Raw genomic sequence first — 72,089 nt, forward strand, 5'->3', positions numbered from 1 at the left:
ACATAGCTTTGCAGACGATAAATGTAACAGTCTCAGAGAGAAAAGCGGCCAATGTGACGATCTGGCTTTAAGACGATTCGATAACAAATGACGAAAACGGACGGATTTCTCAGGTTTTTACTACATATGAACACTTTTCACATTCTCCCGTGCAACGCGGCTGTTAGTCCTCCTTTCATGCAAAATCTTATGGTCCTAGGTCATGTCCAAGCCACCAAAGCCGGCTAAAAAGTAAATAATCGACAACTAAAACTTCAATTGTACTACTTCTTACTGGCTATTGCTTCAACTTAGAAGCTTCTTCAGTGTTCTACTATGGTGCTTTTAGTGTCTCCGCATACGGCAGCACGCGACATAGATTTGCAGACGATAAATGTAACCGTCTCAGAGAGAAAAGCAGCCAATGTGACGATCTGGCTTTAAGACTATTCGATAACAAATGACGAAAACGGACGGATTTCTCAGATTTTCACTACATATGAACACTTTTCACATTCTCCGGTGCAACGTGGCTGCTAGTCTTCCTTTCATGCAAAATTTTATGGTCCCACCTCATGTCCAAGCCATCAAAGCCGGCTAAAAAGTGAATAATCGACAACTAAAACTTCATTTGTACTACTTCTTACTGGCTATTGCTTCAACTTAGAAGCTTCTTCAGTGTTCTACTATGGTGCTTTTAGTGTCTCCGCATACCGCAGCACGCGACATAGCTTTGCAGACGATAAATGTAACCGTCTCAGAGAGAAAAGCGGCCAATGTGACGATCTGGCTTTAAGACGATTCGATAACAAATGACGAAAACGGACGGATTTCTCAGGTTTTTAATACATATGAACACTTTTCACATTCTCCCGTGCAACGCGGCTGTTAGTCCTCCTTTCATGCAAAATCGTATGGTCCTAGGTCATGTCCAAGCCACCAAAGCCGGCTAAAAAGTGAATAATCGACAACTAAAACTTCAATTGTACTACTTCTTACTGGCTATTACTTCAACTTAGAAGCTTCTTCTGTGTTCTACTATGGTGCTTTTAGTGTCTCCGCATACCGCAGCACGCGACATAGCTTTGCAGACGATAAATGTAACAGTCTCAGAGAGAAAAGCGGCCAATGTGACGATCTGGCTTTAAGACGATTCGATAACAAATGACGTAAACGGACGGATTTCTCAGGTTTTTACTACATATGAACACTTTTCACATTCTCCCGTGCAACGCGGCTGTTAGTCCTCCTTTCATGCAAAATCTTATGGTCCTAGGTCATGTCCAAGCCACCAAAGCCGGTTAAAAAGTGAATAATCGACAACTAAAACTTCAATTGTACTACTTCTTACTGGCTATTGCTTCAACTTAGAAGCTTCTTCAGTGTTCTACTATGGTGCTTTTAGTGTCTCCGCATACCGCAGCAGGCGACATAGATTTGCAGACGATAAATGTAACCGTTTCAGAGAGAAGAGCGGCAAATGTGACGATCTGGCTTTAAGTCGAATCGATAACAAATGACGAAAACGGACGGATTTCTCAGGTTTTTACTACATATGAACACTTTTCACATTCTCCCGTGCAACGCGGCTGTTATTCTTCCTTTCATGCAAAATTTTATGGTTCCACCTCATGTCCAAGCCACCAAAGCCGGCTAAAAAGTGAATAATCGACAACTAAAACTTCAATTGTACTACTACTTACTGGCTATTACTTCAACATAGAAGCTTCTTCAGTGTTCTACTATGGTGCTTTTAGTGTTTCCGCATAACGCAGCACGCGACATAGCTTTGTAGACGATAAATGTAACCGTTTCAGAGAGAAGAGCGGCCAATGTGACGATCTGGCTTTAAGTCGATTCGATAACAAATGACGAAAACGGACGGATTTCTCAGGTTTTTACTACATATGAACACTTTTCACATTCTCCCGTGCAACGCGGCTGCTAGTCCTCCTTTCATGCAAAATGTTAAGGTCCTAGGTCATCTCCAAGCCACCAAAGCCGGCTAAAAAGTGAACAATCGACAACTAAAACTTCAATTGTACTACTTCTTACTGGCTATTACTTCAACTTAGAAGCTTCTTCTGTGTTCTACTATTGTGCTTTTTGCGTCTCCGCATACCGCAGCACGCGACATAGCTTTGCAGACGATAAATGTAACCGTCTCAGAGAGAAAAGCGGCCAATGTGACGATCTGGCTTTAAGTCAATTCGATAACAAATGACGAAAACGGACGCATTTCTCAGGTTTTTACCACATATGAACACTTTTCACATTCTGCCATGCAACGCGGCTGCTAGTCCTCCTTTCATGCAAAATCTTAAGGTCCTAGGTCATGTCCAAGCCACCAAAGACGGCTAAAAAGTGAATAATCGACAACTAAAACTTCAATTGTACTACTTCTTACTTTCCATTACTTCAACTTAGAAGCTTCTTCTGTGTTCTCCTATGGTGCTTTTAGTGTCTCCGCAGACCGCAGCACGTGACATAGCTTTGCAGACGATAAATGTAACAGTCTCAGAGAGAAAAGCGGCCAATGTGACGATCTGGCTTTAAGTCGATTCGATAACAAATGACGAAAACGGACGGATTTCTCAGGTTTTTACTACATATGAACACTTTTCACATTCTCCCGTGCAACGCGGCTGCTAGACCTCCTCTCATGCAAAATCTTAAGGTCCTAGGTCATGTAAAAGCCACCAAAGCCGGCTAAAAAGTGAATAGTCGACAACTAAAACTTTAATTGTATTACTTCTTACTGGCTATTACTTCAACTTAGAAGCTTCTTCTGTGTTCTACTATGGTGCTTTTAGTGTCTCCGCATACCGCAGCACGCGACATAGCGTTGCAGACGATAAATGTAACCGTCTCAGAGAGAAAAGCGGTCAATGTGACGATCTGCCTTTAAGTCGATTCGATAACAAATGACGAAAACGGACGGATTTCTCAGGTTTTTACTACATATGAACACTTTTCACATTCTCCCGTGCAACGCGTCTGCTAGTCCTCCTTTCATGCAAAATCTTATGGTCCTAGGTCATGTCCAAGCCACCAAAGCCGGCTAAAAAGTGAATAATCGACAACTAAAACTTCAATTGTACTACTTCTTACTGGCTATTACTTCAACTTTGAAGTTTCTTCTGTGTTCTACTATGGTGCTTTTAGTGTCTCCGCATACCGCAGCACGCGACATAGCTTTGCAGACGATAAATGTAACCGTCTCAGAGAGAAAAGCGGCCAATGTGACGATCTGGCTTTAAGTCGATTCGATAACAAATGACGAAAACGGACGGATTTCTCAGGTTTTTACTACATATGAACACTTTTCACATTCTCCCGTGCAACGCGGCTTTTAGTCCTCCTTTCATGCAAAATCTTATGGTCCTAGGTCATGTCCAAGCCAACAAAGCCGGCTAAAAAGTGAATATTCGACAACTAAAAATTCAATTGTACTACTTCTTACTGGCTATTGCTTCAACTTAGAAGCTTCTTCAGTGTTCTACTATGGTGCTTTTAGTGTCTCCGCATACCGCAGCACGCGACATAGCTTTGCAGACGATAAATGTAACCGTCTAAGAGAGAAAAGCGGCCAATGTGACGATCTGGCTTTAAGACGATTCGATAACAAATGACGAAAACGGACGGATTTCTCAGGTTTTTAATACATATGAACACTTTTCACATTCTCCCGTGCAACGCGGCTGTTAGTTCTCCTTTCATGCAAAATCGTATGGTCCTAGGTCATGTCCAAGCCACCAAAGCCGGCTAAAAAGTAAATAATCGACAACTAAAACTTCAATTGTACTACTTCTTACTGGCTATTGCTTCAACTTAGAAGCTTCTTCAGTGTTCTACTATGGTGCTTTTAGTGTCTCCGCATACCGCAGCACGCGACATAGCTTTGCAGACGATAAATGTAACAGTCTCAGAGAGAAAAGCGGCCAATGTGACGATCTGGCTTTAAGACGATTCGATAACAAATGACGAAAACGGACGGATTTCTCAGGTTTTTACTACATATGAACACTTTTCACATTCTCCCGTGCAACGCGGCTGTTAGTCCTCCTTTCATGCAAAATCTTATGGTCCTAGGTCATGTCCAAGCCACCAAAGCCGGCTAAAAAGTAAATAATCGACAACTAAAACTTCAATTGTACTACTTCTTACTGGCTATTGCTTCAACTTAGAAGCTTCTTCAGTGTTCTACTATGGTGCTTTTAGTGTCTCCGCATACGGCAGCAGGCGACATAGATTTCCAGACGATAAATGTAACCGTCTCAGAGAGAAAAGCAGCCAATGTGACGATCTGGCTTTAAGACTATTCGATAACAAATGACGAAAACGGACGGATTTCTCAGGTTTTTACTACATATGAACACTTTTCACATTCTCCGGTGCAACGTGGCTGCTAGTCTTCCTTTCATGCAAAATTTTATGGTTCCACCTCATGTCCAAGCCACCAAAGCCGGCTAAAAAGTGAATAATCGACAACTAAAACTTCAATTGTACTACTACTTACTGGCTATTACTTCAGCATAGAAGCTTCTTCAGTGTTCTACTATGGTGCTTTTAGTGTTTCCGCATAACGCAGCACGCGACATAGCTTTGTAGACGATAAATGTAACCGTTTCAGAGAGAAGAGCGGCCAATGTGACGATCTGGCTTTAAGTCGATTCGATAACAAATGACGAAAACGGACGGATTTCTCAGGTTTTTACTACATATGAACACTTTTCACATTCTCCCGTGCAACGCGGCTGCTAGTCCTCCTTTCATGCAAAATGTTAAGGTCCTAGGTCATGTACAAGCCACCAAAGCCGGCTAAAAAGTGAATAATCGACAACTAAAACTTCAATTGTACTACTTCTTACTGGCTATTACTTCAACTTAGAAGCTTCTTCTGTGTTCTACTATGTTGCTTTTTGCGTCTCCGCATACCGCAGCACGCGACATAGCTTTGCAGACGATAAATGTAACCGTCTCAGAGAGAAAAGCGGCCAATGTGACGATCTGGCTTTAAGTCAATTCGATAACAAATGACGAAAACGGACGGATTTATCAGGTTTTTACCACATATGAACACTTTTCACATTCTCCCGTGCAACGCGGCTGCCAGTCCTCCTTTCATGTAAAATCTTATGGTCCCAGGTCATGTCCAAGCCACCAAAGCCGGCTAAAAAGTGAATAATCGACAACTAAAACTTGAATTGTACTACTTCTTACTGGCTATTACTTCAACTTAGAAGCTTCTTCTGTGTTCTACTATGGTGCTTTTAGTGTTTCCGCATACTGCAGCACGCGACATAGCTTTGCAGACGATAAATGTAACCGTTTCAGAGAGTAGAGCGGCCAATGTGACTATGTGGCTTTAAGTCGATTCGATAACAAATGACGAAAACGGACGGATTTCTCAGGTTTTTACTACATATGAACACTTTTCACATTCTCCCGTGCAACGCGGCTGCTAGTCCTCCTTTCATGCAAAATCTTAAGGTCCTAGGTCATGTCCAAGCCACCAAAGCCGGCTAAAAAGTGAATAATCGACAACTATAACTTCATTTGTACTACTTCTTACTGGCTATTACTTCATCTTTGAAGTTTCTTCTGTGTTCTACTATGGTGCTTTTAGTGTCTCCGCATACCGCAGCACGCGACATAGCTTTGTAGACGATAAATGTAACCGTTTCAGAGAGAAGAGCGGCCAATGTGACGATCTGGCTTTAAGTCGATTCGATAACAAATGACGAAAACGGACGGATTTCTCAGGTTTTTACTACATATGAACACTTTTCACATTCTCCCGTGCAACGCGGCTGCTAGTCCTCCTTTCATGCAAAATCTTAAGGTCCTAGGTCATGTCCAAGCCACCAAAGCCGGCTAAAAAGTGAATCATCGACAACTAAAACTTCAATTGTACTACTTCTTACTGGCTATTGCTTCAACTTAGAAGCTTCTTCAGTGTTCTACTATGGTGCTTTTAGTGTTTCCGCATACTGCAGCACGCGACATAGCTTTGCAGACGATAAATGTAACCGTTTCAGAGAGTAGAGCGGCCAATGTGACGATCTGGCTTTAAGTCGATTCGATAACAAATGACGAAAACGGACGGATTTCTCAGGTTTTTACTACATATGAACACTTTTCACATTCTCCCGTGCAACGCGTCTGCTAGTCCTCCTTTCATGCAAAATCTTATGGTCCTAGGTCATGTCCAAGCCACCAAAGCCGGCTAAAAAGTGAATAATCGACAACTAAAACTTGAATTGTACTACTTCTTACTGGCTATTACTTCAACTTTGAAGTTTCTTCTGTGTTCTACTATGGTGCTTTTAGTGTCTCCGCATACCGCAGCACGCGACATAGCTTTGCAGACGATAAATGTAACCGTCTCAGAGAGAAAATCGGCCAATGTGACGATCTGGCTTTAAGTCGATTCGATAACAAATGACGAAAACGGACGGATTTCTCAGGTTTTTACTACATATGAACACTTTTCACATTCTCCCGTGCAACGCGGCTTTTAGTCCTCCTTTCATGCAAAATCTTATGGTCCTAGGTCATGTCCAAGCCAACAAAGCCGGCTAAAAAGTGAATATTCGACAACTAAAACTTCAATTGTACTACTTCTTACTGGCTATTGCTTCAACTTAGAAGCTTCTTCAGTGTTCTACTATGGTGCTTTTAGTGTCTCCGCATACCGCAGCACGCGACATAGCTTTGCAGACGATAAATGTAACCGTCTCAGAGAGAAAAGCGGCCAATGTGACGATCTGGCTTTAAGACGATTCGATAACAAATGACGAAAACGGACGGATTTCTCAGGTTTTTAATACATATGAACACTTTTCACATTCTCCCGTGCAACGCGGCTGTTAGTCCTCCTTTCATGCAAAATCGTATGGTCCTAGGTCATGTCCAAGCCACCAAAGCCGGCTAAAAAGTGAATAATCGACAACTAAAACTTGAATTGTACTACTTCTTACTGGCTATTGCTTCAACTTAGAAGCTTCTTCAGTGTTCTACTATGGTGCTTTTAGTGTCTCCGCATACCGCAGCACGCGACATAGCTTTGCAGACGATAAATGTAACAGTCTCAGAGAGAAAAGCGGCCAATGTGACTATGTGGCTTTAAGTCGATTCGATAACAAATGACGAAAACGGACGGATTTCTCAGGTTTTTACTACATATGAACACTTTTCACATTCTCCCGTGCAACGCGTCTGCTAGTCCTCCTTTCATGCAAAATCTTATGGTCCTAGGTCATGTCCAAGCCACCAAAGCCGGCTAAAAAGTGAATAATCGACAACTAAAACTTCAATTGTACTACTTCTTACTGGCTATTATTTCAACTTTGAAGTTTCTTCTGTGTTCTACAATGGTGCTTTTAGTGTCTCCGCATACCGCAGCACGCGACATAGCTTTGTAGACGATAAATGTAACCGTTTCAGAGAGAAGAGCGGCCAATGTGACGATCTGGCTTTAAGTCGATTCGATAACAAATGACGAAAACGGACGGATTTCTCAGGTTTTTACTACATATGAACACTTTTCACATTCTCCCGTGCAACGCGGCTGCTAGTCCTCCTTTCATGCAAAATCTTAAGGTCCTAGGTCATGTCCAAGCCACCAAAGCCGGCTAAAAAGTGAATCATCGACAACTAAAACTTCAATTGTACTACTTCTTACTGGCTATTGCTTCAACTTAGAAGCTTCTTCAGTGTTCTACTATGGTGCTTTTAGTGTTTCCGCATACTGCAGCACGCGACATAGCTTTGCAGACGATAAATGTAACCGTTTCAGAGAGTAGAGCGGCCAATGTGACGATCTGGCTTTAAGTCGATTCGATAACAAATGACGAAAACGGACGGATTTCTCAGGTTTTTACTACATATGAACACTTTTCACATTCTCCCGTGCAACGCGGCTGCTAGTCCTCCTTTCATGCAAAATCTTATGGTCCTAGGTCATGTCCAAGCCACCAAAGCCGGCTAAAAAGTGAATAATCGACAACTAAAACTTGAATTGTACTACTTCTTACTGGCTATTACTTCAACTTTGAAGTTTCTTCTGTGTTCTACTATGGTGCTTTTAGTGTCTCCGCATACCGCAGCACGCGACATAGCTTTGCAGACGATAAATGTAACCGTCTCAGAGAGAAAATCGTCCAATGTGACGATCTGGCTTTAAGTCGATTCGATAACAAATGACGAAAACGGACGGATTTCTCAGGTTTTTACTACATATGAACACTTTTCACATTCTCCCGTGCAACGCGGCTTTTAGTCCTCCTTTAATGCAAAATCTTATGGTCCTAGGTCATGTCCAAGCCAACAAAGCCGGCTAAAAAGTGAATATTCGACAACTAAAACTTCAATTGTACTACTTCTTACTGGCTATTGCTTCAACTTAGAAGCTTCTTCAGTGTTCTACTATGGTGCTTTTAGTGTCTCCGCATACCGCAGCACGCGACATAGCTTTGCAGACGATAAATGTAACCGTCTCAGAGAGAAAAGCGGCCAATGTGACGATCTGGCTTTAAGACGATTCGATAACAAATGACGAAAACGGACGGATTTCTCAGGTTTTTAATACATATGAACACTTTTCACATTCTCCCGTGCAACGCGGCTGTTAGTCCTCCTTTCATGCAAAATCGTATGGTCCTAGGTCATGTCCAAGCCACCAAAGCCGGCTAAAAAGTGAATAATCGACAACTAAAACTTGAATTGTACTACTTCTTACTGGCTATTGCTTCAACTTAGAAGCTTCTTCAGTGTTCTACTATGGTGCTTTTAGTGTCTCCGCATACCGCAGCACGCGACATAGCTTTGCAGACGATAAATGTAACAGTCTCAGAGAGAAAAGCGGCCAATGTGACGATCTGGCTTTAAGACGATTCGATAACAAATGACGAAAACGGACGGATTTCTCAGGTTTTTACTACATATGAACACTTTTCACATTCTCCCGTGCAACGCGGCTGTTAGTCCTCCTTTCATGCAAAATCTTATGGTCCTAGGTCATGTCCAAGCCACCAAAGCCGGCTAAAAAGTAAATAATCGACAACTAAAACTTCAATTGTACTACTTCTTACTGGCTATTGCTTCAACTTAGAAGCTTCTTCAGTGTTCTACTATGGTGCTTTTAGTGTCTCCGCATACGGCAGCACGCGACATAGATTTGCAGACGATAAATGTAACCGTCTCAGAGAGAAAAGCGGCCAATGTGACGATCTGGCTTTAAGTCGATTCGATAACAAATGACGAAAACGGACGGATTTCTCAGGTTTTTACTACATATGAACACTTTTCACATTCTCCCGTGCAACGCGGCTTTTAGTCCTCCTTACATGCAAAATCTTATGGTCCTAGGTCATGTCCAAGCCAACAAAGCCGGCTAAAAAGTGAATATTCGACAACTAAAACTTCAATTGTACTACTTCTTACTGGCTATTGCTTCAACTTAGAAGCTTCTTCAGTGTTCTACTATGGTGCTTCTAGTGTCTCCGCATACCGCAGCACGCGACATAGCTTTGCAGACGATAAATGTAACCGTCTCAGAGAGAAAAGCGGCCAATGTGACGATCTGGCTTTAAGACGATTCGATAACAAATGACGAAAACGGACGGATTTCTCAGGTTTTTAATACATATGAACACTTTTCACATTCTCCCGTGCAACGCGGCTGTTAGTCCTCCTTTCATGCAAAATCGTATGGTCCTAGGTCATGTCCAAGCCACCAAAGCCGGCTAAAAAGTGAATAATCGACAACTAAAACTTCATTTGTACTACTTCATCCTTGCTATTGCTTCAACTTAGAAGCTTCTTCAGTGTTCTACTATAGTGCTTTTAGTGTCTCCGCATACCGCAGCACGCGACATAGCTTTGCAGACGATAAATGTAACAGTCTCAGAGAGAAAAGCGGCCAATGTGACGATCTGGCTTTAAGACGATTCGATAACAAATGACGAAAACGGACGGATTTCTCAGGTTTTTACTACATATGAACACTTTTCACATTCTCCCGTGCAACGCGGCTGTTATCCTCCTTTCATGCAAAATCTTAAGGTCCTAGGTCACGTCCAAGCCACCAAAGCCGGCTAAATAGTGAATAATCGACAACTAAATTTGAATTGAAATTCTTCTTACTGGCTATTACTTCAACTTAGAAACTTCTTCTGTCTTCTACTATGGTGCTTTTAGTGTTTCCGCATACTGCAGCACGTGACATAGCTTTGCAGACGATAAATGTAACCGTTTCAGAGAGTAGAGCGGCCAATGTGACTATGTGGCTTTAAGTCGATTCGATAACAAATGACGAAAACGGACGGATTTCTCAGGTTTTTACTACATATGAACACTTTTCACATTCTCCCGTGCAACGCGTCTGCTAGTCCTCCTTTCATGCAAAATCTTATGGTCCTAGGTCATATCCAATCCACCAAAGCCGGCTAAAAAGTGAATAATCGACAACTAAAACTTGAATTGTACTACTTCTTACTGGCTATTACTTCAACTTTGAAGTTTCTTCTGTGTTCTACTATGGTGCTTTTAGTGTCTCCGCATACCGCAGCACGCGACATAGCTATGCAGACGATAAATGTAACCGTCGCAGAGAGAAAAGCGGCCAATGTGACGATCTGGCTTTAAGTCGATTCGATAACAAATGACGAAAACGGACGGATTTCTCAGGTTTTTACTACATATGAACACTTTTCACATTCTCCCGTGCAACGCGGCTGTTAGTCCTCCTTTCATGCAAAATCGTATGGTCCTAGGTCATGTCCAAGCCACCAAAGCCGGCTAAAAAGTGAATAATCGACAACTAAAACTTCAATTGTACTACTTCTTACTGGCTATTACTTCAACATAGAAGCTTCTTCATTGTTCTACTATGGTGCTTTTAGTGTTTCCGCATAACGCAGCACGCGACATAGCTTTGTAGACGATAAATGTAACCGTTTCAGAGAGAAGAGCGGCCAATGTGACGATCTGGCTTTAAGTCGATTCGATAACAAATGACGAAAACGGACGGATTTCTCAGGTTTTTACCACATATGAACACTTTTCACATTCTCCCGTGCAACGCGGCTGCTAGTCCTCCTTTCATGCAAAACGTTAAGGTCCTAGGTCATGTCCAAGCCACCAAAGCCGGCTAAAAAGTGAATAATCGACAACTAAAACTTCTATTGTACTACTTCTTACTTTCTATTACTTCATCTTAGAAGCTTCTTCTGTGTTCTCCTATGGTGCTTTTAGTGTCTCCGCAGACCGCAGCACGTGACATAGCTTTGCAGACGATAAATGTAACAGTCTAAGAGAGAAAAGCGGCCAATGTGACGATCTGGCTTTAAGTCGATTCGATAACAAATGACGAAAACGGACGGATTTCTCAGGTTTTTACTACATATGAACACTTTTCACATTCTCATGTGCAACGCGGCTGTTAGTCCTCCTTTCATGCAAAATCGTATGGTCCTAGGTCATGTCCAAGCCACCAAAGCCGGCTAAAAAGTGAATAATCGACAACTAAAACTTCAATTGTACTACTACTTACTGGCTATTACTTCAACATAGAAGCTTCTTCAGTGTTCTACTATGGTGCTTTTAGTGTTTCCGCATAACGCAGCACGCGACATAGCTTTGTAGACGATAAATGTAACCGTTTCAGAGAGAAGAGCGGCCAATGTGACGATCTGGCTTTAAGTCGATTCGATAACAAATGACGAAAACGGACGCATTTCTCAGGTTTTTACTACATATGACCACTTTTCACATTCTCCCGTTCAACGTGGCTGCTAGTCTTCCTTTCATCCAAAATCTTATGGTTCCACCTCATATCCAAGCCACCAAAGCCGGCTAAAAAGTGAATAATCAACAACTAAAACTTCAATTGTACTACTTCTTACTATCTATTACTTCAACGTAGAAGCTTCTTCTGTGTTCTATTATGGTGCTTTTAGTGTTTCCGCATACTGCAGCACGTGACAAAGCTTTGCAGACGATAAATGTAACCGTTTCAGAGAGTAGAGCGGCCATTGTGACTATGTGGCTTTAAGTCGATTCGATAACAAATGACGAAAACGGACGGATTTCTCAGGTTTTTACTACATATGAACACTTTTCACATTCTCCCGTGCAACGCGTCTGCTAGTCCTCCTTTCATGCAAAATCTTATGGTCCTAGGTCATATCCAATCCACCAAAGCCGGCTAAAAAGTGAATAATCGACAACTAAAACTTGAATTGTACTACTTCTCACTGGCTATTACTTCAACTTTGAAGTTTCTTCTGTGTTCTACTATGGTGCTTTTAGTGTCTCCGCATACCGCAGCACGCGACATAGCTTTGCAGACGATAAATGTAACCGTCCCAGAGAGAAAAGCGGCCAATGTGACGATCTGGCTTTAAGTCGATTCGATAACAAATGACGAAAACGGACGGATTTCTCAGGTTTTTACTACATATGAACACTTTTCACATTCTCCCGTGCAACGCGGCTGTTAGTCCTCCTTTCATGCAAAATCGTATGGTCCTAGGTCATGTCCAAGCCACCAAAGCCGGCTAAAAAGTGAATAATCGACAACTAAAACTTCAATTGTACTACTACTTACTGGCTATTACTTCAACATAGAAGCTTCTTCATTGTTCTACTATGGTGCTTTTAGTGTTTCCGCATAACGCAGCACGCGACATAGCTTTGTAGACGATAAATGTAACCGTTTCAGAGAGAAGAGCGGCCAATGTGACGATCTGGCTTTAAGTCGATTCGATAACAAATGACGAAAAGTGAATAATCGACAACTAAAACTTCAATTGTACTACTACTTACTGGCTATTACTTCAACATAGAAGCTTCTTCATTGTTCTACTATGGTGCTTTTAGTGTTTCCGCATAACGCAGCACGCGACATAGCTTTGTAGACGATAAATGTAACCGTTTCAGAGAGAAGAGCGGCCAATGTGACGATCTGGCTTTAAGTCGATTCGATAACAAATGACGAAAACGGACGGATTTCTCAGGTTTTTACTACATATGAACACTTTTCACATTCTCCCGTGCAACGCGGCTGCTAGTCCTCCTTTCATGCAAAATGTTAAGGTTCTAGGTCATGTCCAAGCCACCAAAGCCGGCTAAAAAGTGAATAATCGACAACTAAAACTTCAATTGTACTACTTCTTACTTTCTATTACTTCAACTTAGAAGCTTCTTCTGTGTTCTCCTATGGTGCTTTTAGTGTCTCCGCAGACCGCAGCACGTGACATAGCTTTGCAGACGATAAATGTAACAGTCTCAGAGAGAAAAGCGGCCAATGTGACGAACTGGCTTTAAGTCGATTCGATAACAAATGACGAAAACGGACGGATTTCTCAGGTTTTTACTACATATGAACACTTTTCACATTCTCCCGTGCAACGCGGCTGTTAGTCCTCCTTTCATGCAAAATCGTATGGTCCTAGGTCATGTCCAAGCCACCAAAGCCGGCTAAAAAGTGAATAATCGACAACTAAAACTTCAATTGTACTACTACTTACTGGCTATTACTTCAACATAGAAGCTTCTTCAGTGTTCTACTATGGTGCTTTTAGTGTTTCCGCATAACGCAGCACGCGACATAGCTTTGTAGACGATAAATGTAACCGTTTCAGAGAGAAGAGCGGCCAATGTGACGATCTGGCTTTAAGTCGATTCGATAACAAATAACGAAAACGGACGGATTTCTCAGGTTTTTACTACATATGAACACTTTTCACATTCTCCCGTGCAACGCGGCTGCTAGTCCTCCTTTCATGCAAAATGTTAAGGTCCTAGGTCATGTCGAAGCCACCAAAGCCAGCTAAAAAGTGAATAATCGACAACTAAAACTTTAATTGTACTACTTCTTACTTTCTATTACTTCAACTTAGAAGCTTCTTCTGTGTTCTCCTATGGTGCTTTTAGTGTCTCCGCAGACCGCAGCACGTGACATAGCTTTGCAGACGATAAATGTAACAGTCTCAGAGAGAAAAGCGGCCAATGTGACGATCTGGATTTAAGTCGATTCGATAACAAATGACGAAAACGGACGGATTTCTCAGGTTTTTACTACATATGAACGCTTTTCACATTCTCCCGTGCAACGCGGCTGCTAGTCCTCTTTCATGCAAAATCTTATGGTCCTAGGTCATGTCCAAGCCACCAAAGCCGGCTAAAAAGTGAATAATCGACAACTAAAACTTGAATTGTACTACTTCTTACTGGCTATTACTTCAACTTAGAAGCTTCTTCTGTGTTCTACTATGGTGCTTTTAGTGTCTCCGCATACCGCAGCACGCGACATAGCTTTGCAGACGATAAATGTAACCGTCTCAGAGAGAAAAGCGGCCAATGTGACGAACTGGCTTTAAGTCGATTCGATAACGAATGACGAAAACGGACGGATTTCTCAGGTTTTTACTACATATGAACTCTTTTCACATTCTCCCATGCAACGCGGCAACTAGTCCTCCTTTCATGCAAAATCTTATGGTCCTAGGTCATGTCCAAGCCACTAAAGCCGGCTAAAAAGTGAATAATCGACAACTAAAACTTCAATTGTACTACTTCTTTCTGGCTATTGCTTCAACTTCGAAGCTTCTTCAGTGTTCTACTATGGTGCTTTTAGTGTCTCCGCATACCGCAGCACGCGACATAGCTTTGCAGACGATAAATGTAAATGTCTCAGAGAGAAAAGCGGCCAATGTGACGATCTGGCTTTAAGACGATTCGATAACAAATGACGAAAACGGACGGATTTCTCAGGTTTTTACTACATATGAACACTTTTCACATTCTCCCGCGCAACGCGGCTGTTAGTCCTCCTTTCATGCAAAATCGTATGGTCCTAGGTCATGTCCAAGCCACCAAAGCCGGCTAAAAAGTGAATAATCGACAACTAAAACTTCAATTGTACTACTACTTACTGGCTATTACTTCAACATAGAAGCTTCTTCAGTGTTCTACTATGGTGCTTTTAGTGTTTCCGCATAACGCAGCACGCGACATAGCTTTGTAGACGATAAATGTAACCGTTTCAGAGAGAAGAGCGGCCAATGTGACGATCTGGCTTTAAGTCGATTCGATAACAAATGACGAAAACGGACGGATTTCTCAGGTTTTTACTACATATGAACACTTTTCACATTCTCCCGTGCAACGCGGCTGCTAGTCCTCCTTTCATGCAAAATCTTAAGGTCCTAGGTCATGTCCAAGCCACCAAAGCCGGCTAAAAAGTGAATAATCGACAACTAAAACATCAATTGTACTACTTCTTACTTTCTATTACTTCAACTTAGAAGCTTCTTCTGTGGTCTCCTATGGTGCTTTTAGTGTCTCCGCAGACCGCACCACGTGACATAGCTTTGCAGACGATAAATGTAACCGTCTCAGAGAGAAAAGCGGCCAATGTGACGATCTGGCTTTAAGTCGATTCGATAACAAATGACGAAAACGGACGCATTTCTCAGGTTTTTACTACATATGACCACTTTTCACATTCTCCCGTTCAACGTGGCTGCTAGTCTTCCTTTCATCCAAAATCTTATGGTTCCACCTCATATCCAAGCCACCAAAGCGGGCTAAAAAGTGAATAATCAACAACTAAAACTTCAATTGTAGTACTTCTTACTATCTATTACTTTAACGTAGAAGCTTCTTCTGTGTTCTATTATGGTGCTTTTAGTGTTTCCGCATAACGCAGCACGCGACATAGCTTTGTAGACGATCAATGTAACCGTTTCAGAGAGAAAAGCGGCCAATGTGACGATATGGCTTTAAGTCGATTCGATAACAAATGACGAAAACGGACGGATTTCTCAGGTTTTTACTACATATGAACACTTTTCACATTCTCCCGTGCAACGCGTCTGCTAGTCCTCCTTTCATGCAAAATCTTAAGGTCCTAGGTCATGTCCAAGCCACCAAAGCCGGCTAAAATGTGAATAATCGACAACTAAAACTTGAATTGTATTACTTCTTACTGGCTATTACTTCAACTTAGAAGCTTCTTCTGTGTCCTACTATGGTGCTTTTAGTGTCTCCGCATACCGCAGCACGCGACATAGCGTTGCAGACGATAAATGTAACCGTCTCAGAGAGAAAAGCGGCCAATGTGACGATCTGGCTTTAAGTCGATTCGATAACAAACGACGAAAACGGACGGATTTATCAGGTTTTTACCACATATGAACACTTTTCACATTCTCCCGTGCAACGCGGCTGCTAGTCCTCCTTTCATGCAAAATCATATGGTCCTAGGTCATGTCCAAGCCACCAAAGCCGGCTAAAAAGTGAATAATCGACAACTAAAACTTCAATTGTACTACTTCTTACTGGCTATTGCTTCATCTTAGAAGCTTCTTCAGTGTTCTACTATGGTGCTATTAGTGTCTCCGCATACCGCAGCAGGCGACATAGATTTGCAGACGATAAATGTAAACGTCTCAGAGAGAAAAGCAGCCAATGTGACGATCTGGCTTTAAGACGATTTGAATACAAATGACGAAAACGATGGATTTCTCAGGTTTTTACTACATATGAACACTTTTCACATTCTCCGGTGCAACGTGGCTGCTAGTCTTCCTTTCACGCAAAATTTTATGGTTCCACCTCACGTCCAAGCCACCAAAGCCGGCTAAAAAGTGAATAATCGACAACTAAAACTTCAATTGTACTACTACTTACTGGCTATTACTTCAACATAGAAGCTTCTTCAGTGTTCTACTATGGTGCTTTTAGTGTTTCCGCATAACGCAGCACGCGACATAGCTTTGTAGACGATAAATGTAACCGTTTCAGAGAGAAGAGCGGCCAATGTGACGATCTGGCTTTAAGTCGATTCGATAACAAATGACGAAAACGGACGGATTTCTCAGGTTTTTACTACATATGAACACTTTTCACATTCTCCCGTGCAACGCGGCTGCTAGTCCTCCTTTCATGCAAAATGTTAAGGTCCTAGGTCATGTCCAAGCCACCAAAGCCGGCTAAAAAGTGAATAATCGACAACTAAACCTTCAATTGTACTACTTCTTACTGGCTATTACTTCAACTTAGAAGCTTCTTCTGTGTTCTACTATGGTGCTTTTAGTGTCTCCGCATACCGCAGCACGCGACATAGCTTTGTAGACGATAAATGTAACCGTCTCAGAGAGAAAAGCGGCCAATGTGACGATCTGGCTTTAAGTCAATTCGATAGCAAATGACGAAAACGGACGCATTTCTCAGGTTTTTACCACATACGAACTCTTTTCACATTCTGCCATGCAACGCGGCTGCTAGTCCTCCTTTCATGCAAAATCTTAAGGTCCTAGGTCATGTCCAAGCCACCAAAGCCGGCTAAAAAGTGAATAATCGACAACTAAAACTTCAATTGTACTACTTCTTACTTTCTATTACTTCAACTTAGAAGCTTCTTCTGTGTTCTCCTATGGTGCTTTTAGTGTCTCCGCAGACCGCAGCACGTGACATAGCTTTGCAGACGATAAATGTAACAGTCTCAGAGAGAAAAGCGGCCAATGTGACGCTCTGGCTTTAAGTCGATTCGATAACAAATGACGAAAACGGACGGATTTCTCAGGTTTTTACTACATATGAACACTTTTCGCATTCTCCCGTGCAACGCGGCTGCTAGACCTCCTTTCATGCAAAATCTTAAGGTCCTAGGTCATGTAAAAGCCACCAAAGCCGGCTAAAAAGTGAATAATCGACAACTAAAACTTTAGTTGTACTACTTCTTACTGGCTATTACTTCAACATAGAAGCTTCTTCTGTGTTCTACTATGGTGCTTTTAGTGTTTCCGCATACCGCAGCACGCGACATAGCTTTGCAGACGATAAATGTAACCGTTTCAGAGAGAAGAGGGGCCAATGTGACGATCTGGCTTTAAGTCGATTAGATAACAAATGACGAAAACGGACGGATTTCTCAGGTTTTTACTACATATGAACACTTTTCACATTCTCCCGTGCAACGCGGCTGCTAGTCCTCCTTTCATGCAAAATCTTAATGTCCTAGGTCATGTCCAAGCCACCAAAGCCGGCTAAAAAGTGAATAATCGACAACTAAATTTGAATTGAAATACTTCTTACTGGCTATTACTTCAACTTAGAAGCTTCTTCTGTGTTCTACTATGGTGCTTTTAGGGTTTCCGCATACTGCAGCACGCGACATAGCTTTGCAGACGATAAATGTAACCGTTTCAGAGAGAAGAGGGGCCACTGTGACGATCTGGCTTTAAGTCGATTCGATAACAAATGACGAAAACGGACGGATTTCTCAGGTTTTTACTACATATGAACACTTTTCACATTCTCCCGTGCAACGCGGCTGCTAGTCCTCTTTCATGCAAAATCTTATGGTCCTAGGTCATGTCCAAGCCACCAAAGCCGGCTAAAAAGTGAATAATCGACAACTAAAACTTGAATTGTACTACTTCTTACTGGCTATTACTTCAACTTAGAAGCTTCTCCTGTGTTCTACTATGGTGCTTTTAGTGTCTCCGCATACCGCAGTACGGGACATAGCTTTGCAGACGATAAATGTAACCGTCTCAGAGAGAAAAGCGGCCAATGTGACGAACTGGCTTTAAGTCGATTCGATAACAAATGACGAAAACTGACGGATTTCTCAGGTTTTTACTACATATGAACTCTTTTCACTTTCTCCCATGCAACGCGGCAACTAGTCCTCCTTTCATGCAAAATCGTATGGTCCTAGGTCATGTCCAAGCCAGCAAAGCCGGCTAAAAAGTGAATAATCGACAACTAAAACTTCAATTGTACTACTTCTTACTGGCTATTATTTCAACTTAGAAGCTTCTTCTGTGTTCTCCTATGGTGCTTTTAGTGTCTCCGCAGACCGCACCACGCGACATAGCTTTGCAGACGATAAATGTAACAGTCTCAGAGAGAAAAGCAGCCAATGTGACGATCTGGCTTTAAGTCGATTCGATAACAAATGACGAAAACGGACGCATTTCTCAGGTTTTTACTACATATGACCACTTTTCACATTCTCCCGTGCAACGTGGCTGCTAATCTTCCTTTCATCCAAAATCTTATGGTACCACCTCATATCCAAGCCACCAAAGCCGGCTAAAAAGTGAATAATCGACAACTAAAACTTCAATTGTACTACTTCTTACTATCTATTACTTCAACATAGAAGCTTCTTCTGTGTTCTATTATGGTGCTTTTAGTGTTTCCGCATAACGCAGCACGCGACATAGCTTTGTAGACGATAAATGTAACCGATTCAGAGAGAAAAGCGGCCAATGTGACGATATGGCTTTAAGTCGATTCGATAACAAATAACGAAAACGGACGGATTTCTCAGGTTTTTACTACATATGAACACTTTTCACATTCTCCCATGCAACGCGGCTGCTAGTCCTCCTTTCATGCAAAATGTTAAGGTCCTAGGTCATGTCCAAGCAACCAAAGCCTGCTAAAATGTGAATAATCGACAACTAAAACTTGAATTGTATTACTTCTTACTGGCTATTACTTCAACTTAGAAGCTTCTTCTGTGTTCTACTATGGTGCTTTTAGTGTCTCCGCATACCGCAGCACGCGACATAGCGTTGCAGACGATAAATGTAACCGTCTCAGAGAGAAAAGGGGCCAGTGTGACGATCTGCCTTTAAGTCGATTCGATAACAAATGACGAAAACGGACGGATTTATCAGGTTTTTACCACATATGAACACTTTTCATATTCTCCCGTGCAACGCGGCTGCCAGTCCTCCTTTCATGTAAAATCTTAAGGTCCCAGGTCATGTCCAAGCCACCAAAGCCGGCTAAAAAGTGAATAATCGACAACTAAAACTTCAATTGTACTACTTCTTACTGGCTATTACTTCAACTTAGAAGCTTCTTCTGTGTTCTCCTATGGTGCTTTTAGTGTCTCCGCAGACCGCAGCACGCGACATAGCTTTGCAGACGATAAATGTAACAGTCTCAGAGAGAAACGCAGCCAATGTGACGATCTGGCTTTAAGTCGATTCGATAAAAAATGACGAAAACGGACGGAGTTCTCAGGTTTTTACTACATATGAACACTTTTCACATTCTCCCGTGCAACATGGCTGCTAGTCTTCCTTTCATGCAAAATCTTATGGTTGCACCTCATGTCCAAGCCACCAAAGCCGGCTAAAAATTGAATAATCGACAACTAAAACTTCAATTGTACTACTTCTTACTGGCTATTACTTCAACTTAGAAGCTTCTTCTGTGTTCTACTATGGTGCTTTTAGTGTCTCCGCATACCGCAGCACACAACATAGCTTTGCAGACGATAAATGTAACCGTCTCAGAGAGAAAAGCGGCCAATGTGACGATCTGGCTTTAAGTCGATTCGATAACAAATGACGAAAACGCAAGCATTTCTCAGGTTTTTACCACATATGAACACTTTTCACATTCTCCCGTGCAACGCGGCTGCCAGTCCTCCTTTCATGCATAATCTTAACGTCCTAGGAGATGTCCAAGCCACCAAAGCCGGCTAAAAAGTGAATAATCGACAACTAAAACTTTAATTGTACTACTTCTTACTGGCTATTACTTCAACTTAGAAGCATCATCTGTGTTCTTCTATGGTGCTTTTAGTGTCTTCGCATACTGCAGCACGCGACATAGCTTTGCAGACAATAAATGTAACCTTGTCAGAGAGAAAGGCGGCCAATGTGACGATCTGGCTTTAAGTCGATTCGATAACAAATGACGAAAACGGACGGATTTCTGAGGTTTTTACTACATATGAACACTTTTCACATTCTGCCATGCAACTCGGCTGCTAGTCCTCCTTACATGCAAAATCTTAAGGTCCTAGGTCATGTCCAGGCCACCAAAGCCGGCTAAAAAGTGAATAAACGACAACTAAAACTTCAATTGTGCTACTTCTTACTTTCTTCTACTTCAACTTAAAAGCTTCTTCTGTATTCTACTATGGTGCTTTTAGTGTCTCCGCATACCGCAGCACGCGACATACCTTTGCAGACGATAAATGTAACCGTCTCAGAGAGAAAAGCGGCCAATGTGTCGATCTAGCTTTAAGTCGATTCGATAACAAATGACGAAAACGGACGGATTTCTCAGGTTTTTACTACATATGAACACTTTTCACATTCTCCCGTGCAACGCGGCTGCTAGACCTCTTTTCATGCAAAATCTTAAGGTCCTATGTCATGTCCAAGCCACCAAAGCCGGCCAAAAAGTGAATAATCGACAACTAAAACTTGAATTGTACTACTTCTTATTGGCTATTACTTTAACTTAGAAGCTTCTTCTGTGTTCTACTATGGTGCTTTTAGTGTTTCGGCATACCCTAGCACCCGACATTGCTTTGCAAACGATAAGTGTAACCGTTTCAGAGAGAAGAGCGGTTATGTGACGATCTGGCTTTAAGTCGATTCGATAACAAATGACGAAAACTGACGGATTTCTCAGGTTTTTACTACATATGAACACTTTTCACATTCTCCCGTGCAACGCGGCTGCTAGTCCTCCTTTCATGCAAAATCTTAACGTCCTAGGTCATGTCCAAGCCACCAAAGCTGGCTAAAAAGTGAATAATCGACAACTAAAACTTGAATTGTACTACTTCTTACTGGCTATTACTTCAACTTAGAAGCTTCTTCTGTGTTCTACTATTGTGCTTTTAGTGTCTCCGCATACCGCAGCACGCGACATAGCTATGCAGACAATAAATGTAACCTTCTCAGAGAGAAAAGCGGCCAATGTGACGATCTGGCTTTAAGTCGATTCGATAACAAATGACGAAAACGGACGGGTTTCTCAGGTTTTTACTACATATGAACACTTTTCACATTCTCCCGTGCATCGCGGCTGCCAGTCCTCCTTTCATGCAAAATCTTAAGGTCCTAGGTCATGTCCAAGCCACCAAAGTCATCTAAAAAGTGAATAATCGACAACTAAAAGTTGAATTGTACTACTTCTTACTGGCTATTACTTCAACTTAGAAGCTTCTTCTGTGTTCTACTATGGTGCTTTTATTGTTTCCGCATACTGCAGCACGCGACATAGCTTTGCAGACGATAAATGTAACCGTTTCAGAGAGTAGAGCGGCCAATGTGACGATCTGGCTTTAAGTCGATTCGATAACAAGTGACGAAAACGGACGGATTTCTCAGGTTTTTACTACATATGAACACATTTCACATACTCCCGTGCAACGCGGCTGCAAGTACTCCTTTCATGCAAATTCTTAAGGTCCTAGGTCATGTCCAAGCCACCAAAGCCGGCTAAAAAGTGAATAATCGACAACTAAAACTTGAATTGTACTACTTCTTACTGACTATTACTTCAACTTAGAAGCTTCTTCTGTGTTCTACTATGGTGCTTTTAGTGTCTCCGCATACCGCAGCACGCAACATAGCTTTGCAGACGATAAATGTAACCGTCTCAGAGAGAAAAGCGGCCAATGTGACGATCTTGCTTTAAGTCGATTCGATAACAAATGACGAAAACGGACGCATTTCTCAGGTTTTTACTACATATGAACACTTTTCACATTCTCCCATGCAACGCGGCTGCTAGTCCTCCTTTCATGCAAAATCTTAAGGTCCTAGGTCATGTCCAAGTCACCAGAGACGGCTAAAATGTAAATAATCGACAACTAAAACTTGAATTGTATTACTTCTTACTAACTATTACTTCAACTTAGAAGGTTCTTCTGTGTTCTACTATGTTGCTTTTAGTGTCTCCGCTTACCACAGCACGCGACATAGCTTTGCAGACGATAAATGTAACCGTCTCAGAGAGAAGAGCGGCCAATGTGACGATCTGGCTTTAAGTCAATTTGATAACAAATGACGAAAACGGACGGATTTCTCAGGTTTTTACTACATATGAACACTTTTCACATTCTCCCGTGCAACGCGGCTGCTAGTCCTCCTTTCATGCAAAATCTTAAGGTCCTAGGTCATGTAAAAGCCACCAAAGCCGGCTAAAATGTGAATAATCCATAACTAAAACTTGAATTGTACTACTTCTTACTGGCTATTACTTCAACTTAAAAGCTTCTTCTGTGTTCTACTATGGTGCTTTTAGTGTCTCCGCATACCGCAGCACGCGACATAACTTTGCAGACGATAAATGTAACCGTCTCAGAGAGAAAACCGGCCAATGTGACATTCTGGCTTTAAGTCGATTCGATAACAAATGACGAAAACGGACGGATTTCTCAGGTTTTTACTACATATGAACACTTTTCACATTCTCCCATGCCACGCGGCTGCTAGTCCTCCTTTCATGCTAAATCTTGAGGACCTAGGTCATGTCCAAGCCACCAAAGCCGGCTAAAAAGTGAATAATCGACAACTAAAACTTCAATTGTACTACTTCTTACTGGCTATTACTTCAACATAGGAGCTTCTTCTCTGTTCTACTATGGTGCTTTTAGTGTTTCCGCATACCGCAGCACGCGACATGGCTTTGTAGACGATAAATGTAAGCGTTTCAGAGAGAAGAGCGGCCATTGTGACGATCTGGCTTTAAATCGATTCGATAACAAATGACGAAAACGGACGGATTTCTCAGGTTTTTACTACATATGAACACTTTTCACATTCTCCCGTGCAACGCGGCTGCTAGTCCTCCTTTCATGCAAAATCTTAAGGTGCTAGGTCATGTCCAAGCCACCAAAGCCGGCTAAAATGTGAATAATCGACAACTAAAACTTGAATTGTACTACTTCTTACTGGCTATTACTTCAACTTGGAAGCTTCTTCTGTGTTCTACTATGGTGCTTTTAGAGTCTCCGCACACCGCAGCACGTGACGTAGCTTTGCAGACGATAAATGTAACCGTCTCAGAGAGAAAAGCGGCCAATGTGACGATCTGGCTTTAAGTCGATTCGATAACAAATGACGAAAACGGACGGATTTCTCAGGTTTTTACTACATATGAACACATTTCACATACTCCCGTGCAACGCGGCTGCAAGTACTCCTTTCATGCAAATTCTTAAGGTCCTAGGTCATGTCCAAGCCACCAAAGCCGGCTAAAAAGTGAATAATCGACAACTAAAACTTGAATTGTACTACTTCTTACTGACTATTACTTCAACTTAGAAGCTTCTTCTGTGTTCTACTATGGTGCTTTTAGTGTCTCCGCATACCGCAGCACGCAACATAACTTTGCAGACGATAAATGTAACAGTCTCGGAGAGAAAACCGGCCAATGTGACGATCTGGCTTTAAGTCGATTCGATAACAAATGACGTAAACGGACGCATTTCTCATGTTTTTACTACATATGAACACCTTTCACATTCTCCCATGCAACGCGGCTGCTACCCCTCCTTTCATGCTAAATCTTTAGGACCTAGGTCATGTCAAGCCACCAAAGCCGGCTAAAAAGTGAATAATCGACAACTAAAACTTCAATTGTACTACTTCTTATTGGCTATTACTTCAACATAGGAGCTTCTTCTCTGTTCTACTATGGTGCTTTTAGTGTTTCCGCATACCGCAGCACGCGACATGGCTTTGTAGAGGATAAATGTAAGCGTTTCAGAGAGAAGAGCGGCCAATGTGACGATCTGGCTGTAAATCGATTCGATAACAAATGACGAAAACGGACGGATTTCTCAGTTTTTTACTACATATGAACACTTTTCACATTCTCCCGTGCAACGCGGCTGCTAGTCCTCCTTTCATGCAAAATCTTAAGGTGCTAGGTCATGTCCAAGCCACCAAAGCCGGCTAAAATGTGAATAATCGACAACTAAAACTTGAATTGTATTACTTCTTACTGGCTATTTCTTCAACTTGGAAGCTTCTTCTGTGTTCTACTATGGTGCTTTTAGAGTCTCCGCACACCGCAGCACGCGACGTAGCTTTGCAGACGATAAATGTAACCGTCTCAGAGAGAAAAGCGGCCAATGTGACGATCTGGCTTTAAGTCGAATCGATAACAAATGAAGAAAACGGACGGGTTTCTCAGGTTTTTACTACATATGAACACTTTTCACATTCTCCCATGCAACGCGGCTGCTAGACCTCCTTTCATGCAAAATCTTAAGGTCCTAGGTCAAGTCCAAGCCACTAAAGCCGGCTGAAAAGTGAATAATCGATAACTAAAACTTGAATTGTACTACTTCTTACTAACTATTACTTCAACTTAGAAGCTTCTTCTGTGTTCTACTATGGTGCTTTTAGTGTCTCCGCACACCGCAGCACGCGACATAGCTTTGCAGACGATAAATGTAACCGTTTCAGAGAGAAGAGCGGCCACTGTGACGATCTGGCTTTAAATCGATTCGATAACAAATGACGAAAACGGATGGATTTCACAGGTTTTTACTACATATGAACACTTTTCACATTCTCCCGTGCAACGCGGCTGCTAGTCCTCCTTTCATGCAAAATCTTAAGGTCCTAGGTCATGTCCAAGCCACCAAAGCCGGCTAAAAAGTGAATAATCGACTACTAAAACTTGAATCGTATAACTTCTTACTGGCAATTACTTCAACTTAGAAGCTTCTTCTGTGTTCTACTATGGTACTTTCAGTGTCTCCGCATACCGCAGCACGCGACATAGCTTTGCAGACGATAAATGTAACCGTCTCAGAGAGAAAAGCGGCCAATGTGACGATCTGGCTTTAAGTCGATTCGATAACAAATGACGAAAACGGACGGATATCTCAGGTTTTTACTACATATGAACACATTTCACATTCTCCCGTGCAACGCGGCTGCAAGTACTCCTTTCATGCAAATACGTAAGGTCCTAGGTCATGTCCAAGCCACCAAAGCCGGCTAAAAAGTGAATAATCGACAACTAAAACTTGAATTGTACTACTTATTACTGGCTATTACTTCAACTTAGAAACTTCTTCTTTGTTCTACTATGGCGCTTTTAGTGTCTCCGCATACCGCAGCACGCGACATTGCTTTGCAGACAATAAATGTAACCTTCTCAGAGAGAAAAGCGGCCAATGTGACGATCTGGCTTTAAGTCGATTCGATAACAAATGACGAAAACGGACGGATTTCTCAGGTTTTTACTGCATATGAACACATTTCACATTCTCCCGTGCAACGCGGCTGCAAGTACTCCTTTCATGCAAATTCGTAAGGTCCTATGTCATGTAAAAGCCACCAAAGCCGGCTAAAAAGTGAATAATCGACAACTAAAACTTGAATTCTACTACTTCTTACTGGCTATTACTTCAACTTAGAAGCTTCTTCTGTGTTCCACTATGGTGCTTTTAGTGTCTCCGCACACCGCAGCACGCGACATAGCTTTGCAGACGATAAATGTAACCGTCTCAGAGAGAAAAGCGGCCAATGTGACGATCTGGCTTTAAGACGATTCGTTAACAAATGACGAAAACTGACGGATTTCTCACGTTTTTACTACATATGAACACTTTTCACATTCTCCATGCAACGCGGCTGCTAGTCCTCCTTTCATGCAAAATCTTAAGGTCCTAGGTCATGTCCATGCCACCAAAGCCGGCTAAAATGTGAATAATCGACATCTAAAACTTAAATTGTACTATTTCTTACTGGCTATTACTTCAACTTAGAAGCTTCTTCTGTGTTCTACTATGGTGCTTTTAGAGTCTCCGCACACCGCAGCACGCGACGTAGCTTTGCAGACTTTAAATGTAACCGTCTCAGAGTGTAGAGCGGCCAATGTGACGATCTGGCTTTAAGGCGATTCGATAACAAATGACGAAAACGGACGGATTTCTCAGGTTTTTACTACATATGAACACATTTCACATTCTCCCGTGCAACGCGGCTGCCAGTCCTCCTTTCATGCAAAATCTTAACGTCCTAGGTCATGTCCAAGCCACCAAAGCCGGCTAAAAAGTGAATAATCGACAACTAAAACTTGAATTGTACTACCTCTTACTGGCTATTACTTCAACTTAGAAGCTTCTTCTGTGTTCTACTATGGATTAGATTAGATTAGATTAGATTAATACTTGTTCCATAGATCATGAATACGACACTTCGTAATGATGTGGAACGTGTCAGGTTAATAAAAGATGTCTGTACAAGAAATTACATTACCCAAAATATTGCATGACACTAATGATTAAGTGTTTTTTTTTTTTACTTACTTTATATCTAAAAATTCAGCCAATGAGTAGAAGGAGTTGTCATCTAGAAATTCTTTTAATTTATTTTTAAATGTTAGTTGGCTATCTATCAGGCTTTTGATGCTGTTTGGTAGGTGCCCAAAGACTTTTGTGGCAGCATAATTTACCCCTTTCTGTGCCAAAGTCAGATTTAACCCTGCATAGTGAAGATCATCCTTTCTCCTGGTGTTATAGGTATGCACACTGCTATTACTTTTGAATTGGGTTGGATTATTATCAACAAATTTCATAAGGGAATATATATACTGTGAGGTTACTGTGAGGATCCCTAGATCCTTAAATAGATGTCTGCAGGATGACCGTGGGTGGGCTCCAGCAATTATTCTGATTACACGTTTTTGTGCAATGAATACTTTTCTACTCAACGATGAATTACCCCAGAATATGATGCCATACGAAAGCAGTGAATGAAAGTAGGCATAGTAAGCTAATTTACTGAGATTCTTATCACCAAAATTTGCAATAACCCTAATAGCATACGTAGCTGAACTCAGACGTTTCAGCAGACCATCAATGTGTTGCTTCCAGTTTAACCTCTCATCAATGGACACACCTAAAAATTTTGAAAATTCTACCTTAGCTACAGACTTCTGTTCAAATTCTATATTTATTACTGGAGTTTTGCCATTTACTGTACGGAACTGTATATACTGTGTTTTATCAAAATTTAAAGAGAGTCCGTTTGCTGAGAACCACTTAATAATTTTGTGAAAAACATCATTTACAATTACATCACTTAGTTCTTGGTTTTTGGATGTTATTACTATACTTGTATCATCAGCAAAAAGAACTAACTTTGCATCTTCATCAATGTGGAATGGTAAGTCATTAATGTATATCAAGAACAGTAAAGGACCTAAGACCGAACCCTGTGGGACCCCGTGCTTGATAGCACCCCAGTTTGAGGAATCAGCTGTTTTAACATTACACGAACCACTTATTTCAACTTTCTGCATTCTTCCAGTTAAGTATGAATTAAACCATTTGTGCACTGCCCCACTCAAACCATAATGATTTAGCTTATCTAAAAGAATTCCATGATTTACACAATCAAAGGCCTTTGAGAGATCACAAAAAATACCAATGGGTGATGTCCGGTTATTCAGAGCATTTAATATTTGATCAGTGAAAGCATATATAGCATTTTCTGTTGAAAAGCCTTTCTGAAAACCAAATTGACATTTTGTTAGTACTTTATTTTTACAAATATGGGAGGCTACTCTTGAATACATTACTTTCTCAAAAATTTTTGATAGAGCTGTCAGAAGAGAGATTGGGCGGTAGTTGTTGACATCCGACATATCCCCCTTTTTATGCAATGGTTTTACAATGGCATATTTCAGTCTATCAGGGAAAACACCCTGCTCCAAAGAGCTATTACATACGTGGCTGAGAATTCTACTTATCTGTGGGGAACAAGCTTTAAGTACTTTGCTGGAAATGCCATCAATTCCGTAAGAGCTTTTACTTTTCAGTGAGTTTATTATTTTACTGATTTCAGAGGGAGAGGTTGGTGGAATTACAGCTGTTTCAAACTGTGCAGGTATGGCCTCTTCTATTAATAGCCTTGCCTCTTCTAGTGAAGATCTAGATCCTATTTTCTCCACAACATTTAAAAAATGATTATTCAAAATATTTTCAATTTCTGATTGTTTGTTAGTGCACTTGTCATTCAATTTTATTGCACTAAAGTCTTCCTGTGCTCTTGGTTGTCCTGTTTCCCTTTCAATAATATTCCAAATTGCTTTAATTTTATTATCAGAGTTACTGATCTCAGACATGATACACATGCTTCTGGACTTTTTAATAACTTTTCTTAGTACCGCACAATAGTTTTTATAATATTGAACAATTTCGGGGTCAGTACTCCATCTTGCTGTTAGATACAGTTCTCTTTTGCGGTTGCAAGATATTCTTATTCCTTTAGTTAGCCAAGGTTTTTTATATGTTTTCTTGGAATTATGTTTAACTATTTTCTTGGGAAAACAATTTTCAAATACCCTTAAAAATGTATTGTGAAATAAGTTATATTTCAAGTTTGCATCGGGTTCCTTATACACTTCATCCCAGTCTAGCTGCTGTAGGCTTTCCCTAAAGTTTGCAATATTTATATTGTTAATTGAACGCACTGCTTTGAAAGTCTGATTTATTATACTGCATGGAGCTATGTCATGTACTGTAACAAGCTGTGCACTATGATCTGAAAGACCATTCTCAACAGGATAAGCATTTATGTCCTTAAACTTATCTTGGTCTATAAAAAAGTTATCTATCAATGTACTGCTGTTCTTTGTTATCCGAGTAGGAAAATCAATGACGGAGCTCAAATTGAAAGAACTGAGTAATACTAAAAGGTCATTCTTCCTATTACACTCTTTCAGGGAATCAACATTGAAATCCCCACAAATGATAATTTGCTTCCCCCTGTCTGACAGATAGCACAACAAAGCATCCAAGTTTTCCAGAAATAGCTGGAAATTCCCTGAGGGGGACCTATACACTGTTACAATTATGAAAGTGCCATCCTTTAGTTTAAGTTCAGTGGCACATGCTTCCATATGTTGCTCTACACAAAATTTTTTAGTTTCTAAATTTTTTGCACTGTGGAAGCTTTTGACATATATGGCAACTCCTCCTCTCATCATATTATCTCTGCTTACATGTGCAGCTAATTTGTACCCATTGATGCTAACCTTTTGCATATCAGTGACAATGTGATGCTCAGACAGGCATAGTACATCTATTACATTCTCAGTTTCTATATCTTCTAAACAAAGCAGAAGCTCATCAATTTTATTGTTCAATCCCCCAATATTTTGATGAAATATACTAACATTTTTCATTTTACTTTTGCAACTATCTTGAACTTTTTTGACATCTTTAGTACTTGCATGGCTGAGTTTCCCACTGGACACTGATCTTACACTAAAAAAGAGTTTCCACCATGAGATGTAGTTCCTCCCCCCTTTAAATTTCCTGCTATCAGCCCAGCCAGTTTACCCTTCCCTTTCCTGTTGAGGTGTAGGCCATGTCTAGTATAGTCCCACCTACAGAGTGAATCAACACGAACCACACCAATGTGTGACCCCGCATCAGATCCAAGTAGCCGTTCCAACTCCAAATTAACTCTCCTGACAGAAGAGGTCAAATGAGGTCGGTCGTGGCGCTCCAGAACCGACACAAACCCAACACTGGTATGATTCGATGCCGATGCAATATTTGCCAGGTCACACTCTATGCTGTACCCCGGATCTCTGTCAATACTGTTGCCCGGCCCACCCACAATAACCACGGTGTCTTCCTTAGTAAAACCTTTACATAGTGAACCTAAATCCTCTGTAACCTGCCCAAGTTCAGCACTAGGTTTGAAAAAACTTGTGACCTGGTAATCCAACCCTAATTCATCCTGCAGAAGTTGGCCCACACCCCTAGCATGCGAACTACCTAGCAACAAGACTTTCTTTCTCTTTGCAGACTTCCCTACATTCTTAATCAATTTGCTGCTGAAAGCTTTCAGTGTCTCCGCATACCGCAGCACGCGACATAGCTTTGCAGACGATAAATGTAACCGTCTCAGAGAGAAAAGCGGCCAATGTGACGATCTGGCTTTAAGTCGATTCGATAACAAATGACGAAAACGGACGCATTTCTCAGGTTTTTACTACATATGAACACTTTTCACATTCTCCCATGCAACGCGGCTGCTAGTCCTCCTTTCATGCAAAATCTTAAGGTCCTAGGTCGTGTCCAAGCCACCAAAGCCAGCTAAAAAGTGAATAATCGGCAACTAAAACTTCAATTGTACCACTTCTTACTGGCTATTTCTTCAACTTAGAAGCTTCTTCTGTGTTCTACTATGGTGCTTTTAGTGTCTCCGCATACCGCAGCACGCGACATAACTTTGCAGACGATAAATGTAACCGTCTCAGAGAGAAAACCGGCCAATGTGACGATCTGGCTTTAAGTCGATTCGATAACAAATGACGAAAACGGACGGATTTCTCAGGTTTTTACTACATATGAACACTTTTCACATTCTCCCATGCAACGCGGCTGCTAGTCCTCCTTTCATGCAAAATCTTGAGGACCTAGGTCATGTCCAAGCCACCAAAGCCGGCTAAAAAGTGAATAATCGACAACTAAAACTTCAATTGTACTACTTCTTACTGGCTATTACTTCAACATAGGAGCTTCTTCTCTGTTCTACTATGGTGCATTTAGTGTTTCCGCATACCGCAGCACGCGACATGGCTTTGTAGACGATAAATGTAAGCGTTTCAGAGAGAAGAGCGGCCAATGTGACGATCTGGCTTTAAGTCGATTCGATAACAAATGACGAAAACGGACGGATTTCTCAGGTTTTTACTACATATGAACACTTTTCACATTCTCCCGTGCAACGCGGCTGCTAGTCCTCCTTTCATGCAAAATCTTAAGGTGCTAGGTCATGTCCAAGCCACCAAAGCCGGCTAAAATGTGAATAATCGACAACTAAAACTTGAATTGTACTACTTCTTACTGGCTATTACTTCAACTTGGAAGCTTCTTCTGTGTTCTACTATGGTGCTTTTAGAGTCTCCGCACACCGCAGCACGCGACGTAGCTTTGCAGACGATAAATGTAACCGTCTCAGAGAGAAAAGCGGCCAATGTGACGATCTGGCTTTAAGTCGATTCGATAACAAATGACGAAAACGGACGGGTTTCTCAGGTTTTTACTACATATGAACACTTTTCACATTCTCCCATGCAACGCGGCTGCTAGACCTCCTTTCATGCAAAATCTTAAGGTCCTAGGTCAAGTCCAAGCCACCAAAGCCGGCTGAAAAGTGAATAATCGATAACTAAAACTTGAATTGTACTACTTCTTACTAACGATTACTTCAACTTAGAAGCTTCTTCTGTGTTCTACTATGGTGCTTTTAGTGTCTCCGCACACCGCAGCACGCGACATAGCTTTGCAGACGATAAATGTAACCGTTTCAGAGAGTAGAGCGGAAAAAGTGACGATCTGGCTTTAAGTCGATTCGATAACAAATGACGAAAACGGACGCATTTCTCAGGTTTTTACTACATATGAACACTTTTCACATTCTCCCATGCAACGCGGCTGCTAGTCCTCCTTTCATGCAAAATCTTAAGGTCCTAGGTCATGTCCAAGCCACCAAAGCCGGCTAAAATGTGAATAATCGACAACTAAAATTTGAATTGTATTACTTCTTACTGGCTATTACTTCAACTTAGAAGCTTCTTCTGTGTTCTACTAAGGTGCTTTTAGTGTGTCCGCATACCGCAGCACGCGACATAGCTTTGCAGACGATAAATGTAACCGTCTCAGAGAGAAAAGCGGCCAATGTGACGATCTGGCTTTCAGTCGATTAGATAACAAATGACGAAAACGGACGGATTTCTCAGGTTTTTACTACATATGAACACTTTTCACATTCTCCCATGCAACGCGGCTGCTAGTCCTCCTTTCATGCAAAATCTTAAGGTCATAGGTCATGTCCAAGCCACCAAAGCCGGCTAGGAAGTGAATAATCGACAACTAAAACTTCAATTGTACTACTACTTACTGGCTATTACTTCAACATAGAAGCTTCTTCTGTGTTCTACTATGGTGCTTTTAGTGTTTCCGCATACCGCAGCACGTGACATAGCTTTGCAGACGATAAATGTAACCGTCTCAGAGCGAAAAGCGACCAAAGTGACGATCTGGCTTTAAGTCCATTCGATAACAAATGACGAAAACGGACGGATTTCTCACGTTTTTAACACATATGAACTCTTTTCACATTCTCCCGTGCAACGCGGCTGCCAGTCCTCCTTTCATGCAAAATATTAACGTCCTAGGTGATGTCCAAGCCACAAAAGCCGGCTAAAATGTGATTAATCGACAACTAAAACTTGAATTGTACTACATCTTACTGGCTATTACTTCAACTTAGAAGCTTCTTTTGTGTTCTTCTACGGTGCTTTTAGTGTCTCCGCATACCGCAGCACGCGACATAGCTTTGCAGACGATAAATGTGATCGTCTCAGAAAAAAAAAGCGGCCAATTTGACGATCTGGCTTTAAGTCGATTCGATAACAAATGACGAAAACGGACGGATTTCGAAGGTTTTTACTACATATGAACACTTTTCACATTCTCCCATGCAACGCGGCTGCAAGTACTCCTTTCATGCAAAATCTTAAGGTCCTAGGTCATGTCCAAGCCACCAAAGCCAGCTAAAAAGTGAATAATCGACAACTAAAACTTCAATTGTACTACTTCTTACTGGCTATTACTTCAACTTAGATGCTTCTTCTGTGCTCTACTATGGTGCTTTTAGTGTTTCCGCATACCGCAGCACGCGACATACCTCTGTAGACGATAAATGTAACCGTTTCAAAAAGAAGAGCGGCCAATGTGACGATCTGGCTTTTAGTCGATTCGATAACAAATGACGAAAACGGACGGATTTCTCAGGATTTTAGTACATATGAACACTCTTCACATTCTCCCATGCAAAGCGGCTGCTAGACCTCCTTTCATGCAAAATCTTAAGGTCCTAGGTCATGTAGAAGCCAACAAAGTCGGCTAAAAAGTGAATAATCGACGACTAAAACTTCAATTGTACAGCGTCTTACTGGCGATTACTTCAACATAGAAGCTTCTTCTGTGTTCTACTATGGTGCTTTTAGTGTTTCCGCATACCGCAGCACGCGACATAGCTTTGTAGACGATAAATGTAACCGTCTCAGAGAAAAAAAGCGGCCAATTTGACGATCTGGCTTTAAGTCGATTCGATAACAAATGACGAAAACGGACGGATTTCTCAGGTTTTTACCACATATGAACACTTTTCACATTCTCCAGTGCAGCGCGGCTGCTAGTCCTCCTTTCATGCAAAATCTTAATGTCCTAGGTCATGTCCAAGCCACAAAAGCCGGCTAAAATGTGATTTATCGACAACTAAAACTTGAATTGTACTACTTCTTACTGGCTATTACTTCAACTTAGAAGCTTCTTTTGTGTTCTTCTATGGTGCTTTTAGTGTCTCCGCATACCGCAGCACGCGACATAGCTTTGCAGACAATAAATGTAACCGTCTCAGAGAGAAAAGCGGCCAATTTAACGATCTGGCTTTAAGTCGATTCGATAACAAATGACGAAAACGGACGGATTTCTCAGGTTTTTACTACATATGAACACTTTTCACATTCTCCCATGCAACGCGGCTGTTAGACCTCCTTTCATGCAAAATCTTAAGGTGATAGGTCATGTAAAAGCCACCAAAGCCGGCTAAATAGTGAATAATCGATAACTAAAACTTGAATTGTATTATTTCTTACTGGCTATTACTTCAACTTAGAAGCTTCTTCTGTCTTCTACTATGGTGCTTTTAGTGTCTCCGCATACCGCAGCACGCGACATAGCTTTGCAGACGATAAATGTAACCGTCTCAGAGAAAAAAAGCGGCCAATTTGACGATCTGGCTTTAAGTCGATTCGATAACAAATGACGAAAACGGACGGATTTCTCAGGTTTTTACTACATATGAACACTTTTCACATTCTCCCATGCAACGCGGCTGCTAGTCCTCCTTTCATGCAAAATCTTAAGGTCCTAGGTCATGTCCAAGCCACCAAAGCCGGCTAAAAAGTGAATAATCGACAACTAAAACTTGAATTGTACTACTTCTTACTGGCTATTACTTCAACTTAGATGCTTCTTCTGTGCTCTACTATGGTGCTTTTAGTGTTACCGCATACCGCAGCACGCGACATAGCTCTGTAGACGATAAATGTAACCGTTTCAGAGAGAAGAGCGGCCAATGTGACGATCTGGCTTTAAGTCGATTCGATAACAAATGACGAAAACGGACGGATTTCTCAGGTTTTTACTACATATGAACACTTTTCACATTCTCCCGTGCAACGCGGCTGCTAGTCCTCCTTTCATGCAAAATCGTAAGGTGCTAGGTCATGTCCAAGCCGCCAAAGCCGGCTAAAATGTGAATAATCGACAACTAAAACTTGAATTGTATTACTTCTTACTTTTTATTACTTCTACTTAGAAGCTTCTTCTGTGTTCTACTATGGTGCTTTTAGTGTCTCCGCACACCGCAGCACGCGACATAGCTTTGCAGACGATAAATGTAATAGTCTCAGAGAGAAGCGCGGCCAATGTGACGATCTGGCTTTTAGTCGATTCGATAACAAATGACGAAAACGGACGGATTTCTCAGGATTTTAGTACATATGAACACTCTTCACATTCTCCCATGCAAAGCGGCTGCTAGACCTCCTTTCATGCAAAATCTTAAGGTCCTAGGTCATGTAGAAGCCAACAAAGTCGGCTAAAAAGTGAATAATCGACGACTAAAACTTGAATTCTACTACTTCTTACTGGCTATTTCTTCAACTTAGAAGCTTCTTCTGTGTTCTACTATGGAGCTTTTAGTGTCTCCGCACACCGCAGCACGCGACATACCTTTGCAGACGATAAATGAAACCGTCTCAGAGAGAAAAGCGGCCAATGTGACGATCTGGCTTCAAGTCGATTCGATAACAAATGACGAAAACGGACGGATTTCTCAGGTTTTTAATTCATATGAACACTTTTCACATTCTCCCATGCAACGTGGCTGCTAGTCCTCCTTTCATGCAAAATCGTAAGATCCTAGGTCATGTAAAAGCCACCAAAGCCGGCTAGAAAGTGAATAATCGATAACTAAAACTTGAATTGTACTACGTCTTACTGGCTATTACTTCAACTTAGAAGCTTCTTCTGTGTTCTACTATGGTGCTTTTAGTGTCTCCGCTTACCGCAGCACGCGACATACCTTTGCAGACGATAAATGTAACCGTCTCAGAGAGAAAAGCGGCCAATGTGACGATCTGGCTTCAAGTCGATTCGATAACAAATGACGAAAAAGGACGGATTTCTCAGGTTTTTACTACATATGAACATATTTCACATTCTCCCGTGCAACGCGGCTGCAAGTACTCCTTTCATGCAAAATCTTAAGGTCCTAGGTCATGTAGAAGCCAACAAAGTCGGCTAAAAAGTGAATAATCGACGACTAAAACTTGAATTCTACTACTTCTTACTGGCTATTTCTTCAACTTAGAAGCTTCTTCTGTGTTCTACTATGGAGCTTTTAGTGTCTCCGCACACCGCAGCACGCGACATACCTTTGCAGACGATAAATGTAACCGTCTCAGAGAGAAAAGCGGCCAATGTGACGATCTGGCTTCAAGTCGATTCGATAACAAATGACGAAAACGGACGGATTTCTCAGGTTTTTAATTCATATGAACACTTTTCACATTCTCCCATGCAACGTGGCTGCTAGTCCTCCTTTCATGCAAAATCGTAAGATCCTAGGTCATGTAAAAGCCACCAAAGCCGGCTAGAAAGTGAATAATCGATAACTAAAACTTGAATTGTACTACGTCTTACTGGCTATTACTTCAACTTAGAAGCTTCTTCTGTGTTCTACTATGGTGCTTTTAGTGTCTCCGCATACCGCAGCACGCGACATACCTTTGCAGACGATAAATGTAACCGTCTCAGAGAGAAAAGCGGCCAATGTGACGATCTGGCTTCAAGTCGATTCGATAACAAATGACGAAAACGGACGGATTTCTCAGGTTTTTACTTCATATGAACACTTCTCACATTCTCCCATGCAACGTGGCTGCTAGACCTCCTTTCATGCAAAATCGTAAGGTCCTAGGTCATGTAAAAGCCACTAAAGCCGGCTGAAAAGTGAATAATCGATAACTAAAACTTGAATTGTACTACGTCTTACTGGCTATTACTTCAACTTAGAAACTTCTCCTGTGTTCTACTATGGTGCTTTTAGTGTCTCCGCATACCGCAGCACGCGACATAGCTTTGCAGACGATAAATGTAACCGTCTCAGAGAAAAAAAGCGGCCAATTTGACGATCTGGCTTTAAGTCGATCCGATAACAAATGACGAAAACGGACGGATTCCTCAGGTTTTTACTACATATGAACACTTTTCACATTCTCCCATGCAACGCGGCTGCTAGTCCTCCTTTCATGCAAAATCTTAAGGTCCTAGGTCATGTCCAAGCCACCTAAGCCAGCTAAAAAGTGAATAATCGACAACTAAAACTTCAATTGTACTACTTCTTACTGGCTATTACTTCAACTTAGATGCTTCTTCTGTGCTCTACTATGGTGCTTTTAGTGTTTCCGCATACCGCAGCACGCGACATAGCTCTGTAGACGATAAATGTAACCGTTTCAGAGAGAAGAGCGGCCAATGTGACGATCTGGCTTTAAGTCGATTCGATAACAAATGACGAAAACGGACGGATTTCTCAGGTTTTTACTACATATGAACACTTTTCACATTCTCCCGTGCAACGCGGCTGCTAGTCCTCCTTTCATGCAAAATCGTAAGGTGCTAGGTCATGTCCAAGCCGCCAAAGCAGGCTAAAATGTGAATAATCCACAACTAAAACTTGAATTGTATTACTTCTTACTTTTTATTACTTCTACTTAGAAGCTTCTTCTGTGTTCTACTATGGTGCTTTTAGTGTTTCCGCATGCCGCAGCACGCGACATAACTCTGTAGACGATAAATGTAACCGTTTCAGAGAGAAGGGCGGCCAATGTGACGATCTAGCTTTAAGTCGATTCGATAACAAATGACGAAAACGGACGTATTTATCAGGTTTTTACTACATATGAACACATTTCACATTCTCCCGTGCAACGCGGCTGCAAGTACTCCTTTCATGCAAAATCTTAAGGTCCTAGGTCATGTCCAAGCCACCATAGCCGGCTAAAAAGTGAATAATCGACAGCTAAAACTTGAATTGTACTACTTCTTACTGGCTATTACTTCAACTTAGAAGCTTCTTCTGTGTTCTTCTATGGTGCTTTAAGTGTCTCCACATAACGCAGCACGCGACATAGCTTTGCAGACAATAAATGTAACTTTCTGAGAGTGAAAAGCGGCCAATTTAACGATCTGGCTTTAAGTCGATTCGATAACAAATGACGAAAACGGATGGATTTCTGTGGTTTTTACTACATATGAACACTTTTCACATTCTCCCATGCAACGCGGCTGTTAGACCTCCATTCATGCAAAATCTTAAGGTCCTAGGTCATGTAAAAGCCACCAAAGCCGGCTAAATAGTGAATAATCGATAACTAAAACTTGAATTGTATTATTTCTTACTGGCTATTACTTCAACTTAGAAGCTTCTTCTGTCTTCTACTATGGTGCTTTTAGTGTCTCCGCATACCGCAGCACGCGACATAGCTTTGCAGACGATAAATGTAACCGTCTCAGAGAAAAAAAGCGGCCAATTTGACGATCTGGCTTTAAGTCGATTCGATAACAAATGACGAAAACGGACGGATTTCTCAGGTTTTTACTACATATGAACACTTTTCACATTCTCCCGTGCAACGCGGCTGCTAGTCCTCCTTTCATGCAAAATCGTAAGGTGCTAGGTCATGTCCAAGCCGCCAAAGCCGGCTAAAATGTGAATAATCGACAACTAAAACTTGAATTGTATTACTTCTTACTTTTTATTACTTCTACTTAGAAGCTTCTTCTGTGTTCTACTATGGTGCTTTTAGTGTCTCCGCACACCGCAGCACGCGACATAGCTTTGCAGACCATAAATGTAACCGTCTCAAAGAGAAGAGCGGCCAATGTGACGATCTGGCTTTAAGTCGATTCGATAACAAATGACGAAAACGGACGGATTTCTCAGGTTTTTACCACATATGAACACTTTTCACATTCTCCAGTGCAGCGCGGCTGCTAGTCCTCCTTTCATGCAAAATCTTAATGTCCTAGGTCATGTCCAAGCCACCAAAGCCGGCTAAAAAGTGAATAATCGACAATTAAAACTTCAATTGTACTACTTCTTACTGGCTATGACTTCAACTTAGAAGCTTCTTCTGTGTTCTCCTATGGTGATTTTAGGGTCTCCGCAGACGGCAGCACGCTACATAGCTTTGCAGACGATAAATGTAACAGTCTCATAGAGAAAAGCGGCCAATGTGACGATCTGGCTTTTAGTCGATTCGATAACAAATGACGAAAACGGACGGATTTCTCAGGATTTTAATACATATGAACACTCTTCACATTCTCCCATGCAAAGCGGCTGCTAGACCTCCTTTCATGCAAAATCTTAAGGTCCTAGGTCATGTAGAAGCCAACAAAGTCGGCTAAAAAGTGAATAATCGACAACTAAAACTTGAATTCTACTACTTCTTACTGGCTATTTCTTCAACTTAGAAGCTTCTTCTGTGTTCTACTATGGTGCTTTTAGTGTCTCCGCACACCGCAGCACGCGACATAGCTTTGCAGACGATAAATGTAACCGTCTCAGAGAGAAAAGCGGCCAATGTGACGATCTGGCTTCAAGTCGATTCGATAACAAATGACGAAAACGGACGGATTTCTAAGGTTTACACTACATATGAACACTTTTCACAGTATCCCATGGAACGCGGCTGCTAGTCCTCCTTTCATGCAAAATCTTAAGGTCCTAGGTCATGTCCAAGCAACCAAAGCCTGCTAAAGAGTGAATAATCGACAACTAAAACTTGAATTGTACTACTTCTTACTGGCTATTACTTCAACTTAGAAGCTTCTTCTGTCTTCTACTATGGTGCTTTTAGTGTCTCCGCACACCGCAGCACGCGACATAGCTTTGCAGACGATAAATGTAACCGTCTCAGAGAGAAAAGCGGCCAATGTGACGATCTTGCTTTAAGTCGATTCGATAACAAATGACGAAAACGGACGGATTTCTCAGGTTTTTACTTCATATGAACACTTTTCACATTCTCCCATGCAACGTGGCTGCTAGACCTCCTTTCATGCAAAATCGTAAGGTCCTAGGTCATGTCCAAGCCACCAAAGCCGGCTAAAGAGTGAATAATCGACAGCTAAAACTTCAATTGTACAGCGTCTTACTGGCTATTACTTCAACATAGAAGCTTCTTCTGTGTTCTACTATGGTACTTTTAGTGTTTCCGCATACCGCAGCACGCGACATAGCTTTGTAGACGATAAATGTAACCGTTTCAGAGAGAAGGGCGGCCAATGTGACGATCTAGCTTTAAGTCGATTCGATAACAAATGACGAAAACGGACGGATTTCTCAGGTTTTTACTACATATGAACACTTTTCACATTCTCCCGCGCAACGCGGCTGCTAGTCCTCCTTTCATGCAAAATCGTAAGGTGCTAGGTCATGTCCAAGCCGCCAAAGCCGGCTAAAATGTGAATAATCGACAACTAAAACTTGAATTGTATTACTTCTTACTTTTTATTACTTCTACTTAGAAGCTTCTTGTGTGTTCTACTATGGTGCTTTTAGTGTCTCCGCACACCGCAGCACGCGACATAGCTTTGCAGACGATAAATGTAACCGTCTCAGAAAGAAGAGCGGCCAATGTGACGATCTGGCTTCAAGTCGATTCGATAACAAATGACGAAAACGGACGGATTTCTCAGGTTTTTACTTCATATGAACACTTTTCACATTCTCCCATGCAACGTGGCTGCTAGACCTCCTTTCATGCAAAATCGTAAGGTCCTAGGTCATGTAAAAGCCACCAAAGCCGGCTAGAAAGTGAATAATCGGTAACTAAAACTTGAATTGTACTACGTCTTACTGGCTATTACTTCAACTTAGAAGCTTCTTCTGTGTTCTACTATGGTGCTTTTAGTCTCTCCGCACACCGCAGCACGCAACATAGCTTTGCAGACGATAAATGTAACCGTCTCAGAGAGAAAAGCGGCCAATGTGACGATCTTGCTTTAAGTCGATTCGATAACAAATGACGAAAACGGACGGATTTCTCAGGTTTTTACTTCATATGAACACTTTTCACATTCTCCCATGCAACGTGGCTGCTAGACCTCCTTTCATGCAAAATCGTAAGGTCCTAGGTCATGTCCAAGCCACCAAAGCCGGCTAAAGAGTGAATAATCGACAACTAAAACTTCAATTGTACAGCGTCTTACTGGCTATTACTTCAACATAGAAGCTTCTTCTGTGTTCTACTATGGTGCTTTTAGTGTTTCCGCATACCGCAGCACGCGACATAGCTTTGTAGGCGATAAATGTAACCGTTTCAGAGAGAAGGGCGGCCAATGTGACGATCTAGCTTTAAGTCGATTCGATAACAAATGACGAAAACGGACGGGTTTATCAGGTTTTTACTACATATGAACACATTTCACATTCTCCCGTGCAACGCGGCTACAAGTACTCCTTTAATGCAAAATCTTAGGGTCCTAGGTCATGTCCAAGCCACCATAGCCGGCTAAAAAGTGAATAATCGACAGCTAAAACTTGAATTGTACTACTTCTTACTGGCTATTACTTCAACTTAGAAGCTTCTTCTGTGTTCTTCTATGGTGCTTTAAGTGTCTCCGCATACCGCAGCACGCGACATAGCTTTGCGGTCAATAAATGTAACTTTCTGAGAGAGAAAAGCGGCCAATTTAAAGATCTGGCTTTAAGTCGATTCGATAACAAATGACGAAAACGAACGGATTTCTGTGGTTTTTACTACATATGAACAGTTTTCACATTCTCCCATGCAACGCGGCTGTTAGACCTCCTTTCATGCAAAATCTTAAGGTCCTAGGTCATGTAAAAGCCACCAAAGCCGGCTAAATAGTAAATTATCGATAACTAAAACTTGAATTGTATTATTTCTTACTGGCTATTACTTCAACTTAGAAGCTTCTTCTGTCTTCTACTATGGTGCTTTTAGTGTCTCCGCTTACCGCAGCACGCGACATAGCTTTGCAGACGATAAATGTAACCGTCTCAGAGAAAAAAAGCGGCCAATTTGACGATCTGGCTTTAAGTCGATTCGATAACAAATGACGAAAACGGACGGATTTCTCAGGTTTTTACTACATATGAACACTTTTCACATTCTCCCGTGCAACGCGGCTGCTAGTCCTCCTTTCATGCAAAATCGTAAGGTGCTAGGTCGTGTACAAGCCGCCAAAGCCGGCTAAAATATGAATAATCGACACTTAAACTTGAATTGTATTACTTCTTACTTTTTATTACTTCTACTTAGAAGCTTCTTCTGTGTTCTACTATGGTGCTTTTAGTGTCTCCGCACACCGCAGCACGCTACATAGCTTTGCAGACGATAAATGTAACCGTCTCAGAGAGAAGAGCGGCCAATGTGACGTTCTGGCTTTAAGTCGAATCGATAACAAATGACGAAAACGGACGGATTTCTCAGGTTTTTACCATATATGAACACTTTTCACATTCTCCAGTGCAGCGCGGCTGCTAGTCCTCCTTTCATGCAAAATCTTAATGTCCTAGGTCATGTCCAAGCCACCAAAGCCGGCTAAAAAGTGAATAATCGACAATTAAAACTTCAATTGTACTACTTCTTACTGGCTATTACTTCAACTTAGAAGCTTCTTCTGTGTTCTCCTATGGTGCTTTTAGGGTCTCCGCAGACGGCAGCACGCTACATAGCTTTGCAGACGATAAATGTAACAGTCTCATAGAGAAAAGCGGCAAATGTGACGATCTGGCTTTAAGTCGATTCGATAACAAATGACGAAAACGGACGGATTTCTCAGGATTTTAGTACATATGAACACTCTTCACATTCTCCCATGCATAGCGGCTGCTAGACCTCCTTTCATGCAAAATCTTAAGGTCCTAGGTCATGTAGAAGCCAACAAAGTCGGCCAAAAAGTGAATAATCGAAAACTAAAACTTGAATTCTACTACTTCTTACTGGCTATTACTTCAACTTAGAAGCTTCTTCTGTGTTCTACTATGGTGCTTTTAGTGTCTCCTCATACCGCAGCACGCGACATACCTTTGCAGACGATAAATTTAACCGTCTCAGAGAGAAAAGCGGCCAATGAGACGATCTGGCTTTAAGCCGATTCGATAACAAATGACGAAAACGGACGGATATCTCAGGTTTTTACTACATATGAACACTTTTCACATTCTCCCATGCAACGCGGCTGCTAGTCCTCCTTTCATGCAAAATCTTAAGGTCCTAGGTCATGTCCAAGCCACCAAAAGCGGCTAAAAAGTGAATAATCGACAACTAAAACTTCAATTGTAATACTTCTTTCTGGCTATTAGTTCAACATAGAAGCACCTTCTGTGTTCTACTATGGTGCTTTTAGTTTTTCCGCATACCGCAGCACGCGACATAGCTTTGTAGACGATAAATGTAACCGTTTCAGAGGGAAGAGCGGCCAATGTGACGATCTGGCTTTAAGTCGATTCGATAACAAATGACGAAAACGGACGGATTTCTCAGGTTTTTACTACATATGAACACTTTTCACATTCTCCCATGCAACGCGGATGCTAGTCCTCCTTTCATGCAATATCTTAATGTCCTAGGTCATGTCCAAGCCACCAAAGCCGGCTAAAAATTGAATAATCGACAACTAAAACTTGAATTGTACTACTTCTTACTGGCTATTACTTCAACTTAGAAGCTTCTTCTGTGTTCTTCTATGGTGCTTTAAGTGTCTCCGCATACCGCAGCACGCGACATACCTTTGCAGACAATAAATGTAACCTTCTGAGAGAGAAAAGCGGCCAATTTAACGATCTGGCTTTAAGTCGATTCGATAACAAATGACGAAAACGGACGGATTTCTCAGGTTTTTAGTACATATGAACACTTTTCACATTCTCCCGTGCAACGCGGCTGCAAGTCCTCCTTTCAGGCAAAATCTTAAGGTACTAGGTCATGTCCAAGCCAATAAAGCCGGCTAAAAAGTGAATAATCGACAACTAAAACTTGAATTGTACTACTTCGTACTGGTTATTGCTTCAACTTAGAAGCTTCTTCTGTGTTCTACTATGGTGCTTTTAGTGTCTCCGCATACCGCAGCACGCGACATAGCTTTGCAGACGATAAATGTAACCGTCTCAGAGAGAAAAGCGGCCAATGTGACGATCTGGCTTTAAGTCGATTCGATAACAAATGACGAAAACGGACGGATTTCTCAGGTTTTTAGTACATATGAACCCTTTTCACATTCTCCCGTGCAACGCGGCTGCTAGTCCTCCTTTCATGCAAAATCTTAAGGTTCCACTTCTTGTCCAAGGTACCAAAGCTGCTAAAAATCAAAAATCGATAACCAAAACTTGAATTGTACTGCTTCTTATGGCTATTGCTTCAACTTAGAAGCTTCTTCTGTGTTCTACTATGGTGCTTTTAGTGCCTCCGCATACCGCAGCACGCGACATAGCTTTGCAGACGATAAATGTAACCGTCTCAGAGAGAAGAGCGGCCAATGTGACGATCTGGCTTTAAGTCGAATCGATAACAAATGACGAAAACGGACTGATTTCTCAGGTTTTGACCACATATGAACGCTTTTCACATTCTCCAGTGCAACGCGGCTGCTAGTCCTCCTTTCATGGAAAATCTTAATGTCCTAGGTCATGTCCAAGCCACCAAAGCCGGCTAAAGAGTGAATAATCGACAACTAAAACTTCAATTGTACAGCGTCTTACTGGCTATTACTTCAACATAGAAGCTTCTTCTGTGTTCTACTATGGTGCTTTTAGTGTTTCCGCATACCGCAGCACGCGACATAGCTTTGTAGACGATAAATGTAACCGTTTCAGAGAGAAGGGCGGCCAATGTGACGATCTAGCTTTAAGTCGATTCGATAACAAATGACGAAAACGGACGGGTTTATCAGGTTTTTACTACATATGAACACATTTCACATTCTCCCGTGCAACGCGGCTACAAGTACTCCTTTAATGCAAAATCTTAAGGTCCTAGGTCATGTCCAAGCCACCATAGCCGGCTAAAAAGTGAATAATCGACAGCTAAAACTTGAATTGTACTACTTCTTACTGGCTATTACTTCAACATAGAAGCTTCTTCTGTGTTCTTCTATGGTGCTTTAAGTGTCTCCGCATACCGCAGCACGCGACATAGCTTTGCGGTCAATAAATGTAACTTTCTGAGAGAGAAAAGCGGCCAATTTAACGATCTGGCTTTAAGTCGATTCGATAACAAATGACGAAAACGGACGGATTTCTGTGGTTTTTACTACATATGAACACTTTTCACATTCTCCCATGCAACGCGGCTGTTAGACCTCCTTTCATGCAAAATCTTAAGGTCCTAGGTCATGTAAAAGCCACCAAAGCCGGCTAAATAGTAAATTATCGATAACTAAAACTTGAATTGTATTATTTCTTACTGGCTCTTACTTCAACTTAGAAGCTTCTTCTGTCTTCTACTATGGTGCTTTTAGTGTCTCCGCTTACCGCAGCACGCGACATAGCTTTGCAGACGATAAATGTAACCGTCTCAGAGAAAAAAAGCGGCCAATTTGAGGATCTGGCTTTAAGTCGATTCGATAACAAATGACGAAAACGGACGGATTTCTCAGGTTTTTACTACATATGAACACTTTTCACATTCTCCCGTGCAACGCGGCTGCTAGTCCTCCTTTCATGCAAAATCGTAAGGTGCTAGGTCGTGTACAAGCCGCCAAAGCCGGCTAAAATATGAATAATCGACACTTAAACTTGAATTGTATTACTTCTTACTTTTTATTACTTCTACTTAGAAGCTTCTTCTGTGTTCTACTATGGTGCTTTTAGTGTCTCCGCACACCGCAGCACGCTACATAGCTTTGCAGACGATAAATGTAACCGTCTCAGAGAGAAGAGCGGCCAATGTGACGATCTGGCTTTAAGTCGAATCGATAACAAATGACGAAAACGGACGGATTTCTCAGGTTTTTACCATATATGAACACTTTTCACATTCTCCAGTGCAGCGCGGCTGCTAGTCCTCCTTTCATGCAAAATCTTAATGTCCTAGGTCATGTCCAAGCCACCAAAGCCGGCTAAAAAGTGAATAATCGACAATTAAAACTTCAATTGTACTACTTCTTACTGGCTATTACTTCAACTTAGAAGCTTCTTCTGTGTTCTCCTATGGTGCTTTTAGGGTCTCCGCAGACGGCAGCACGCTACATAGCTTTGCAGACGATAAATGTAACAGTCTCATAGAGAAAAGCGGCAAATGTGACGATCTGGCTTTAAGTCGATTCGATAACAAATGACGAAAACGGACGGATTTCTCAGGATTTTAGTACATATGAACACTCTTCACATTCTCCCATGCATAGCGGCTGCTAGACCTCCTTTCATGCAAAATCTTAAGGTCCTAGGTCATGTAGAAGCCAACAAAGTCGGCCAAAAAGTGAATAATCGACAACTAAAACTTGAATTCTACTACTTCTTACTGGCTATTACTTCAACTTAGAAGCTTCTTCTGTGTTCTACTATGGTGCTTTTAGTGTCTCCGCATACCGCAGCACGCGACATACCTTTGCAGACGATAAATGTAACCTTCTGAGAGAGAAAAGCGGCCAATTTAACGATCTGGCTTTAAGTCGATTCGATAACAAATGACGAAAACGGACGGATTTCTGTGGTTATTACTACATATGAACACTTTTCACATTCTCCCATGCAACGCGGCTGTTAGACCTCCTTTCATGCAAAATCTTAAGGTCCTAGGTCATGTAAAGCCACCAAAGCCGGCTAAATAGTGAATAATCGATAACTAAAACTTGAATTGTATTATTTCTTACTGGCTATTACTTCAACTTAGAAGCTTCTTCTGTCTTCTACTATGGTGCTTTTAGTGTCTCCGCATACCGCAGCACGCGACATAGCTTTGCAGACGATAAATGTAACCGTCTCAGAGAAAAAAAGCGGCCAATTTGACGATCTGGCTTTAAGTCGATTCGATAACAAATGACGAAAACGGACGGATTTCTCAGGTTTTTAGTAGATATGAACACTTTTCACATTCTCCCGTGCAACGCGGCTGCAAGTCCTCCTTTCAAGCAAAATCTTAAGGTACTAGGTCATGTCCAAGCCAATAAACCCGGCTAAAAAGTGAATAATCGACAACTAAAACTTGAATTGTACTACTTCGTACTGGTTATTGCTTCAACTTAGAAGCTTCTTCTGTGTTCTACTATGGTGCTTTTAGTGTCTCCGCATACCGCAGCACGCGACATAGCTTTGCAGACGATAAATGTAACCGTCTCAGAGAGAAAAGCGGCCAATTTAACGATCTGGCTTTAAGTCGATTCGATAACAAATGACGAAAACGGACGGATTTCTCAGGTTTTTAGTACATATGAACCCTTTTCACATTCTCCCGTGCAACGCGGCTGCTAGTCCTCCTTTCATGCAAAATCTTAAGGTTCCACTTCTTGTCCAAGGTACCAAAGCTGCTAAAAATCAATAATCGATAACCAAAACTTGAATTGTACTGCTTCTTATGGCTATTGCTTCAACTTAGAAGCTTCTTCTGTGTTCTACTATGGTGCTTTTAGTGCCTCCGCATACCGCAGCAAGCGACAGAGCTTTGCAGACGATAAATGTAACCGTCTCAGAGAGAAGAGCGGCCAATGTGACGATCTGGCTTTAAGTCGAATCGATAACAAATGACGAAAACGGACGGATTTCTCAGGTTTTGACCACATATGAACACTTTTCACATTCTCCAGTGCAACGCGGCTGCTAGTCCTCCTTTCATGCAAAATCTTAATGTCCTAGGTCATGTCCAAGCCACCAAAGCCGGCTAAAAAGTGAATAATCGACAAATAAAACTTCAATTGTACTACTTCTTACTGGCTATTACTTCAACTTAGAAGCTTCTTCTGTGTTCTCCTATGGTGCTTTTAGGGTCTCTGCAGACGGCAGAACGCTACATAGCTTAGCAGACGATAAATGTAACAGTCTCATAGAGAAAAGCGGCCAATGTGACGATCTGGCTTTAAGTCGATTCGATAACAAATGACGAAAACGGACGGATTTCTCAGGATTTTAGTACAGATGAACATTCTTCACATTCTCCCATGCATAGCGGCTGCTAGACCTCCTTTCATGCAAAATCTTAAGGTCCTAGGTCATGTAGAAGCCAACAAAGTCGGCTAAAAAGTGAATAATCGACAACTAAAACTTGAATTGTACTACTTCTTACTGGCTATTACTTCAACTTAGAATCTTCTTCTGTGTTCTACTATGGTGCTTTTAGTGTCTCCGCATACCGCAGCACGCGACATACCTGTGCAGAAGATAAATATAACCGTCTCAGAGAGAAAAGCGGCCAATTTGACGATCTGGCTTTAAGTCGATTCGATAACAAATGACGAAAACGGACGAATTTCTCAGGTTTTTACTACATATGAACACTTTTCACATTGTCCCATGCAACGCGGCTGCTAGTCCTCCTTTCATGCAAAATCTTAAGGTCCTAGGTCATGTCCAAGCCACCAAAGGCGGCTAAAAAGTGAATAATCGATAACTAAAACTTGAATTGTACTACGTCTTACTGGCTATTACTTCAACTTAGAAGCTTCTTCTGTGTTCTACTATGGTGCTTTTAGTGTCTCCGCATACCGCAGCACGCGACATAGCTTTGCAGACGATAAATGTAACCGTCACAGAGAGAAAAGCGGCCAATATGACGATCTGGCTTTAAGTCGATTCGATTACAAATGACGAAAACAGACGGATTTCTCAGGTTTTTATTACATATGAACACATTTCACATACTCCCTTGCAACGCGGCTGCTAGTCCACCTTTCATGCAAAATCTTATGGTCCTAGGTCATGTCCAAGCCACCAAAGGCGGCTAAAAAGTGAATAATCGATAACTAAAACTTGAATTGTACTACGTCTTACTGGCTATTACTTCAACTTAGAAGCTTCTTCTGTGTTCTACTATGGTGCTTTTAGTGTCTCCGCATACCGCAGCACGCGACATAGCTTTGCAGACGATAAATGTAACCGTCACAGAGAGAAAAGCGGCCAATATGACGATCTGGCTTTAAGTCGATTCGATTACAAATGACGAAAACGGACGGATTTCTCAGGTTTTTATTACATATGAACACATTTCACATACTCCCTTGCAACGCGGCTGCTAGTCCTCCTTTCATGCAAAATCTTATGGTCCTAGGTCATGTCATAGCCACCAAAGCCGGCTAAAAAGTGAATAATCGACAACTAAAACTTGAATTGTACTACTTCTTACTGGCCATTACTTCAACTTAGAAGCTTCTTCTGTGTTCTACTATGGTGCTTTTAGTGTCTCCGCATACCGCAGCACGCGACATAGCTTTGCAGACGATAAATGTAACCGTCTCAGAGAGAAAAGCGGCCAATTTGACGATCTGGCTTTAAGTCGATTCGATAACAAATGACGAAAACGGACGAATTTCTCAGGTTTTTACTACATATGAACACTTTTCACATTCTCCCATTTAACGCGGCTGCTAGTCCTCCTTTCATGCAATACCTTAAGGTCCTAGGTCATGTCCAAGCCACCAAAGCCGGCTAAAAAGTGAATAATCGACAACTAAAACTTGAATTGTACTACTTCTTACTGGCTATTACTTCAACTTAGAAGCTTCTTCTGTGTTCTACTATGGTGCTTTTAGTGTCTCCGCATACCGCAGCACGCGAAATAGCTTTGCAGACGATAAATGTAACCGTCTCAGAGAGAAAAGCTGCCAATGTGACGATCTGGCTTTAAGTCGATTCGATAACAAATGACGAAAACGGACGGATTTCTCAGGTTTTTACTACATATGAACACTTTTTACATTCTCCCATGCAACGCGGCTGCTAGTCCTCCTTTCATGCTAAATCTTAAGATCCTAGGTCATTTCCAAGCCACCAAAGCCGACTAAAAAGTCAATAATCGACAACTAAAACTTGAATTGTACTACTTCTTACTGGCTATTACTTCAACTTAGAAGCTTCTTCTGTGTTCTACTATGGTGCTTTTAGTGTCTCCGCATAACGCAGCACGCGACATATCTTTGCAGACGATAAATGTAACCGTCTCAGAGAGAAAAGCGGCCAATATGACGATCTGGCTTTAAGTCGATTGGATAACAAATGACGAAAACGGACGGATTTCTCAGGTTTTTACTACATATGAACACTTTTTACATTCTCCCATGCAACGCGGCTGCTAGTCCTCCTTTCATGCAAAATCTTAAGGTCCTAGGTCATGTCCAAGCCACCAAAGCTGGCTAAAAAGTGAATAATCGACATCTAAAACTTGAATTGTACTACTTCTTACTGGCTATTGCTTCAACTTAGAACCTTCTTCTGTGTTCTACTATGGTACTTTTAGTGTCTCCGCATACCGCAGCACGCGACATAGCTTTGCAGACGATAAATGTAACCGTCTCATAGAGAAACGCGGCCAGCGTGACGATATGGCTTTAAGTCGATTCGATAACAAATGACGAAAACGGACGGATTTCTCAGGTTTTTATTACATATGAACACATTTCACATACTCCCTTGCAACGCGGCTGCTAGTCCTCCTTTCATGCAAAATCTTATGGTCCTAGGTCATGTCATAGCCACCAAAGCCGGCTAAAAAGTGAATAATCGACAACTAAAACTTGAATTGTACTACTTCTTATTGGCCATTACTTAACTTAGAAGCTTCTTCTGTGTTCTACTATGGTGCTTTTAGTGTCTCCGCATACCGCAGCACGCGACATAGCTTTGCAGGCGATAAATGTAACCGTCTCAGAGAGAAAAGCGGCCAATGTGACGATCTGGCTTTAAGTCGATTCGATAACAAATGACGAAAACGGACGTATTTCTCAGGTTTTTACTACATATGAACACTTTTCACATTCTCCCATGCAACGCGGCTGCTAGTCCTCCTTTCATGCAATATCTTAAGGTCCTAGGTCATGTCCAAGCCACCAAAGCCGGCTAAAAAGTGAATAATCGACAACTAAAACTTCAATTGTACTACTTCTTACTGGCTATTACTTCAACATAGAAGCTTCTTCTGTGTTCTAGTATGGTGCTTTTAGTGTTTCCGCATACCGCAGCACGCGACATAGCTTTGCAGACGATAAATGTAACCGTCTGAGAGAGAAAAGCGGCCAATTTGACGATCTGGCTTTAAGTCGATTCGATAACAAATGACGAAAACGGACGGATTTCTCAGGTTTTTACTACATATGAACACTTTTTACATTCTCCCATGCAACGCGGCTGCTAGTCCTCCATTCATGCTAAATCTTAAGGTCCTAGGTCATTTCCAAGCCACCAAAGCCGACTAAAAAGTCAATAATCGACAACTAAAACTTGAATTGTACTACTTCTTACTATCTATTACTTCAACTTAGAAGCTTCTTCTGTGTTCTACTATGGTGCTTTTAGTGTCTCCGCATAACGCAGCACGCGACATAGCTTTGCAGACGATAAATGTAACCGTCTCAGAGAGAAAAGCGGCCAATATGACGATCTGGCTTTAAGACGATTGGATAACAAATGACGAAAACGGACGGATTTCTCAGGTTTTTACTACATATGAACTTTTTTTACATTCTCCCATGCAACGCGGCTGCTAGTCCTCCTTTCATGCAAAATCTTAAGGTCCTAGGTCATGTCCAAGCCACCAAAGCTGGCTAAAAAGTGAATAATCGACATCTAAAACTTGAATTGTACTACTTCTTACTGGCTATTGCTTCAACTTAGAACCTTCTTCTGTGTTCTACTATGGTACTTTTAGTGTCTCCGCATACCGCAGCACGCGACATAGCTTTGCAGACGATAAATGTAACCGTCTCATAGAGAAACGCGGCCAGTGTGACGATATGGCTTTAAGTCGATTCGATAACAAATGACGAAAACGGACGGATTTCTCAGGTTTTTATTACATATGAACACATTTCACATACTCCCTTGCAACGCGGCTGCTAGTCCTCCTTTCATGCAAAATCTTATGGTCCTAGGTCATGTCATAGCCACCAAAGCCGGCTAAAAAGTGAATAATCGACAACTAAAACTTGAATTGTACTACTTCTTACTGGCCATTACTTAACTTAGAAGCTTCTTCTGTGTTCTACTATGGTGCTTTTAGTGTCTCCGCATACCGCAGCACGCGACATAGCTTTGCAGGCGGTAAATGTAACAGTCTCAGAGAGAAAAGCGGCCAATGTGACGATCTGGCTTTAAGTCGATTCGATAACAAATGACGAAAACGGACGTATTTCTCAGGTTTTTACTACATATGAACACTTTTCACATTCTCCCATGCAACGCGGCTGCTAGTCCTCCTTTCATGCAATATCTTAAGGTCCTAGGTCATGTCCAAGCCACCAAAGCCGGCTAAAAAGTGAATAATCGACAACTAAAACTTCAATTGTACTACTTCTTACTGGCTATTACTTCAACATAGTAGCTTCTTCTGTGTTCTAGTATGGTGCTTTTAGTGTTTCCGCATACCGCAGCACGCGACATAGCTTTGCAGACGATAAATGTAACCGTCTGAGAGAGAAAAGCGGTCAATTTGACGATCTGGCTTTAAGTCGATTCGATAACAAATGACGAAAACAGACGGATTTCTCAGGTTTTTACTACATATGAACACTTTTCACATTCTCCCATGCAACGCGGCTGCTAGTCCTCCTTTCATGCAATACCTTAAGGTCCTAGGTCATATCCAAGCCACCAAAGCCGGCAAAAAAGTGAATAATCGACAACTAAAACTTGAATTGTACTACTTCTTACTGGCTATTACTTCAACTTCGAAGCTTCTTCTGTGTTCTACTATGGTGCTTTTAGTGTCTCCGCATACCGCAGCACGCGACTTAGCTTTGCAGACGATAAATGTAACCGTCTCAGAGAGAAAAGCTGCCAATGTGACGATCTGGCTTTAAGTCGATTCGATAACAAATGACGAAAACGGACGGATTTCTCAGGTTTTTACTACATATGAACACTTTTTACATTCTCCCATGCAACGCGGCTGCTAGTCCTCCTTTCATGCAAAATCTTAAGGTCCTAGGTCATGTCCAAGCCACCAAAGCCGGCTAAAAAGTGAATAATCGACAACTAAAACTTGAATTGTACTACTCTTACTGGCTATTGCTTCAACTTAGAACCTTCTTCTGTGTTCTACTATGGTACTTTTAGTGTCTCCGCATACCGCAGCACGCGACATAGCTTTGCAGACGATAAATGTAACCGTCTCATAGAGAAACGCGGCCAGTGTGACGATATGGCTTTAAGTCGATTCGATTACAAATGACGAAAACGGACGGATTTCTCAGGTTTTTATTACATATGAACATATTTCACATACTCCCTTGCAACGCGGCTGCTAGTCCTCCTTTCATGCAAAATCTTATGGTCCTAGGTCATGTCATAGCCACCAAAGCCAGCTAAAAAGTGAATAATCGACAACTAAAACTTGAATTGTACTACTTCTTACTGGCCATTACTTCATTTTAGAAGCTTCTTCTGTGTTCTACTATGGTGCTTTTAGTGTCTCCGCATACCGCAGCAAGCGACATAGCTTTGCAGACGATAAATGTAACCGTCTCAGAGAGAAAAGCGGCCAATGTGACGATCTGGCTTTAAGTCGATTCGATAACAAATGACGAAAACGGACGTATTTCTCAGGTTTTTACTACATATGAACACTTTTCACATTCTCCCATGCAAACGCGGCTGCTAGTCCTCCTTTCATGCAATATCGTAAGGTCCTAGGTCATGTCCAAGCCACCAAAGCCGTCTAAAAAGTGAATAATCGACAACTAAAACTTCAATTGTACTACGTCTTACTGGCTATTACTTTAACATTGAAGCTTCTTCTGTGTTCTACTATGGTGCTTTTAGTGTTTCCGCATACCGCAGCACGCGACATAGCTTTGCAGACGATAAATGTAACCGTCTCAGAGAGAAAAGCGGCCAATTTGACGATCTGGCTTTAAGTCGATTCGATAACAAATGACGAAAACGGACGGATTTCTCAGGTTTTTACTACATATGAACACTTTTCACATTCTCCCATGCAACGCGGCTGCTAGTCCTCCTTTCATGCAATACCTTAAGGTCCTAGGTCATGTCCAAGCCACCAAAGCCGGCTAAAAAGTGAATAATCGACAACTAAAACTTGAATTGTACTACTTCTTACTGGCTATTACTTCAACTTAGAAGCTTCTTCTGTGTTCTACTATGGTGCTTTTAGTGTCTCCGCATACCGCAGCACGCGACTTAGCTTTGCAGACGATAAATGTAACCGTCTCAGAGAGAAAAGCGGCCAATGTGACGATCTGGCTTTAAGTCGATTCGATAACATATGACGAAAACGGACGGATTTCTCAGGTTTTTACTACATATGAACACCTTTCACATTCTCCCGTGCAACGCGGCTACCAGTCCTCCTATCATGCAAAATCTTAAGGTCCTAGGTCATGTCCAAGCCACCAAAACTTTCTAAAAAGTGAATAATCGACGCCTAAAACTTGAATTGTACTACTTCTTACTGGCTATTACTTCAACCTAGAAGCTTCTTCTGTGTTCTACTATAGTGCTTTTAGTGTCTCCGCATACCGCAGCACGCGACATAGCTTTGCAGACGATAAATGTAACCGTCTCAGAGAGAAAAGCGTCAATGTGACGATCTGGCTTTAAGTCGATTCGATAACAAATGACGAAAACGGACGGATTTCTCAGGTTTTTACAACATATGAACACTTTTAACATTCTCCCGTGGAACGCGGCTGCTAGTCCTCCTTTCATGCAAAATCGTAAGGTACTAGGTTATGTCCAAGCCAATAAAGCCGCCTAAAAAGTGAATAATCGACAACTAATATTGAATTGTACTACTTGTTACTTTTTATTGCTTCAACTTAGAAGCTTCTTCTGTGTTCTACTATGGTGCTTTTAGTGTCTCCGCATACCGCAGCACGCGACATAGCTTTGCAGACGATAAATGTAACCGTCTCAGAGAGAAAAGCGGCCAATGTGGCGATCTGGCTTTAAGTCGATTCGATAACAAATGACGAAAACGTACGGATTTCTGAGGTTTTTACTACATACGAACCCTTTTCACATTCTCCCGTGCAACGCGACTGCTAGTCCTCCTTTCAAGCAAAATCTTAAGGTTCCACCTCATGTCCAAGGCACCAAAGCCGGCTAAAAATCAATAATAGATAGCCAAAACTTGAATTGTACTACTTCTTACTGGCCATTGCTTCAACTTAGAAGCTTATTCTGTGTTCTACTATGGTGCTTTTAGTGTCTTCGCATACCGCTGCTCGCGACATAGCTTTGCAGACGATAAATGTAACCGTCTCAGAGAGAAAAGCGGCGAATGTGACGATCTGGCTTTAAGTCGATTCTATAACAAATGACGAAAACGGAAGGATTTCTCAGGTTTTTACTACATATGAACACTTTTCACATTCTCCCGTGCAACGCGGCTGCTAGTCCTCCTTTCATGCAAAATCTTAAGGTCCTAGGTTATGTCCAAGCCACCAAAGACGGCTAAAAAGTGAATAATCGACGCCTAAAACTTGAATTGTACTACTTCTTACTGGCTATTACTTCAACATAGAAGCTTCTTCTGTGTTCTACTATGGTGCTTTTAGTGTCTCCGCATACCGCAGCACGCGACATAGCTTTGCAGACGATAAATGTAAACGTCTCAGAGAGAAAAGCGGCCAATGTGACGATCTGGCTTTAAGTCGATTCGATAACAAATGACGAAAACGGACGGATTTCTCAGGTTTTTACTACATATGAACACCTCTCACATTCTCCCGTGCAACGCTTCTACTAATCCTCCTTTCATGCAAAATCTTAAGGTCCTAGGTCATGTCCAAGCCACCAAATCTGGCTAAAAAGTGAATAATCGACGCCTAAAACTTGTATTGTACTACTTCTTACCGGCTATTACTTCAACTTAGAAGCTTCTTCTGTGTTCTACTATGGTGCTTTTAGTGTCTCCGCATACCGCAGCACGCGACGTAGCTTTGCAGACGATAAATGTAACCGTCTCAGAGAGAAAAGCGGCCAATGTGACGATCTGGCTTAAAGTCGATTCGATAACAAATGACGAAAACGGACGGATTTCTCAGGTTTTTAGTACATATGAACACTTTTCACATTCTCCCGTGCAACGCGGCTGCAAGTCCTCCTTTCATGCAAAATCTTAAGGTACTAGGTCATGTCCAAGCCAATAAAGCCGGCTAAAAAGTGAATAATCGACAACTAATACTTGAATTGTACTACTTGTTACTTTTCATTGCTTCAACTTAGAAGCTTCTTCTGTGTTCTACTATCGTGCTTTTAGTGTCTCCGCATACCGCAGCACGTGACATAGCTTTGCAGCCGATAAACGTAACCGTTTCAGAGAGAAAAGCGGCCAATGTGAAGATCTGGCTTTAAGTCGATTCGATAACAAATGACGAAAACGGACGGATTTCTCAGGTTTTTACTACAAATGAACCCTTTTCACATTCTCCCGTGCAATGCAGCTGCTAGTCCTCCTTTCATGCAAAATCTTAAGTTTCGACCTCATGTCCAAAGCACCTAAGCCGGCTAAAAATCAATAATCGATAACCAAAACTTGAATTGTACTACTTCTTACTGACCATTGCTTCAACTTAGAAGCTTATTCTGTGTTCTACTATGGTGCTTTTAAGGTCTCCGCATACCGCAGCACGCGACATAGCTTTGCAGACGATAAATGTAACCGTCTCAGAGAGAAAAGCGGCGAATGTGACGATCTGGCTTTAAGTCGATTCTATAACAAATGACGAAAACGGAAGGATTTCTCAGGTTTTTACTACATATGAACACTTTTCACATTCTCCCGTGCAACGCGGCTGCTAGTCCTCCTTTCATGCAAAATCTTAAGGTCCTAGGTCATGTCCAAGCCACCAAAGCCGGCTAAAAAGTGAATAATCGACGCCTAAAACTTGAATTGTACTACTTCTTACTGGCTATTACTTCAACACAGAAGCTTCTTCTAATGTTCTACTATATTGCTTTTAGTGTCTCCGCATACCGCAGCACGCGACATAGCTTTGCAGACGATAAATGTAACCGTCTCAGAGAGAAAAGCGGCCAATGTGACGAACTGGCTTTAAGTCGATTCGATAACAAATGACGAAAACGGACGGATTTCTCAGGTTTTTACTACATATGAACACCTTTCACATTCTCCCGTGCAACGCGGCTACCTGTCCTCCTTTCATGCAAAATCTTAAGGTCCTAGGTCATGTCCAAGCCACCAAAACTGGCTAAAAAGTGAATAATCGACGCCTAAAACTTGAATTGTACTACTTCTTACTGGCTATTACTTCAACTTAGAAGCTTCTTCTGTGTTCTACTATGGTGCTTTTAGTGTCTCCGCATACCGCAGCACGCGACATAGCTTTGCAGACGATAAATGTAACCGTCTCAGAGAGAAAAGCGGCCAATGTGACGATCTGGCTTTAAGTCGATTCGATAACAAATGACGAAAACGGACGGATTTCTCAGGTTTTTAGTACATATGAACACTTTTCACATTCTCCCGTGCAAAGCGGCTGCAAGTCCTCCTTTCATGCAAAATCTTTAGGTACTAGGTCATGTCCAAGCCAATAAAGCCGGCTAAAAAGTGAATAATCGACAACTAATACTTGAATTGTACTACTTGTTACTTTTTATTGCTTCAACTTAGAAGCTTCTTCTGTGTTCTACTATGGTGCTTTTAGTGTCTCCGCATACCGCAGCACGTGACATAGCTTTGCAGACGATTAACGTAACCATTTCAGAGAGAAAAGCGGCCATAGTGACGATCTGGCTTTAAGTCGATTCGATAACAAATGACGAAAACGGACGGATTTCTCAGGTTTTTACTACATATGAACACTTTTCACATTCTCCCGTGCACCGCGGCTGCTAGTCCTCCTTTCATGCAAAATATTAAGGTCCTAGGCCATGTCCAAGCCACCAAAGCCGGCTAAAATGTGAATAATCGACAACTAAAACTTGAATTGTACTACTTCTTACTGGCTATTGCTTCAACTTAGAAGCTTATTCTGTGTTCTACTATGGTGCTTTTAGTATCTCCGCATACCGCAGCACGCGACATAGCTTTGCAGACGATAAATGTAACCGATTCAGAGAGAAGAGCGGCCAATGTGACGATCTGGCTTTAAGTAGGTTCGATAACAAATGACGAAAACGGGCGGATTTCTCAGGTTTTTACTACATATGAACGCTTTTCACATTTTCCCGTGCAACGCGGTTGCTAGTCCTCCTTTCATGCAAAATCTTAAGGTCCCAGGTCATGTCCAAGCCACCAAAACTGGCTAAAAAGTGAATAATGGACGCCTAAAACTTGTATTGTACTACTTCTTACCGGCTATTACTTCAACTTAGAAGCTTCTTCTGTGTTCTACTATGGTGCTTTTTGTGTCTCCGCATACCGCAGCACGCGACGTAGCTTTGCAGACGATAAATGTAACCGTCTCAGAGAGAAAAGCGGCCAATGTGACGATCTGGCTTTAAGTCGATTCGATAACAAATGACGAAAACGGACGGATTCCTCAGGTTTTTAGTACATATGAACACTTTTCACATTCTCCCGTGCAACGCGGCTGCAAGTCCTCCTTTCATGCAAAATCTTAAGGTACTAGGTCATGTCCAAGCCAATAAAGCCGGCTAAAAAGTGAATAATCGACAACTAATACTTGAATTGTACTACTCGTTACTTTTTATTGCTTCAACTTAGAAGCCTCTTCTGTGTTCTACTATGGTGCTTTTAGTGTCTCCGCATACCGCAGCACGTGACATAGCCTTGCAGACGATAAAAATAACCATTTCAGAGAGAAAAGCGGCCAAAGTGACGATCTGGCTTTAAGTCGATTCGATAACAAATGACGAAAACGGACGGATTTCTCAGGTTTTTACTACATATGAACCCTTTTCACATTCTCCCGTGCAACGCAGCTGCTAGTCCTCCTTTCATGCAAAATCTTAAGTTTCGACCTCATGTCCAAGGCACATAAGCCGGCTAAAAATCAATAATCAATAACCAAAACTTGAATTGTACTACTTCTTACTGACCATTGCTTCAACTTAGAAGCTTATTCTGTGTTCTACTATGGTGCTTTTAAGGTCTCCGCATACCGCAGCACGCGACATAGCTTTGCAGACGATAAATGTAACCGTCTCAGAGAGAAAAGCGGCGAATGTGACGATCTGGCTTTAAGTCGATTCTATAACAAATGACGAAAACGGAAGGATTTCTCAGGTTTTTACTACATATGAACACTTTTCACATTCTCCCGTGCAACGCGGCTGCTAGTCCTCCTTTCATGCAAAATCTTAAGGTCCTAGGTCATGTCCAAGCCACCAAAACTTATTAAAAAGTGAATAATCGACGCCTAAAACTTGAATTGTACTACGTCTTACCGGCTATTACTTCAAGTTAGAAGTTTCTTCTGTGTTCTACTATGGTGCTTTTAGTGTCTCCGCATACCGCAGAACGTGAGATAGCTTTGCAGACGATAAACGTAACCGTTTCAGAGAGAAAAGCGGCCAATGTGACGATCTGGCTTTAAGTCGATTCGATAACAAATGAAGAAAACGGACGGATTTCTCAGGTTTTTACTACATATGAACCCTTTTCACAATCTCCCGTGCAACGCGGCTGCTAGTCCTACTTTCAGGCAAAATCTTAAAGTCCTAGGTCATGTCCAAGCCACCAAAGCCGGCTAAAAAGTGAATAATCGACGCCTAAAACTTGAATTGTACTACTTCTTACTGGCTATTACTTCATTTTAGAAGCTTCTTCTGTGTTCTACTATGGTGCTTTTAGTGTCTCCGCATACCACAGCACGCGACATAGCTTTGCAGACGATAAATGTAACCGTCTCAGAGAGAAAAGCGGCCAATGTGACGATCTGGCTTTAAGTCGATTCGATAACAAATGACGAAAACGGACGGATTTCTCAGGTTTTTAGTACATAGGAACACTTTTCACATTCTCCCGTGCAACGCGGCTGCTAGTCCTCCTTTAAAGCAAAATCTTAAGGTACTAGGACTTGTCCAAGCCAATAAAGCCGGCTAAAAAGTGAATAATCGACAACTAAAACATGAATTGTACTACTTCGTACTGGTTATTGCTTCAACTTAGAAGCTTCTTCTGTGTTCTACTATGGTGCTTTTAGTGTCTCCGCATACCGCAGCACGCGGCATAGCTTTGCAGACGATAAATGTAACCGATTCAGAGAGAAGAGCGGCCAATGTGACGATCTGGCTTTAAGTAGATTCGGTAACAAATGACGTTAACGGGCGGATTTCTCAGGTTTTTGCTACATATGAACCCTTTTCACATTCTCCCGTGCACCGCAGCTGCTAGTCCTCCTTTCATGCAAAATCTTAAGGTTCCTCCTCATGTCCAAGGCACCAAAGCCGGCTAAAAATCAATAATCTATAACCAAAACTTGAATTGTACTGCTTCTTATGGCTATTGCTTCAACTTAGAAGCTTCTTCTGTGTTCTACAATGGTGCTTTTAGTGTCTCCGCATACCGCAGCACGCGACATTGCTTTGCAGACGATAAATGTAACCGTCTCAGAGAGAAAAGCGGCCAATGTGACGATCTGGCTTTAAGTCGATTCGATAACAAATGACGAAAACGGACGGATTTCTCAGGTTTTTACTACATATGAACACTTTTCACATTCTCCCGTGCAACGCGGCTACCAGTCCCCCTTTCATGCAAAATCTTAAGGTCCTAGGTCATGTCCAAGCCACCAAAACTTTCTAAAAAGTGAATAATCGACGCCTAAAACTTGAATTGTACTACTTCTTACTGGCTATTACTTCAACCTAGAAGCTTCTTCTGTGTTCTACTATGGTGCTTTTAGTGTCTCCGCATACCGCAGCACGCGACATAGCTTTGCAGACGATAAATGTAACCATCTCGGAGAGAAGAGCGTCAATGTGACGATCTTGGTTTAAGTCGATTCGATAACAAAAGACGAAAAGGGACGGATTTCTCAGGTTTTTAGTACATATGAACACTTTTCACATTCTCCCGTGCAACGCGGCTGCTAGTCCTCCTTTAAAGCAAAATCTTAAGGTACTAGGACTTGTCCAAGCCAATAAAGCCGGCTAAAAAGTGAATAATCGACAACTAAAACATGAATTGTACTACTTCGTACTGGTTATTGCTTCAACTTAGAAGCTTCTTCTGTGTTCTACTATGGTGCTTTTAGTGTCTCCGCATACCGCAGCACGCGGCATAGCTTTGCAGACGATAAATGTAACCGATTCAGAGAGAAGAGCGGCCAATGTGACGATCTGGCTTTAAGTAGATTCGGTAACAAATGACGTTAACGGGCGGATTTCTCAGGTTTTTGCTACATATGAACCCTTTTCACATTCTCCCGTGCACCGCAGCTGCTAGTCCTCCTTTCATGCAAAATCTTAAGGTTCCACCTCATGTCCAAGGCACCAAAGCCGGCTAAAAATCAATAATCTATAACCAAAACTTGAATTGTACTGCTTCTTATGGCTATTGCTTCAACTTAGAAGCTTCTTCTGTGTTCTACAATGGTGCTTTTAGTGTCTCCGCATACCGCAGCACGCGACATTGCTTTGCAGACGATAAATGTAACCGTCTCAGAGAGAAAAGCGGCCAATGTGACGATCTGGCTTTAAGTCGATTCGATAACAAATGACGAAAACGGACGGATTTCTCAGGTTTTTACTACATATGAACACCTTTCACATTCTCCCGTGCAACGCGGCTACCAGTCCTCCTTTCATGCAAAATCTTAAGGTCCTAGGTCATGTCCAAGCCACCAAAACTTTCTAAAAAGTGAATAATCGACGCCTAAAACTTGAATTGTACTACTTCTTACTGGCTATTACTTCAACCTAGAAGCTTCTTCTGTGTTCTACTATGGTGCTTTTAGTGTCTCCGCATACCGCAGCACGCGACATAGCTTTGCAGACGATAAATGTAACCATCTCGGAGAGAAGAGCGTCAATGTGACGATCTTCGTTTAAGTCGATTCGATAACAAAAGACGAAAAGGGACGGATTTCTCAGGTTTTTAGTACATATGAACACTTTTCACATTCTCCCGTGCAACGCGGCTGCTAGTCCTCCTTTAAAGCAAAATCTTAAGGTACTAGGACTTGTCCAAGCCAATAAAGCCGGCTAAAAAGTGAATAATCGACAACTAAAACATGAATTGTACTACTTCGTACTGGTTATTGCTTCAACTTAGAAGCTTCTTCTGTGTTCTACTATGGTGCTTTTAGTGTCTCCGCATACCGCAGCACGCGGCATAGCTTTGCAGACGATAAATGTAACCGATTCAGAGAGAAGAGCGGCCAATGTGACGATCTGGCTTTAAGTAGATTCGGTAACAAATGACGTTAACGGGCGGATTTCTCAGGTTTTTGCTACATATGAACCCTTTTCACATTCTCCCGTGCACCGCAGCTGCTAGTCCTCCTTTCATGCAAAATCTTAAGGTTCCACCTCATGTCCAAGGCACCAAAGCCGGCTAAAAATCAATAATCTATAACCAAAACTTGAATTGTACTGCTTCTTATGGCTATTGCTTCAACTTAGAAGCTTCTTCTGTGTTCTACAATGGTGCTTTTAGTGTCTCCGCATACCGCAGCACGCGACATTGCTTTGCAGACGATAAATGTAACCGTCTCAGAGAGAAAAGCGGCCAATGTGACGATCTGGCTTTAAGTCGATTCGATAACAAATGACGAAAACGGACGGATTTCTCAGGTTTTTACTACATATGAACACCTTTCACATTCTCCCGTGCAACGCGGCTACCAGTCCTCCTTTCATGCAAAATCTTAAGGTCCTAGGTCATGTCCAAGCCACCAAAACTTTCTAAAAAGTGAATAATCGACGCCTAAAACTTGAATTGTACTACTTCTTACTGGCTATTACTTCAACCTAGAAGCTTCTTCTGTGTTCTACTATGGTGCTTTTAGTGTCTCCGCATACCGCAGCACGCGACATAGCTTTGCAGACGATAAATGTAACCATGTCAGAGAGAAGAGCGTCAATGTGACGATCTGGCTTTAAGTCGATTCGATAACAAATGACGAAAAGGGACGGATTTCTCAGGTTTTTACTACATATGAACACTTTTCACATTCTCCCGTGGAACGCGGCTGCTAGTCCTCCTTTCAAGCAAAATCTTAAGGTTCCACCTCATGTCCAAGGCACCAAAGCCGGCTAAAAATCAATAATCGTTAGCCAAAACTTTAATTGTACTACTTCTTACTGGCCATTGCTTCAACTTAGAAGCTTATTCTGTGTTCTACTATGGTGCTTTTAGTGTCTTCGCAAACCGCTGCTCGCGACATAGCTTTGAGGACGATAAATGTAACCGTCTCAGAGAGAAAAGCGGCCAATGTGACGATCTGGCTTTAAGTCGATTTGATAACAAAAGACGAAAACGAACGGATTTCTCAGGTTTTTACTACATATGAACCCTTTTCACATTCTCCCGTGCAACGCGGCTGCTAGTCCTCCTCTCAAGCAAAATCTTAAGGCCCTAGGTCATGTCCAAGCCACCAAAGCCGGCTAAAATGTGAATACTCGATATCCAAAACTTGAATTGTACTAATTCTTACTGCCTATTGCTTCAACTTAGAAGCTTCTTCTGTGTTTTACTATGGTGCTTTTAGTGTCTCCGCATACCGCAGCACGCGACATAGCTTTGCAGACGATAAATGTAAACGTCTCAGAGAGAAAAGCGGCCAATGTGACGATCTGGCTTTAAGTCGATTCGATAACATATGACGATAGCGAACGGATTTCTCAGGTTTTTACAACATGTGAACACCTTTCACATTCTCCCGTGCAACGCGGCTACCAGTCCTCCTTTAATGCAAGATGTTACGGTCCTAGGTCGTGTCCAAGCCACCAAAACTGGCTAAAAAGTGAATAATCGACGCCTAAAACTTGAATTGTACTACGTCTTACCGGCTGTTACTTTAAGTTAGAAGTTTCTTCTGTGTTCTACTATGGTGCTTTTAGTGTCTCCGCATGCCGCAGAACGTGAGATAGCTTTGCAGACGATAAACGTAACCGTTTCAGAGAGAAAAGCGGCCAATGTGACGATCTGGCTTTAAGTCGATTCGATAACAAATGAAGAAAACGGACGGATTTCTCAGGTTTTTACTACATATGAACCCTTTTCACAATCTCCCGTGCAACGCAGCTGCTAGTCCTCCTTTCATGCAAAATCTTAAGGTTCGACCTCATGTCCAAGGCACCAAAGCCGGCTAAAAACCAATAATCGATAACCAAAACTTGAATTGTACTACTTCTTACTGACCATTGCTTCAACTTAGAAGCTTATTCTGTGTTCTACTATGGTGCTTTTAAGGTCTCCGCATACCGGAGGACGCGACATAGCTTTGCAGACGATAAATGTAACCGTCTCAGAGAGAAAAGCGGCGAATGTGACGATCTGGCTTTAAGTCTATTCTATAACAAATGACGAAAACGGACGGATTTCTCAGGTTTTTAGTACATATGAACACTTTTCACATTCTCCCGTGCAACGCGGGTGCTAGTCCTCCTTTCATGCAAAATCTTAAGGTCCTAGGTCATGTCCAAGCCACCAAAGACGGCTAGAAAGTGAATAATCGACGCCTAAAACTTGAATTGTACTACTTCTTACTGGCTATTACTTCAACATAGAAGCTTCTTCTGTGTTCTACTATGGTGCTTTTAGTGTCTCCGCATACCGCAGCACGCGACATAGCTTTGCAGACGATAAATGTAACCGTCTCAGAGAGAAAAGCGGCCAATGTGACGATCTGGCTTTAAGTCGATTCGATAACAAATGACGAAAACGGACGGATTTCTCAGGTTTTTACTACATATGAACACCTCTCACATTCTCCCGTGCAACGCTTCTACTAGTCCTCCTTTCATGCAAAATCTTAAGGTCCTAGGTCATGTCCAAGCCACCAAACTGGCTAAAAAGTGAATAATCGACGCCTAAAACTTGAATTGTACTAATTCTTACTGGCTATTACTTCAACTTAGAAGCTTCTTCTGTGTTCTACTATGGTGCTTTTAGTGTCTCCGCATACCGCAGCACGCGACATAGCTTTGCAGACGATAAATGTAACCATCTCAGAGAGAAAAGCGGCCAATGTGACGATCTGGCTTAAAGTCGATTCGATAACAAATGACGAAAACGGACGGATTTCTCAGGTTTTTAGTACATATGAACACTTTTCACGTTCTCCCGTGCAACGCGGCTGCTAGTCCTCCTTTCATGCAAAATCTTGGGGTACTGGGTCATGTCCAAGCCAATAAAGCCGGCTAAAATGTAAATAATCGACAACTAATACTTGAATTGCACTACTTGTTACTTTTTATTGCTTCAACTTAGAAGCTTCTTCTGTGTTCTACTATGGTGCTTTTAGTGTCTCCGCATACCGCAGCACGTGACATAGCTTTGCAGACGATAAACGTAACCGTTTCAGAGAGAAAAGCGGCAATAGTGACGATCTGGCTTTAAGTCGATTCGATAACAAATGACGAAAACGGACGGATTTCTCAGGTTTTTAGTACATATGAACGCTTTTCACATTTTCAAGTGCAACGCGGCTGCTAGTCCTCCGTTCATGCAAAAACTTAAGGTTCCACCTCTTGTCCAAGGCACCAAAGCCGCTGAAAATCAATAATCGATAACCAAAACTTGAATTGTACTGCTTCTTATGGCTATTGCTTCAACTTAGAAGCTTCTTCTGTGTTCTACTATGGTGCTTTTAGTGTCTCCGCATACCGCAGCACGCGACATAGCTTTGCAGACGATAAATGTAACCGTCTCAGAGAGAAAAGCGGCCAATGTGACGATCTGGCTTTAAGTCGATTCGATAACAAAAGACGAAAACGGACGGATTTCTCAGGTTTTTACTACATATGAACCCTTTTCACATTCTCCCGTGCAACGCAGCTGCTAGTCCTCCTTTCATGCAAAATCTTAAGTTTCGACCTCATGTCCAAAGCACCAAAGCCGGCTAAAAATCAATAATCGATAACCAAAACTTGAATTGTACTACTTCTTACTGACCATTGCTTCAACTTAGAAGCTTCTTCTGTGTTCTACTATGGTGCTTTTAAGGTCTCCGCATACCGCAGCACGCGACATAGCTTTGCAGACGATAAATGTAACCGTCTCAGAGAGAAAAGCGGCGAATGTGACGATCTGGCTTTAAGTCGATTCTATAACAAATGACGAAAACGGAAGGATTTCTCAGGTTTTTACTACATATGAACACTTTTCACATTCTCCCGTGCAACGCGGCTGCTAGTCCTCCTTTCATGCAAAATCTTAAGGTCCTAGGTCATGTCCAAGCCACCAAAGCCGGCTAAAAAGTGAATAATCGACGCCTAAAACTTGAATTGTACTACTTCTTACTGGCTATTACTTCAACATAGAAGCTTCTTCTGTGTTCTACTATGGTGCTTTTAGTGTCTCCGCATACCGCAGCACGTGACATAGCTTTGCAGACGATAAACGTAACCGTTTCAGAGAGAAAAGCGGCCAATGTGACGATCTGGCTTTAAGTCGATTCGATAACAAATGACGAAAACGGACGGATTTCTCAGCTTTTTACTACATATGAACACTTTTCACATTCTCCCATGCAACGCGGCTGCTAGTCCTACTTTCATGCAAAATCTTAAAGTCCTAGGTCCTGTCCAAGCCACCAAAACTGGCTAAAAAGTGAATAATCGACACCTAAAACTTGAATTGTACTACTTCTTACTGGCTATTACTTCAACTTAGAAGCGTCTTCTGTGTTCTACTATGCTGCTTTTAGTGTCTCCGCATACCGCAGCACGCGACATAGCTTTGCAGACGATAAATGTAACCGTCTCAGAGAGAAAAGCGGCCAATGTGACGATCTGGCTTTACGTCGATTCGATAACATATGACGAAAACGGACGGATTTCTCAGGTTTTTAGTACATAGGAACACTTTTCACATTCTCCCGTGCAACGCGGCTGCAAGTCCTCCTTTCATGCAAAATCTTAAGGTAATAGGTCATGTCCAAGCCAATAAAGCCGACTAAAAAGTGAATATTCGACAACTAATACTTGAATTGTACTACTCGTTACTTTTTATTGCTTCAACATAGAAGTTTCTTCTGTGTTCTACTATGGTGCTTTTAGTGTCTCCGCATACCGCAGCACGTGACATAGCCTTGCAGAAGATAAACGTAACCATTTCAGAGAGAAAAGCGACCATAGTGACGATCTGGCTTTAAGTCGATTCGATAACAAATGACGAAAACTGACGGATTTCTCAGGTTTTTACTACATATGAACCCTTTTCACATTCTCCCGTGCAACGCAGCTGCTAGTCCTCCTTTCAAGCATAATCTTAAGGTTGGACCTCATGTCCAAGGCACCAAAGCCGGCTAAAGATCAATAATCGATAGCCAAGACTTGAATTGTACTACTTCTTACTGGCCGTTGCTTCAACTTAGAAGCTTATTCTGTGTTCCACTATGGTTCTTTTAGTGTCTCCGCATACCGCAGCACGCGACATAGCTTTGCAGACGATAAATGTAACCGTTTCAGAGAGAAAAGCGGCCAATGTGGCGATCTGGCTTTAAGTCGATTCGATAACAAATGACGAAAACGGACGGATTTCTCAGGTTTTTAGTACATATGAACACTTTTCACATTCTGCCGTGCAACGCGGCTGCTAGTCCTCCTTTCAAGCAAAATCTTAAGGTACTAGGTCATGTCCAAGCCACCAAAGCCGGCTAAAAAGTGAATAATCGACGCCTAAACCTTGAATTGTACTACTTCTTACTGGCTATTACTTCAACATAGAAACTTCTTATGTGTTCTACTATGGTGCTTTTAGTGTCTCCGCATACCGCAGCACGCGACATAGCTTTGCAGACGATAAATGTAACCGTCTCAGAGAGAAAAGCGGCCAATGTGACGATCTGGCTTTAAGTAGATTCGATAACAAATGACGAAAACGGACGGATTTCTCAGGTTTTTACTACATATGAACCCTTTTCACATACTCCCGTGCAACGCAGCTGCTAGTCCTTCTTTCAAGCAAAATCTTAAGGTTCGACCTCATGTCCAAGCCACCAAAGCCGGCTAAACATCAATAATCGATAGCCAAAACTTGAATTGTATTACTTCTTACTGGCCATTGCTTCAACTTAGAAGCTTATTCTGTGTTCCACTATGGTGCTTTTAGCGTCTCCGCATACCGCAGCATGCGACATAGTTTTGCAGACGATAAATGTAACCGTCTCAGAGAGAAAAGCGGCCAATGTGACGATCTGGCTTTAAGTCGATTCGATAACAAATGACGAAAACGGACGGATTTCTCAGCTTTTTACTACATATGAACACTTTTCACATTCTCCCATGCAACGCGGCTGCTAGTCCTACTTTCATGGAAAATCTTAAAGTCCTAGGTCATGTCCAAGCCACCAAAGCCGGCTAAAAAGTGAATAATCGATGCCTAAAACTTGAATTTTACTACTTCTTACTGGCTATTACTTCATTTTAGAAGCTTCTTCTGTGTTCTACTATGGTGCTTTTAGTGTCTCCGCATACCACAGCACGCGACATAGCTTTGCAGACGATAAATGTATTCGTCTCAGAGAGAAAAGCGGCCAATGTGACGATCTGGCTTTAAGTCGATTCGATAACAAATGACGAAAACGGACGGATTTCACAGCTTTTTACTACATATGAACACTTTTCACATTCTCCCATGCAACGCGGCTGCTAGTCCTACTTTCATGCAAAATCTTAAAGTCCTAGGTCATGTCCAAGCCACCAAAGCCGGCTAAAAAGTGAATAATCGACGCCTAAAACTTGAATTGTACTACTTCTTACTGGCTATTACTTCATTTTAGAAGCTTCTTCTGTGTTCTACTATGGTGCTTTTAGTGTCTCCGCATACCACAGCACGCGACATAGCTTTGCAGACGATAAATGTAACCGTCTCAGAGAGAAAAGCGGCCAATGTGACGATCTGGCTTTAAGTCGATTCGATAACAAATGACGAAAACGGACGGATTTCTCAGCTTTTTACTACATATGAACACTTTTCACATTCTCCCATGCAACGCGGCTGCTAGTCCTACTTTCATGCAAAATCTTAAAGTCCTAGGTCATGTCCAAGCCACCAAAACTGGCTAAAAAGTGAATAATCGACACCTAAAACTTGAATTGTACTACTTCTTACTGGCTATTACTTCAACTTAGAAGCGTCTTCTGTGTTCTACTATGCTGCTTTTAGTGTCTCCGCATACCGCAGCACGCGACATAGCTTTGCAGACGATAAATGTAACCGTCTCAGAGAGAAAAGCGGCCAATGTGACGATCTGGCTTTACGTCGATTCGATAACATATGACGAAAACGGACGGATTTCTCAGGTTTTTAGTACATAGGAACACTTTTCACATTCTCCCGTGCAACGCGGCTGCAAGTCCTCCTTTCATGCAAAATCTTAAGGTAATAGGTCATGTCCAAGCCAATAAAGCCGGCTAAAAAGTGAATAATCGACAACTAATACTTGAATTGTACTACTCGTTACTTTTTATTGCTTCAACATAGAAGCTTCTTCTGTGTTCTACTATGGTGCTTTTAGTGTCTCCGCATACCGCAGCACGTGACATAGCCTTGCAGAAGATAAACGTAACCATTTCAGAGAGAAAAGCGGCCATAGTGACGATCTGGCTTTAAGTCGATTCGATAACAAATGACGAAAACTGACGGATTTCTCAGGTTTTTACTACATATGAACCCTTTTCACATTCTCCCGTGCAAAGCAGCTGCTAGTCCTCCTTTCAAGCACAATCTTAAGGTTCGACCTCATGTCCAAGGCACCAAAGCCGGCTAAAGATCAATAATCGATAGCCAAGACTTGAATTGTACTACTTCTTACTGGCCGTTGCTTCAACTTAGAAGCTTATTCTGTGTTCCACTATGGTTCTTTTAGTGTCTCCGCATACCGCAGCACGCGACATAGCTTTGCAGACGATAAATGTAACCGTTTCAGAGAGAAAAGCGGCCAATGTGGCAATCTGGCTTTAAGTCGATTCGATAACAAATGACGAAAACGGACGGATTTCTCAGGTTTTTAGTACATATGAACACTTTTCACATTCTCCCGTGCAACGCGGCTGCTAGTCCTCCTTTCAAGCAAAATCTTAAGGTACTAGGTCATGTCCAAGCCACCAAAGCCGGCTAAAAAGTGAATAATCGACGCCTAAACCTTGAATTGTACTACTTCTTACTGGCTATTACTTCAACATAGAAACTTCTTATGTGTTCTACTATGGTGCTTTTAGTGTCTCCGCATACCGCAGCATGCGACATAGCTTTGCAGACGATAAATGTAACCGTCTCAGAGAGAAAAGCGGCCAATGTGACGATCTGGCTTTAAGTAGATTCGATAACAAATGACGAAAACGGACGGATTTCTCAGGTTTTTACTACATATGAACCCTTTTCACATACTCCCGTGCAACGCAGCTGCTAGTCCTTCTTTCAAGCAAAATCTTAAGGTTCGACCTCATGTCCAAGCCACCAAAGCCGGCTAAACATCAATAATCGATAGCCAAAACTTGAATTGTACTACTTCTTACTGGCCATTGCTTCAACTTAGAAGCTTATTCTGTGTTCCACTATGGTGCTTTTAGTGTCTCCGCATACCGCAGCATGCGACATAGTTTTGCAGACGATAAATGTAACCGTCTCAGAGAGAAAAGCGGCCAATGTGACGATCTGGCTTTAAGTCGATTCGATAACAAATGACGAAAACGGACGGATTTCTCAGCTTTTTACTACATATGAACACTTTTCACATTCTCCCATGCAACGCGGCTGCTAGTCCTACTTTCATGGAAAATCTTAAAGTCCTAGGTCATGTCCAAGCCACCATAGCCGGCTAAAAAGTGAATAATCGATGCCTAAAACTTGAATTTTACTACTTCTTACTGGCTATTATTTCATTTTAGAAGCTTCTTCTGTGTTCTACTATGGTGCTTTTAGTGTCTCCGCATACCACAGCACGCGACATAGCTTTGCAGACGATAAATGTATTCGTCTCAGAGAGAAAAGCGGCCAATGTGACGATCTGGCTTTAAGTCGATTCGATAACAAATGACGAAAACGGACGGATTTCACAGCTTTTTACTACATATGAACACTTTTCACATTCTCCCATGCAACGCGGCTGCTAGTCCTACTTTCATGCAAAATCTTAAAGTCCTAGGTCATGTCCAAGCCATCAAAACTGGCTAAAAAGTGAATAATCGACACCTAAAACTTGAATTGTACTACTTCTTACTGGCTATTACTTCAACTTAGAAGCGTCTTCTGTGTTCTACTATGCTGCTTTTAGTGTCTCCGCATACCGCAGCACGCGACATAGCTTTGCAGACGATAAATGTAACCGTCTCAGAGAGAAAAGCGGCCAATGTGACGATCTGGCTTTAAGTCGATTCGATAACAAATGACGAAAACTGACGGATTTCTCAGGTTTTTACTACATATGAACCCTTTTCACATTCTCCCGTGCAACGCAGCTGCTAGTCCTCCTTTCAAGCATAATCTTAAGGTTCGACCTCATGTCCAAGGCACCAAAGCCGGCTAAAGATCAATAATCGATAGCCAAGACTTGAATTGTACTACTTCTTACTGGCCGTTGCTTCAACTTAGAAGCTTATTCTGTGTTCCACTATGGTTCTTTTAGTGTCTCCGCATACCGCAGCACGCGACATAGCTTTGCAGACGATAAATGTAACCGTTTCAGAGAGAAAAGCGGCCAATGTGGCGATCTGGCTTTAAGTCGATTCGATAACAAATGACGAAAACGGACGGATTTCTCAGGTTTTTAGTACATATGAACACTTTTCACATTCTCCCGTGCAACGCGGCTGCTAGTCCTCCTTTCAAGCAAAATCTTAAGGTACTAGGTCATGTCCAAGCCACCAAAGCCGGCTAAAAAGTGAATAATCGACGCCTAAACCTTGAAT

The sequence above is a fragment of the Schistocerca gregaria genome, unplaced genomic scaffold (genome assembly GCF_023897955.1).
Source record: "Schistocerca gregaria isolate iqSchGreg1 unplaced genomic scaffold, iqSchGreg1.2 ptg000345l, whole genome shotgun sequence".
Lineage (NCBI taxonomy): Eukaryota > Metazoa > Arthropoda > Insecta > Orthoptera > Acrididae > Schistocerca > Schistocerca gregaria.